The following is a 72,089-nucleotide window of genomic DNA, read 5'->3' on the forward strand; positions in this document are numbered from 1 at the left end:
TAGAGAGCATGTAAAATCCAAAAAACAAAAGTTCAGTAAAATGACCCAAAAATCAAAATTGAAAGAGTCTGATGAGAAGCGTAAACTTGCCGATATGCCATTTACGACACGGAGTGGCAAGGAACAGCTGAGGCCCTGGCCTATGTTCATGGCTAGTGGTTCAGATTCACATGAGGATGGAAGCACTCATCCTCTCGCTAGAAAAATGAAAAGACTTAAGCTGGCAAAAGCACAGCAAAGAACTGTGCGTTCTTCTAAATCACAAATCCCCAAGGAGAGTCCAATTGTGTCGGTTGCGATGCCTGACCTTCCCAACACTGGACGGGAAGAGCTTGCGCCTTCCACCATTTGCACGCCCCCTGCAAGTGCTGGAAGGAGCACCCGCAGTCCTGTTCCTGATAGTCAAATTGAAGATGTCACTGTTGAAGTACACCAGGATGAGGATATGGGTGTTGCTGGCGCTGGGGAGGAAATTGACAAGGAGGATTCTGATGGTGAGGTGGTTTGTTTAAGTCAGGCACCCGGGGAGACACCTGTTGTCCATGGGACGAATATGGCCATTGACATGCCTGGTCAAAATACAAAAAAAATCACCTCTTCGGTGTGGAATTATTTCAACACAAATGCGGACAACAGCTGTCAAGCCGTGTGTTGCCTTGGTCAAGCTGTAATAAGTAGGGGTAAGGACGTTAACCACCTAGGAACATCCTCCCTTATACGTCACCTGGACCGCATTCATCAGAAGTCAGTGACAAGTTCAAAAACTTTGGATGACAGCGGAAGCAGTCCACTGACCACTAAATCCCTTCCTCTTGTAACGAAGCTCCTGCAAACCACACCACCAACTCCCTCAGTGTCAATTTCCACCTTACACAGGAAAGCCAATAGTCCTGCAGGCCATGTCACTGGCAAGTCTGACGAGTCCTCTCCTGCCTGGGATTCCTCCGATGCATCCTTGAGTGTAGCGCCTACTGCTGCTGGCGCTGCTGTTGTTGCTGCTGGGAGTCGATCGGCATCCCAGAGGGGAAGTCGGAAGACCACTTGTACTACTTCCAGTAAGCAATTGACTGTCCAACAGTCCTTTGCGAGGAAGATGAAATATCACAGCAGTCATCCTGCTGCAAAGCGGATAACTCAGGCCTTGGCAGCCTGGGCGGTGAGAAATGTGGTTCCGGTATCCACCGTTAATTCAGAGGCAACTAGAGACTTGATTGAGGTACTGTGTCCCCGGTACCAAATACCATCTAGGTTCCATTTCTCTAGGCAGGCGATACCGAAAATGTACACAGATCTCAGAAAAAGAGTCACCAGTGTCCTAAAAAATGCAGTTGTACCCAATGTCCACTTAACCACGGACATGTGGACAAGTGGAGCAGGGCAGACTCAGGACTATATGACTGTGACAGCCCACTGGGTAGATGTATTGCCTCCCGCAGCAAGAACAGCAGCGGCGGCACCAGTAGCAGCATCTCGCAAATGCCAACTCGTTCCTAGGCAGGCTACACTTTGTATCACCGCTTTCCATAAGAGGCACACAGCTGACAACCTCTTACGGAAACTGAGGAACATCATCGCAGAATGGCTTACCCCAATTGGACTCTCCTGGGGATTTGTGACATCGAACAACGCCACCAATATTGTGCGTGCATTACATGTGGGCAAATTCCAGCACGTCCCATGTTTTGCACATACATTGAATTTGGTGGTGCAGAATTATTTAAAAAACGACAGGGGCATGCAAGAGATGCTGTCGGTGGCCTGAAGAATTGCGGGCCACTTTCGGCATTCAGCCACCGCGTGCCGAAGACTGGAGCACCACCAAACATTCCTGAACCTGCCCTGCCATCATCTGAAGCAAGAGGTGGTAACGAGGTGGAATTCAACCCTCTATATGCTTCAGAGGATGGAGGAGCAGCAAAAGGCCATTCAAGCCTATACAATTCAGCACGATATAGGCAAAGGAGGGGGAATGCACCTGACTCAAGCGCAGTGGAGAATCATTTCAACGTTGTGCAAGGTTCTGCAACCCTTTGAACTTGCCACACGTGAAGTCAGTTCAGACACTGCCAGCCTGAGTCAGGTCATTCCCCTCATCAGGCTTTTGCAGAAGAAGCTGGAGACATTGAAGGAGGAGCTAAAACAGAGCGATTCCGCTAGGCATGTGGGACTTGTGGATGGAGCCCTTAATTCGCTTAACCAGGATTCACGGGTGGTCAATCTGTTGAAATCAGAGCACTACATTTTGGCCACCGTGCTCGATCCTAGATTTAAAACCTACGTTGTATCTCTCTTTCCGGCAGACACAAGTCTGCAGAGGTTCAAAGACCTGCTGGTGAGAAAATTGTCAAGTCAAGCGGAACGTGACCCATCAACATCTCCTCCTTCACATTCTCCCGCAACTGGGGGTGCGAGGAAAAGGCTAAGAATTCCGAGCCCACCCGCTGGCGGTGATGCAGGGCAGTCTGGAGCGAGTGCTGACATCTGGTCCGGACTGAAGGACCTGCCAACGATTACTGACATGTCGTCTACTGTCACTGCATATGATTCTCTCACCATTGAAAGAATGGTGGAGGATTATATGAGTGACCGCATCCAAGTAGGCATGTCAGACAGTCCGTACGTATACTGGCAGGAAAAAGAGGCAATTTGGAGGCCCTTGCACAAACTGGCTTTACTCTACCTAAGTTGCCCTCCCTCCAGTGTGTACTCCGAAAGAGTGTTTAGTGCAGCTGCTCACCTTGTCAGCAATCGGCGTACGAGGTTACTTCCAGGAAATGTGGAGAAGATGATGTTCATCAAAATGAATTATAATCAATTCCTCCGTGGAGACATTCACCAGCAGCAATTGCCTCCAGAAAGTACACAGGGATCTGATATGGTGGATTCCAGTGGGGACGAATTAATAATCTGTGAGGAGGGGGATGTACACAGTGAAAGGGGTGAGGAATCGTAGGATGATGATGAGGTGGACATCTTGCCTCTGTAGAGCCAGTTTGTGCAAGGAGAGATTGATTGCTTCTTTTTTGGTGGGGGCCCAAACCAACCAGTCATTTCAGTCACAGTCGTGTGGCAGACCCTGTCGCTGAAATGATGGGTTCTTTAAAGTGTGCATGTCCTGTTTATACAACATAAGGGTGGGTGGGAGGGCCCAAGGACAATTCCTCTTTTTTCTTTCATTTTTCTTTGCATCATGTGCTGTTTGGGGACAATTTTTTTGAAGTGCCATCCTGCCTTACACTGCAGTGCCACCCCTAGATGGGCCAGGTGTTTGTGTCGGCCACTTGTGTCGCTTAGCTTAGTCACACAGCGACCTTGGTGTGCCTCTTTTTTTATTTGCATCATGTGCTGTTTGGGGACTATTTTTTTGAAGTGCCATCCTGTCTGACACTGCAGTGCCACTCCTAGATGGGCCAGGTGTTTGTGTCGGCCACTTGGGTCGCTTAGCTTAGCCATCCAGCGACCTTGGTGCAAATTTTAAGACTAAAAATAATATTGTGAGGTGTGAGGTGTTCAGAATAGACTGAAAATGAGTGTAAATTATGGTTATTGAGGTTAATAATACTATGGGATCAAAATGACCCCCAAATTCTATGATTTAAGCTGTTTTTGAGGGTTTTTTGTAAAAAAACACCCGAATCCAAAACACACCCGAATCCGACAAAAAATTTTCAGGGAGGTTTTGCCAAAACGCATCCGAATCCAAAACACGGCCGCGGAACTGAATCCAAAACCAAAACACAAAACCCGAAAAATGTCCGGTGCACATCACTAATAAGGAGTGAAGGAACGTATTTATTTCCAGTTCTTTAGATTAAGCACCAATATTGCTATTGCTCACTTGCTCTGTATATGTTTATTGTTGAAGAGTTATTGAGGAAAACTCTTAGAAGTAATTTCTGATTGGCAGCTAATCTGTGCGCACACAGGGGATACACCTGCTCCTTGAAATACTTAACAAGAGATAAAGTTGAGACGGATTAAGGCCCAAATGTATCAAGCGTTAACAAGAGATAAATCTGAGATGCATAAGGAGAGATAAATGACCAGCCAACCAGCTCCTAACTTTCATTTTTCAAACACAGCCTGTGACAGTAGTCTAATGGTGCCCATACACTTATGAGAATATCGGTACTAGCCTTCGATTTCGACCACATCTGTGAGAGAAATCGAAGGATTGTATGCACATTTTAGTACCTTTTCGACACGATGCGCGGTCACGCTGGTGAAATATCACGTCTCAAGATATTATGTGCAGCACATAATATTTATCGAATCGCAGTGTGATCGCATGTTTTTTCTAGAAACACATGCTATATATCGCACTGCGATGTGCGATGGGCACCCGCCAGGAGCGGCCAGATGCCGCTTTCACTCGGCGGTGACGTGCCCATCAAGTGATTACCATGCGATCTATCGCATGATCGCATGGTAATCTTTTTGTCAATTCAGGTGCGATTTCATCACACCTGAACTGCCGGTGCGATGCCCCGCGATGTCGTGTCGCGGGGCATCGCACAAGTGTATGGGCACCATTAGTACCAGTGAGACCTGCAATTATCTGCTTATTAAATTGCTGTTCCAGCATGCCTCCCTGCTACCTGGTACCTACAAATAGTCACTGGCTATTCTTAGTGGTACTGCGTGTGTGCGCCAAAAAATGGGCTTGGCCATGTGCCCCCCTCTCCATTTACTCTGTGTCTCTCAGCCTGCGCCCCCCCCCCCTTCACTCTGTGTTGCATAGCCTGCAACCCCCCTCCTTCACTCTGTGTCTCTCAGCCTGTGCCCACCCCCCTCTTTCACTCTGTGTCTCTCAGCCTGCACCCCCCCCTTTGCTCTGTGTCTATCAGTCTGTGTTCCCCCTTCACTTTGTATCTCTCAGCCTGCACCCCCCCCCCCCCCCCCTCCTTCCTTAACTCTGTGTCTCTCACATGGCTGTCTTAATAGCAGTGTAGGCACCTGGGCAAGCAATCCAGCGGTAGGGGTGGGGAGTACTATTAGTGGTACCTTTGATGTCCCGTGGGTGGTAGGGGGTGTTCTATCTTCTGCTCAGCATGTAGGACCCGGAGCAGTATTTTTTGCTAGTTACTCCTTTACTGCACAGATGGTTGGAGATGGGACGGGAGGGACAACACTAAACTGTAGAAGGGGGAATTGGGCTGAATGAAGGGTCCCTGGTACATGACTTTCAGGGTGGTAGGGGGTGTGTAATACGCAGGGGAGGATTGGATAGTGGATTGGACCCAATATTCATCATTGTCTGGTGAGAGAGCAGCTTGCTTGACTGCAGATATCTCCAGTTTCTGGAAATAGATTTCTTAGCTTTTAATGGGATAAAGAACTAGAGAGTCCCACCTTCCATTAGGTACTGGGGACTTGGGGATCAGAGTTCAGAAGCCAGAGCAATCAACTGATAAAAATATACAACTGCATACCAGGCGTGTGGAGTTGGAGCAGGAACCAGCTGCTGGAAGGCTGATACAGTATTTTTAGTTCTAGGGATAGTAGAGACAATCTCCCAGAGTCCATCAAAAAGGGGAGAGTCACAGCTTTTGGAGTACACCTTTAGAAAAGCTGTAAGTCAGACAGAACCTGAGATATCTGCCTGGGAGAGCAATTAGCATGCTCAGATGGGGACCACCACTTTGAAGTCAGATATCTCCAGTTCGCCAGGGCCGATTTTAAAATTTATAGTCCCAATAGAAAAGGGAACCCTCAGCTATCAGCATAGAGCCCTTATACTCCTGGGGCCCTAGGTCAACTGCCCACTGAGCCCATATGAAAAGACGGCCCTGGTCTCTCACCTCTAAGTTGCCGGCAGACAGAGAAGCCAGACAGGCACGCAGAAGGAAGCAGCATGCTCTTTCTACTTGCTATAACTCTGCGCTCCCAGCAGTGCTGACAAAGCAGTAAGTGCCGCTGCCACTGATCATGTCCTGGATACTCAGCAGCGGAGTTTTACAGTAATAGCTGCTAATGGCAGCTATACAGTGGGATGAGGTACGGCATACCGGCGGCCAGATTCTTAACAGTACGCCTTACCCGAGTGTTCCGCCACATTTGCAGGATTGGCTGTATGGCATCCTGCTCCACTTAAGCTCTGCTTCATCTACCAGTGTTTAGAACAGTGAGTACAGCTGTACCTGCTTTACCTTCAATAAAAGCACTCCACTGGTAAAGTAACTGGTCTGGGCTATTCATAGTTAGAAGTTATCCGCTGGTGTGTAGAGTAACTCTGCTACATCCTCAAGTCTGTGCACACATTTCCAACATTCTGTAGTTCAGGGGTGGCCAACCAGTCAGAGGCAAAGAGCCCCCAAAAATCTGAAGTCAACCCAAAGAGTCGGTATCATGTGCGCACCGAAGGCGCGCACGTCCAAAACTGGGACGTGGCCTTCAGTATGACGTTCGTAGGAGCATGACCATGCATCACACCCCCATTTTTAGTTACACTGGGGGCAAGAAACACAAACATTTTACACATTACGGCAGGCAAGAGTACCCATTTTACACATTATGGCAGGCAAGAGTCCCCATTTTACACATTACGGCAGGCAAGTGTCCCCATTTTACACATTACGGCAGGCAAGAGTACCCATTTTACACATTACAGCAGGCAAGAGTCCCCATTTTACACATTACGGCAGGCAAGTGTCCCCATTTTACACATTACGGCAGGCAAGAGTCCCCATTTTACACATTACGGCAGGCAAGAGTCCCCATTTTACACATTACGGCAGGCAAAAGTCCCCATTTCACACATTACGGCAGGCAAGAGTCCCATTTTATACATTACGGCAGGCAAGCATCCCCATTTTACAAATTACGGCAGGCAAGAGGCTCCAGAGTGCAGGCTCCAGGGTCGCACCACCCCTCCCCCCCCCCACCACCACCACCACCACCAGCATAGTCTCTGTGGGCTATTAGGCCTAGGGATAAATACATACTTACCGCGGCATAATCGAGTCCCGCGATCGAGTCTCTTGACTCTCTTCTCTCCTCGTAGCAGCGGTTTCACCTCTCATTAGGCAATGTGACGTCATGACGTCACATCGCGCACAAAGCAGTGCAGTGCCGGGGCATCCCCAGGGTAGATGCTAGATGATTTAGAACCAACCGCTTTCCCAGCCTCCTGTGAAGAATGATATTGGCTGCTAGTGAGATGCTGGGACCAGTGAGTGACAGGTGCGGGAGCGGGAGCCGCATCATATGAAGGGGAGAATCGCATGCGGCTCGAGAGCTGCGGGTTGGCCACCCCTGCTGTAGTGAATATCTGACACTGTGATGGTCTCCGTAGTGAATATCTGTGACTGGGTGATGGTCTTTGTGGTGAATAGCTGTTACTGGAATAGTCTGTGTACTGAACACATATCTTTAACCAAACTTGCTCCAAAGAACACTGACTACACAATTAGTTCAAATTAGACAGTCCAGCTAGATTATAGCTAATGAGACATTCAGGGGCTTTGTCTTGTCTCCACAGCCAATCAGGGCCTCCATAGCAACTTTAAACAAAATTGGAGTCTATAACATTATACCATATCTGTGAATCTGAAATCAAACTGACAAAAGTAAAACATTTGGTCTAAAATAACTGTTTTTTTCCTGCTGGAAATAGGACATCTTCTGTCTATAATAATACATGAGGAATAAGAGATGGGTTTTATTTAGAGATGAGTGGTTCAGATTTGTTGAAAACTGAACACACCTGAACTTTGGGGATCCAAGTAAAACCGAGTCCTGGTTCGGATCACTTTTCGGGATCCGAATGGACCAAGTCCCTAATTGGGTCGTCCTTTTAGTTCAGAATTCAGATTTAAAAAAGGAATCTCAGGTTTTAGATTGCATGTAAGTCCCTCCCTTTTGATTTGATGTGCATTTCACACAGGAGAGACTATGATATTGTAGGGAAATTTGACTGGAAATGAATGTTATTGATGTTAATAATACTAAAGGAACAAAAACAGTCCAAAGTCACATGATTTTAGCTGTTTTTATCAATTTGCATAGAATTTCATTGATTTTTAAAAACCAAAATCAAAACACAATGATGATTTAGAACCAAAAAAAAAAGCTAACACCAAAACATGGGGTCTGCACAAATCTTTAAGCTGTAATAACTGCTTTAGTTATTACATCTTAAAGATTCTGCTTCAATTATTACAGCTTAGAGTTATTAAGTTATAACTATGCTTAATTTGGGCATTCAGTTAGACATAGTTATAAAAATAAACAACAATTATTAACTCAATGGATAAAAATAGTTGCTACTAATAGGATTAGGTAACTAAATAGTAACTGTAAATCACACATATACAGTATTTTATATTTTACATTTAATAGAAAAAAGGTATAGATTTTTTGGTATTTAAAAAAATATTTAGTATGACAAATTGACAGAAAATAAATGCAATGACACTTATAAAAACAATGGTAACAAAAAAAGGAAATAGAACACTTATGTAGAGTTGTAATCATCCGTACATCAGGGAATGGCAAGATACAGGCAGCTATCAATTAGATTGATCCTCCACAAGACTGACATTAACAATAAGTGAAGGGCCGTAGGGCGTCGGAACTGGGGGGGCAAGGGGGCAGCTCGCCCCCCCCCAAACATAGAGAGGCGCCGATCAGGATAGAGGAGGAGCGGAGGAGCGATGTGCGGTCAGGTGAAAGACCGCACATTACATCCTCCGCTCCGTGTAGTGAACATCCCGCGCCCAGTGCGGACCCCTCCCCCGTCATTTTCAGGCATTTTTTTGTTTGTTATAGCTGCCGCTGCGCTGCTAGTCACACAGCAGCAGCAGCATCCCTGCAGCCAGAGGAGCTCCGCCTCCTTGAGTTCTGCTCTGCGAGGTGCGAGCAATAGCATCCCGGCCGTCAGCTTGAGGGAGGAGGGGATCTCTCCGCGCGCGATGGATGCAGCCGATCCGATGGCGGATCTACTGAGCCTGGAGCCGGACAGGTGAGCGGGAACGGAGAGGGTGAGGAGGCTGGCTGTGGACTGTGCGGCTGGAGGCATCCCCGGGGACAGCGTGGGGGAGAGAGGGAAGAGACGGCTGGAGGCGTCATCCCCTGTGACAGCGGGGGAGGGGGAGGAAGCTGCCTTAGACGCCGCTGGAAGCATCCCCTGTGACTAGGGGTAGAGGAGGCTGGCTGTGCTCTGTGAAAGGGGGGGTGGGGGAGGAGGCTGTCAGTGCTGCTGGGAGGCATCCCCTGCCCCTGTCACCGTGCAGTGTGTGTGTGTGTGGGGGGGGGGGGGGGGGGGGGGGTTAGGAGGCTGGCTGTGCCCTATCATTCACTATCCCCCTGTCACCCTCACCATGTCACCCACTATCCACCTGTCACCCTCACTATGTCACCCACTATCCACCTGTCACCCTCACCATGTCACCCACTATCGCCCTGTCACCCTCACCATGTCACCCACTATCCCCCCATCACCCTCACCATGTCACCCACTATCCCTCCCGTCACCCTCACCATGTCACCCACTATCCCCCGTCACCCTCACCATGTCACCCACTATCCACCTCTCACCATCACCATGTCACCCACTATTCCCGTCACCCTCACCATGTCACCCACTATCCCCCGTAACCCTCATGTCACCCACTATCCCCGTCACCCTCATTTCACCCACTATCCCCGTCACCCTCACCATGTCACCCACTATCCCCCCATCACCCTCACCATGTCACCCACTATCCCCCTGTCACCCTCACCATGTCACCCACTATCCCCCCGTCACCCTCACCATGTCACCCACTATCCCCCGTCACCCTCATGTCACCCACTATCCCCGTCACCCTCACCATGTCACCCACTATCCCCCCATCACCCTCACCATGTCACCGACTATCCCCCTGTCACCCTCACCATGTCACCTACTATCCACCTCTCACCCTCACCATGTCACCCACTATCCGCCTGTCACCCTCACCATGTCACCCACTATCCCCCTGTCACCCTCACCATGTCACCCACTATCCCCCTGTCACCCACTATCCACCTGCCACCCTCACTATGTCACCCACTATCCACCTGTCACCCACACCATGTCACCCACTATCCACCTGTCACCCTCACCATGTCACCCACTATCCCCCTGTCACCCTCACCATGTCACCCATTATCTCCCTGTAGCTCTCTCTCCCTGTCACCCTCTCTACCTTTCACCCAGTGTCTCCATCACCTAGTATCTCCCTGTCTCCCTCACCGTCACCCACTATTTTTCTGTCACCCAATGTCTTTTTGTAAGCCACTATTTCCCTGACACTTTCTATCTCCCTGTCACACCTCCTTGCTGAGAAATGCCTCATGAAAAGCAGCTCCCCCCTCTCTGCCTCCTTACTGAGGGAGCCGCACAGTTCTGCCTGTTGCTACCGCTGCTGCCAGAGCCTGTCTCACTTACCACAGGCAGAGCAGCAGTGGCGATGGCGGCATGAAGAGATGTGCCGCTCACCCGCCCAGGAAGACCACATTATCTCAGGCAGCTCTAGGTACTCTCCGAGTCCCGAGCTCCGCCTCCCCAGTGGGCTGCTCTAAATCAAATTGATAGCCGTAGCACACAGACAGAATCCCATGTGTGACAGGCTGCTGCCTCTTCCTAAAGAAAAGAGGAGGCGCTACTTACACTCCAAATATATGGTAATCAGCAGTCGGGGGGGGGGGGGGGTAGTGGCTCTCCGTATGTTATAATCTGTATGTGAATGTTTAATCCACACTTGGATTTAGAGTATTTCATTTGTTCTAATAAAGCTATTTTTATATGCCCCTTCCCTCACTCCCTGTAAGTCCATCCTCGGTGCCCCTGCCCTTACCCTCCCTGTAACTCCCCCCTCAGTGCCCCTGCCTTGACCCTCCCTTTAACACCCCATCAGCACCCATGCCCTCACCCTCCCTGTAACTCCCCGTCAGCATCCCTGCCCTCACCCTCCATGTTGCTCCCCCCTCAGTGTGCACTCATCCTCCTTCTGACTCCCCCCTCAGCATCCCTACTCTCACCCTCCCTGTAACTCTCCCCTCAGCGTCCCAGTCCTCATCCTTCCTGTAACTCGACCCTCAGTGCTCCTTCGAACTCCCTGTCAGCACCCATGCCCTCACCCTCCCTGTAACTCCCCGTCTGTGTCCCTGCCCTCACCCGCCATGTAACTACCCATCAGTGTCCCTGCCTCACCCGCCATGTAACGCCCCGTCAGCATCTCTGCCCTCACCCTCCCTGTAACTCCCCCCTCAGTGCTCCTCACGCTCCTTCTAACTCCCTGTCAGCGCCCATGCCCTCACCCTCCCTGTAACTCCCCGTCTATGTCCCTGCCTTCACCCTCCCTGTAACTCCCATGGCCACTACTATCAGTCACCATGACGCCAGCACTGCACTGGTCACTGCTAGTGCTTGACCTACTCTCCCTGCTACATGGGGCACATGGTGGGAAACTAGAGTGGCATGGGAGAGCTGAGCTGCTTATTTTGCTGTTCTGTGTTCAAATAGTCGCCACCTCCAGGGGTAGTGTATATTTGCCGTGCAAGTGTTCGACTGCATGTGTACGCCGAGCTGCTAAAATCCACTAAAATCCACTTTGTGCAGTCTCTGCGCAGCCTACGACTTACTCCTATAGTGCGATCACATCAGGCTGATCGGGCCGGAGCTGACACCAGATACCCTCCCTGAAAACGCTTGGGCACACCTGCGGTTTTCCGGACACTCCCAGTAAACGGTCAGTTTCCACCCACAAACTGCCACTTCCTGTCAATCACCTTGCAAACGCCCGTGCCAACGGATTTTTCGCATCATCCCCTCGATGACCAGCGACACCCTTTGTTGCTGTCCAACGCCACTGCGCCGTTGATACCTGATTGCCCACTGTGTGAAAACATACAGCAGCGATCAGATCTGAATGACCCCCTTAGTGTGGATCTGGCCTTCTCAGTGTATTTCAGGTGGATCTGGCCTTTAGCGATTCAGCAATTTAGGGGCGCCAAAATGAGACTATATCTTGCCCCCCCCAACCTAAAAACGTTCTGACGCCCCTGGCCGTACTGGTGGGGAGATGTGGAGGGAGATGTGTGCTGAGAGTTCTATCACAGACCGATCAGCACACATCTCTTCCCCTGCTCAGCACAGATGTGTGCTGAGCATGGGGGGACGGACGGACGGGGGGGCGCTCATTTCACCCAGCGGTGAAATGTGTGACTTGCTAGATTGAGTCTGCATGCAGGCCAATCTAGCACCAGCAATAGCGACGTGCGGGGCCGCACATCGCTGTCGCCGGCACACCTACACACGGAGCGATGTTCTAAGCAATCTAGTCAGATTGCGTAGGAATAAAGTAATCATTGCGCCATTTGTACCCCATTTAGATCTGCAAGACCTTTCTGCTTCAACCCTCTTTCTTTGATGTCATGGAATGAAGGCTATTGTAATGGTAAAGAGAATTGTACCACACTCTGTAGTCAGCAACTTTCCAGCCATATAGTCAACTTACTATAAGTGAAAGCTTTATTCACACCATCTTGCCAATTGACAAGAACACGTATTGATACCAATATCCTCCTGTTATTCACAAAACCTTAATTCAGGGCTGTAACTACGTGTGTGCCAGGGGTGTGGCCTCTCTACAAAGAATGTGGTCTCACAGGATATGCCATCCCTGCAAGCCACACCCCTAATTATTATCACACTGGAGGCATGGGGTACATACAAAAAAACAAGCCATGACCCTTACCTGCTTGCCATGCCGTGGGTCTTGTCCAGGGGCGGATTGGTATGGAAACCATCCCAGGAAATTTAATGAAGCAGCCCTAATGGGGTGGGATCTGTTGAGTGTTTGGGTCTGTCCCTCCTCATAGGGCTGATTCTGAGTTGGATGCATTTGCATTCTTCACTGCATCTTTTGCTGCAGTAGTATCTATGCTTTGTGTGTCTTTAGATGCTACCATTGAAACTTTGTCCAGCACTATGCTAAGTGCAGATCATGGTATCCAATGTGTCTCTATAAGCAACACACCAATACTACGTTACATCTGTGTCTGATTAGCCATACCCCTGTAACTGCCTAGGAATGCTCAATGCATTTCTAATACACTTTTTGGAGCATGTGTCTGAATATGTACAGCAACTCTGTATGAACACCATCAGGACACATGTACTATAGAAGCACGCACAGTCAAAAAAACATTGCACAAGAATAAACAAACACATTGGCCTCCACAAAAAACAAACACATTGACCTCTGAAAGGAAAAAAAACACATTAGCCCCCACAGGAAAAAAAAAAAGAAAAAACATAGGCCTCCACAAGAAAAATATAAGTTGGAAAAGTGTATGTCCCTGGGTTGGCGAGGGGCACTGTGTCTAGATGGCTAGGGGGTATGGTGGGGAGTGTATGGTCCTTGGGGGGTGGATAGTATATGTCCCTGTATTGGGGGGTACTGTCATAAAAAAGGTGTGTGTTTATTTACATCGGTGTTAATATGTCAGGAAAGTAAGCATTCTTGTCATATTTATAGAACTTTAGAAATAGATACTGTATATAAACTTGCAATTGTAGTGCTGAATGTGTCAAGTTTACCAGGGAACAAAAGGAATTACATCACTTTGTATCTTCTTAAAAGTGACAAATTAAAGAATTTTCAATAAAATCACAGGAGAGGACTAATTAATTAAAAGTCCAATATGCTGAATAAGCTTCAGTATTTCAATATGACAGGGAATCAATAAAAAAAAGTAAAAAAAATGCAAACAAAATAGTGGATATTGGACCTAATTCAAGGTTGATTGCAAAACCACATTTTCCTCTAATGGGTAAAACCATGTGCACTGCAGATGGGGTAGATATAAAATGTGCAGAGAGATTTAGATTTGGGTGGGCTGTGTTCAAACTGAAATGTAAATTACAGTGTAAAAAAAAAGCAGCCAGTATTTACCCTGCATACTGTAGAAACAATATACTGTAACCAGCCCAAATCTTACTCTCTCTGCACGTTATATCTGCCTTACCTGCAGTGTACATGATTTTTCTCATTAGAGGAAAATGTTGTTTTGCAATCAACCTTGAATTAGGCCCTTTATATCCAATGTATCGAACAATCTCTCTTCAATACCAACACTATTTTATTATGTCATATATGACTTGCTGCACAAAAATTAAAAATTTATAAAAAAACACAGGCCCTCATTCCGAGTTGATCGGTCGGTATTTTTCATCGCATCGCAATGAAAATCCGCTTAGTACGCATGCGCAATATTCGCACTGCGACTGCGCCAAGTAATTTAACAATGAAGATAGTATTTTTACTCACGGCTTTTTCATCGCTCCGGCGATCGAAATGTGATTGACAGGAAATGGGTGTTACTGGGCGGAAACACGGCGTTTTATGGGCGTGTGGATGAAAACGCTACCGTTTCCGGAAAAAACGCAGGAGTGGCTGGAGAAACGGGGGAGTGTCTGAGCGAACGCTGGGTGTGTTTGTGACGTCAAACCAGGAACGACAAGCACTGAACTGATCGCACAGGCAGAGTAAGGTTGAAGTTACTCAGAAACTGCAAAGTAGTTTGTAATCGCAATATTGCGAATACATCGGTCGCAATTTTAAGAAGCTAAGATACACTCCCAGTAGGCGTAGGCTTAGCGTGTGTAACTCTGCTAAATTCGCCTTGCGACCGATCAACTCGGAATGAGGGCCACAGTTCATATCATCCATACACTCACATTAAGCCAGATGACTTTGGCAAATTGTTATCCATTGATGTCATACACATAGAATCACCTCCATAAGGTACCTCAGAGAGTTTTAGTTCTAAAATAGTTCCACAGGTCCTCTGGATGAGTCAGAAATGCAGCAGGACAGCCGTCAAGAATGTAAATTCCACTGAACTCCGGGATGCTTTCTATTGCACTAAATGTTACCGCTGACAGAGTAGTAGCCATAGAGTAGTAGCCATAGAGAGGCAGTACTGGGTCTAGGGGGCTGGGGGAGATAGGTGACTACTGCATGTACCTGGGACCAGGGGAGGGGTTTAGTGATAGGGTATGACCCTGGAGCCAGGATGGTGGTGAGGGAGGATGTATGGTGGGTAGTGCATGTTGCTGGCCTGGGAGATTGATGTATGTCTAGGGGGCTCAGGGAGGTGGGGGTAGGATATGGCACTGGTTTAGCTCAGCCAACGAGAGAGAGAAACGCAGGCTCCAAACAGTGGTAAGGTCCGCTGAGAAGATCATCGGAGTTGACCTCCCGCCTGTCCATGACCTGTACCGGTCCAGAGCCAAAAAACGGAAGACTAGAATAGCCAATGATCCTTCGCACCCAGGTTATGGCGAGCTCAACCTTCTGCCATCCGGGAAAAGATATAGGGCCATTCCCACCAGAACCAATAGAAGCCTCAAAAGCTTCTTTCCACAAGCGGTCCACCTGTTGAACTCCTGACAAATTGCTGGGCGGACTGACTGTCCAGTCACTCTACTCCGATCTTCTGATTGGAACGAACACCGTGTACTTTTACTTAATCTTTATACTGCATTTATTCCCCCCTTTTGTCTATGTGCTCCCCCCTGGCTGTTGCACTGTAAACCGAAAACAAAATCCTAGTATACGCAAGTGTACCTGGCTAATAAAGCTGATTCTGATTCTGATGTTTCGGAGGCCGAGTTGGGGGTGGTAGGATGGCTCATGGATATGTTCTAGAGGCAGGGGTGGTGGTTAGCGTGGATACTGTACTGTGAGTCCTGAAGCATGACCTCCATACACTCCACTACATGGGGGCAAGATGGGAGTAGCAGTAGTGGGAATCATGGGGATGAATGGGAGTAGAGGCAGTAAGGGGAAACAGAGGGCAGGATAGAAGCTGTAGTAGAAAGCAGTGGGCTAGTTGGGAGTAATAGTAGTGCGGATCAGGAGCAGACTGGGAGCAGTGGTAGTGTTGAGCAGGGGGACAAGATAGGAGGAGGAGTAGTGTGGAGCAGGGGGGCAGGATGGGAGAAGTAATGTGGAGCAGGAGGACAGGATAAGAGAGGAGTAGTGCAGAGGGGCTGGATAGGAGGGGGGGTAGTGCAGAGCAGGGGACAGGATAGGAGGAGAAGTGCAGAGCAGGGGGCAGCATTGCTCATAGAGAAAGTTGTATACTTAATATAAATTCTTTAATTTGGCCTCTGTCATGACATGGTCCACATCCCAAATATGTCATTGACTTATACAAAGTTTTTTTCAATGCAATATGTTTCCATATATTCTCTGCTGTGTAATTATCTTATTAATAATTATGATAATTGCAGTAGTTAGGTTTAGTTATCCAGACCTGTCCCACAGAGATAATGATTATATAGAAAACAGAGGTAGTTCCCCTTTGTGTGATGCTCATATAGAGACTGGGATTTGTTGGACATGTTATTGAATAATTTCTTCCTTGTTCATTAAGTAGACGTTATATTTATAGTTCCTCATAGTCAGCAATTTGTTATCAGACAATACAGCTGAGACCAACATTGTCATATCATTGTTTACCCAGGTTACCATTACACTGGCATTTCTCCGTACCAATCACACAATGTTTGCTCAACCACCAAGTCTGAATCTCATCTTTACTGGACCACAGCGTCTATATCTTGTAACAGAAGTTTTGTCACTTATTCTGCCACAGTATTATACACATAATTATATCCCTATCATGCCCTAACACAGCAGTGGCCAACCCGCGGCTCTTTCATCCTCCACATGTGGCTTGGTCGGCTCCTGGCCACCGCTGCTCGACACACACTTCTCAGTCTCCCCCTCCTCCAAGTGCCGCTCACCGCGCTGCTGCTGTGAGAAGAGGAGAGCACAGCGTGCACCTCTCCTGCCCCTCAGTGTCTATCTTCAATTCAGCGCCAGCCCATGAGCCAATCAGAGCTCACAGACTGACAGCTAAGGCTCCTGATTGGCTGCCGGACCGCGAGCTTTGATTTGCTCACGGACCGGCACCTAACTGAAGATAGACACCCGCACTACCGCCGGAGACTGTGGGGCAGAAGAGGCACATGCTGCACTCTCCTCCCCTCACAGCAGCATGGTGAGCAGCACACTGGCACTGTGGGGACATGTGTATCTGGTACTGGGGGCACATCTGGCACTGTGGGGACATGTGTATCTGGCACTCAGGGCATATTGGTATGTGGCACTGGGGGCATATCTGTATCTGGCACTGGGGATATATATGTATCTGGTACTGTGCGGCATATATTTATCTGGCACTGTGGGGCATATATGTACCTGGCACTGTGGGCATATATGTATCTGGCACTGTGAGGCATATATGTGTCTGGCACTGGGGGCATATATGTATCTGCAGAGCCGGATTAAGTCCATGGGGGGCCCGGGGTACTTAATACAGTGGGGCCCCTATTCAAGAGAGGAGGAGTAGGACGGGGGGGGTCACATACCATCCAACAATCGACCTGCGCTCCCATCCCCACCAACCGCACAGACAGCTGAGCGACGGCTCAGCTCTCCAATCATGTATGAATGAAGCAGCCTGCCGCTCAGCCATTTGGGCAGCCTACTTCACTCATACGTTATTGGACAGCTGAGCTGTCGCTCAGCTGTCCTGTCTGTATGGCCGCCGCTGCAATGGGGACGGGAGCAAAGCACCACAGATCGGATCGGAAGAGAGATCCGATCTGTGTTGTGGCAGGGGGCCCTTTTGGAAACCTTAAGCTGGCCCAGGAGAAAATCTGGAGCTCCCCTATAGAGCTCCCTAATGCAAAGCAAGAAAAAGTGGGGGTGATTTTTGCAAGGTACTCCCGGGAAATACCCTGCATCTGGCTCCGAGAGGCTTTTTCCCAAAAGTAGAGCTCCCAACAGTTCCAAGCATCCTCATTTGGTCCACAGCACTGACGTGTTTTGGGACACTTCAGGTACCTTTTTCAAGGCTTGATGTTCCCCAGTGCTGGTGAGCTTCTTTTTATCCTGTTCCTGATGGAATAATTGCTGACCATGTGTCCAATAATGTCCCTTCCGGTCCGGAGCTTACCGAAAGTGACGTCCGTTTGCGTTCCACCCGATGACCGGAAATCATATACGTTCTACCTGACCGGAAGTGTCCCAGAAAAAGATCCTCCCGCAAGTAAATAATGGATTGGTCGATTTACTTGGTTCCATATTTCCAATTTTAATTCTGGGATTTCTTTAATGGTGGTCCTTAGTCGATGTATTCCAGATGAAGGTACATGGAATGGATAAATGGACGTATTAGTGACCAATGATGAAAAACAAGAAAATAAAGTAAAATAATATAATATAAAATAAAATAAAAAAAATAAAAAATAAAAATAATGAAAATGAGAATAAGAGAAAAATAAAGGAAAAATTAATAAAAAATAAAAATGAAATAAAAATAAATATGAAAATGAAATATAATAAAATAAAATAGAAAATAAAAATAGAAAATAAAAATAAAATAGAAAAAATAAAAATAAATGAAAAAAATAATAAAAATAAAAATAAAGAATGCGGATGGAAAACAATAAAAATGACCATGAGGAAAAACTGAATTAAATGAGACTAAAAATGATGAGAGAAAAATCTTGATAAATCTGAAGTGAAAATGAATGAATGTTTCTAAGTGTGATAAATGGCACGGAAGGGATTGTTACAGGAACCATTTGATTTCAAAGTCTTGGTTCAGACTCATGGGAGAGAGAGTTTGAAGATTAAAGATGGTTTTCATTTCTGCTTTGGCCAAATTAGTGCCCAGATTACGGTTTTTCCAAGTGGCTTTTATGTTGATGAGACCGGCAAAATGCGATATGGAATTGGTAGAGCATTGATGTTTTTCCCTGAAGTGTTCTGACAGGTGATGTGTGGTCAGTCCCTTTCGGATGTTCCGCAGATGTTCCCCTATGCGGGTCTTGAGGGCTCTTGACGTTCTGCCGATATATGATTTTCCACATTTACAGGTAACAAGATACACAACATTGCAGGTATTGTATGTGATAAAGTCTCATATTTTGAACTGGATCCCATTAATGGTCACCTCAGTATATTTAGACTTTTCAGATTTGATATTTCTACATCCAAGGCACGTGCCACAACGATGAAAGCCGGCAGTCCTTATTGGATTTGATGTTTTGAAAGGTAATGCACTTCTGACTAGATGGTTTTTCAGGTTAGGCGCTTTGCGATAAAGAAATTTGGGCATTGGAGGTATAATGTTTTTCAATACAGGGTCGCCCATAAGTATGTGCCAGTGCTTTTTTATAATTCTTTCGAAAGATTTGTGATCAGAGTCATAACCTGAGAGAAAGGCCCATTGTATATCCTTTGATGTTAAAGAATGTGATTTACTTTGATCGTCAATTAGTGTGGTTCTATTAATAGCCCTGGTTTGTGATATGGCTGATTCTATAACTTCAGAATTACACCCCTTCTTCAAAAAGGATTTTTTTTATAGTTGGATTTGTGATTCACAGACGGTTGCTTTGCTGCAGTTACATTTTATTCTTATAAACTAGCTCTTAGGAATCTCTTTAAGCCAGTTTTTGTGGTGCTCGCTGTCCGTTGCAATATAGTTCTGGATATCGGTTGATTTATAATAGGTTCTGGTAAGCACTGAACATTTTTTATTCTCATTTTCATTTTTATTTTATTTTTAAATTTTTTACATTTATTTTATTTTATTTTATATTGTATTATTTTACTTTATTTTCTTATTTTTCAGTATTGGTCACTAATACGTCTATTTATCCATTCCATGTACCTTCATCTGGAATACATCGACTAAGGACCACCATTAATAAAATCCCAGAATTAAAATTGGAAATATGGAACCAAGTAAATTGACCAATCCATTGTTTACTTGCGGGAGGACCTTTTTGCGGGACACTTCCGGTCAGGTGGAACGCATATGACTTCCGGTCATCGGATGGAACGCAAACGGACGTCACTTCCCGTTCTGGTAAGCTCCGGACCGGAAGTGACATTATTGGACACATGGTCAGCAATTATTCCATCAAGAACAGGATAAAAAGAAGCTCACCAGCATTGGGGGACATCAAGCCTTGAAAAAGGGACCTGAAGTGTCCCGAAATGCGTCGGTGAGTCATCCAGTGCTGTGGACCAGTTGAGGACACTTGGACCTGTTGGGAGCTCTACTTTTGGGAAAAAGCCTCTCGGAGCCAGATGCAGGGTATTTCCCAGGAGTACCTTGCACCAATTACACCTGCGGCTCTGATTCTAACATCGGTAGGACTAATTCCATTTTTTGGCTTTCCATCTGGCCCATACCAACTGTGTTGATTTTATGTAGTTTGAAATGTGTAAGTCTGTCAGTATTGTGCAAAAAATCTGTACTTTTTTTGCATTGACCACCCGTCTGTTCAGACACTCACATCATTTATTGCCACACTCACCCCCAGAATAAAAGGGGTGGGGTCACGGATTCAGGAACAGCGCTAATAGGAGAAATCACCCCCACTTTTTCTTGCCATGACTAAAAATGGGGTTATGACACAAGGTCATACTCCTACAAACGTCATACCAAAAGATGTGTGTACAAAAATGGGGTGTGGCTTTGTGACAACTAGGCCACACTCCCATTTTTGTGCATGCTTCTTGCCCTTGACTACAGATATTTTCTGGCTCTGGCTACCCCATGATTCTTCCACCATTTCACCATCAACATTATTGCATCAAATATATCATCACAAACATCCACATGCAAGCAACTATCACAAATCCCTTAATAGTATTGTTGTTATGAATCATAAAATAACATTTGATAATTAGTTCTAATTTATTATTATTGAACCAGTGGCGTAACTATTAATGTTGCTCCCCTCTGCCATAAAAGTTTCTGTCAACCTACCCCCAAACCTACTGCAAAACCCCCCATGGTATTTTGGTAAAACAAACAGGGCCTTTTCAAGGCAATTTGAGTGTGAACAGTTATATTTGTGCCCCCAACCCCATAGACATTTTAAAAATAAAAAGGGGTGTTGTCTCACTGCAGGGGACGTGGCCTTGCAGGAAAAGACTACCTTATAACCCAGTTTTGCAACCTGCATGCCACAGGAAGAAAAGAATCCTGATTCATGTCCCTTACATTATTTGTCATGTTATAGTAATGTCCATGACACATTATACCACATATTGCAATGCCCATTACACATTATGCCCCACACCATAATGCCAATTACACAATATACCACACACTGTAATGTCTATTACACAATATGCCACACACACCATGATGCCCATTACATAATATACAACACACTGTAGTCCTTATTACACATCATTCTTCACACCGTAATGCCCATTACACAATATGCCACACTCTAAAGCCCATGACACATTATGCCACACACCATAATACCCATTACACATTTTGCCACACACCGTAATGCCCTTTACACATTATTTCACACACTGTAATGCCCATTACACAATATACCACACACTGTAATGCCTATGACACAATATGCCACACACTGTAATGCCCATTACAAAATATGCCAGACACCAAAATGCCCATGACACATTATGCCACACACCATAATGCCCATTACACATTATTCCATACACCGTAATGCCCATTACACATTATGCCACACATCGTAATGCCCATTACACTATATGACACACTGTAATGTCCATTACGTAATATGCCATACACCGTAATACCCATTACACAAGATGCCACACATCATAATGCCCACTACACAATATGCCACATATTGTAATGCTCATTACACAATATGTCACAAACCGTAATGCCCATTACACAATATGCCTTACACCGTAATGCCCATGAAACAATATGCCACGTAACATAATGCCCATTATACAACATGCCACACACCGTAATGCCCATTACACAATATGCCACAAAACATAATGCTCATTACGCTATATGGCACACACTGTAATGCCCATTACACAATATGCCACACACCATAATACCCATTACACATTATCCCACACACCGTTATGCCTATTACAAATTATGTCACACACCATAATGCCCATTATACAATATGTCACACACCATAATGTCCATTACACAATATGCCACACATCATAATGCCCATTACACATTATGCCACACATTTTAATGCCCGTTAAACATTATGCCACACACATAATGCCCATTACACATTATCCCACAGGCCATAATGCCCATTACAAATTATGCCACACACAGTTATGTCCATGACACTATTTTATGCCCCACACACAATAATGCCCCTTAACAATTATGCCCCATAGTAAGGCTTCTAATTACTTTTAAATTACCTGCTCATTGTCAGGGATCTAATGCTCATTGTCAGGGGTCTCATACTCATTGTCAAGGGTTTCATGGGGGATCTGGTCAGGGCCTGGCGATCCGGAATACAGACACCGGAATCCCAAAAAAGCAACCACCGCCACTCTGAAGAGGTAAGCAGTGGAGGGGGAGGTTCAGTTTAGGCTGCAGTGGGAGGTTTAGGATTAGTCTGCACCCTGGGTTGTTAGGTTTAGGCTGCGGGGATATGGGTAGGGTTAGGCTATGGGGGGGAGTGTTTGGGTTAGGCTGTGGGAAGGGCGGGTTAGGTTTAGACTATGGAAAGGGAGGGTTAGGGGGCCAGGGGGAAGGTAAGTGTACTTACCTTCCCATGTTGAGATTCTAACCATTGTGATGCCTGCCGGCATCCTGAACACTGGGAAATCAAACTCAAACTGGTCCATGCTCTGGATTCCACGCTCATTGTCAGGGGTTTCATGCTCTGATTTCCATGCTCGTTACCAGGGGTTTCACGCTCGTTGCCTGGGGTTTCATGCTTATTTTCCGGGGTTTCACAACAGAACAGCTTTCTGCATCTTCTGCCAGCGGCACCAGCATTCCCGACACTTCCAGATAACACTATACTGCTGTGGTTCCCTAACAGAGGTCAAGTAGGACCTCTAGCATCTGTGTCCAACTAGGCGGAGCCATTTTTGGAGGGACATTTCAACATATTACATGCGGACGGCTAGACTGCATGCAATCTGCAAAAACACTGGCAGGAGCATCAGCACAGGCACTCCAAGCCACCACAGGGTCTGCGGGGGCTGATGCTTCACCTCTGCATTGAACCCTTAATCTGATCCTTGCCTCTAATACTCTAATACCCTACCCAAACCCCTAATCCAACTCTAACCCCTAATCCTCATAACTACACCATAAAAGGTTAAACTAGATGGGCCAAATGGTTCTCATCTGCCATGACATTCTATGTTTCTATGTAACTTAACAACAAGACTCATGTGTCAGTCATCTTCAATCATAAAACAAGAAAAAATTCTTAGAATCAGAACCTTCAACTTCACCTGTAATAACCATCTTTCCTATAGATCTTTAAATGAACATCTCAGCAAAATACGGACTCATCAATGCGACAACAAGATGTAATGGTATATTGCATTACCGTACACACTGCATGATCCACTATATGATGACACAATATATCATTACATGCTTAACATAGCTACACCGCATCATTTGACTGCTTGTCGAGATTCTGGCATCTGTATTGTGATCACCAGGATCACGACTGGCAGTATGTTAACTGCTTGCCCATACTTCGCATCATCCCTTCTGATATGTAGCACATCAGATGGGGAGATGTGACCACCCAATTCATCAAACAATGAACTGGGTAGATTATTGGGTTTGCATTAGACTAAGGTCATTGCGATCTATTGTGTTTTGCAAGATTGGCCAATATATCACGGGGATCGGTATGAAATACCTCCAATCAAAATCCCGACGTTCAAAATCCCGACACCAATTGACCGATGGTCCAAATCCCGACAAGGTCAAAATCCCGACATGGACAAAATACCGACATTTAAAATACCGACAAGGTCAAAATACCGACATGTAAAATGCCGACAGGTCAAAATACCGACATGCGGTTTTTGTTGTTTTTGTGTGTGTATGTCGACATAAGTCAACATGGACACCATATAAAGTGTACCGCGCTCGCCATGCTGCGCTCGGCACACTATTATATTCCCCCTCCAGGTCCACTGGGATGGTAAAGTATGCACAAGTCGGTTTCAATGAAAAAAATCACGAAAAACTCATGTCGGTATTTTGACCTGTCGGCATTTTACATGTCGGTATTTTGACCTTGTCGGTATTTTAAATGTCGGTATTTTGTCCATGTCGGGATTTTGACCTTGTCGGGATTTGGACCATCGGTCAATTGGTGTCGGGATTTTGAATGTCGGGATTTTGATTGGAGGTAAACTGACTGCATCCCATATCACGTAGTGTGTACTTAGTTTTAGTTTGAAATATAGGGGATGATTCAGATCTGATTGCTGCTGTGTGTTTTCGCACATTGGGAGATCAGCAATAGACTGCACATGCATATGTACCACTATGCGCACACCAGTGACGTGCGGTGGGGTGAGGCAGGTATGCCAGAGTTTTGACTGCGTAAAGTATATGAAAAATACAAAGAATTTGTTTGAAATATCTTCTTTGCATTATTGTAATAATTTTTATAGCCAAAACTCTGGAGTAAAAAGTCTATGCCAGGTGAGGCAGTGCCTCACCTGGCTATGTTTTCCGCACATCTCTGATCAAAACTCACCAAATTTCCAGGCGTTTATACTGCTGCACCTCTGTGTAATGCCCAGATGTATGTTTTGGCTCATATATTGCATGTAAATCTGGCTCTGGTGCCAGCCAGTGCCTCCTGAGCCATTTAGCTCACCGCACGTCCCTGGCGCACACGCATTGTCAGACAACAATAGGCATCGCTGGACGGGTGTGGATCATTAGATCGTCACTGTCTAGGTTGACAATGTTTAGGTCGAGCACTATAGGTTGACAGTCACTAGGTTGACAGGGTCTGACAGTCGACAGGGTTTCTAGGTCGACATGTGCTAGGTCAACAGGTCAAAAGTTCGACATGAGTTTTTCATGTATTTTTGGTGTCGTTTTCTCCTTACAATGACAGGGAACCCCAATTAGTGCACCGTGTCGCCTCGCGGATTCGCTCGGCACAGATTACCATTCCAATTGTAGTCCACGTGGATCGTTAAGTATGAAAAAATTCAAAAAAAGAAAAAAAACATGAAAAACTCATGTTGACCTTTTGACCTGTCGACCTAGCACATGACGACCTAGAAACTCTGTCGACCTTCCCCTATAGTGGTCGACCTAAACAATGTCGACCTAGACAGTGTCGATCTTCAGACCGGATCCCCGCTGGACAGTGACAGGATGGTGCAAAAATTTCGATCACACGGGCGTTTGCAAGGTGATTGACATGAAGAGGCCATTTGTGGATGGTAACTGACTGTTTTCTGGTAGTGTCAAGGAAAATGCAGGCATTCCCAAGCGTTTTCAGGGAGGGTGTGTGACGTCAGTTCCGGACCTGATCAGCCTGTTCTCATCGCACTGTAGGAGTAAGTACAGGGCTGCGCTCAGACTGCACACACTGCAAAAAATCATTCAATGGTGAGTGAGGTGTGAACTGATTTGCATCTGTCCGCTGACTGAGGTTCTTTTTGCAGCTCGACATACACATGCAATCACACACTTGCATGGCGAAAATAAACACCCTTTGGGCGGCGACTATCTGAACACAGCACAACAAATTTAGCAGCCCAGCGATTAGGTCTGAATTACCCCCATAGTTGTCAACATTCTGTGAAATGAGAGAACTTTCTACAATCCTCTGAAAAGCTGTCAGTACCGATGTAGTTTGTGTTCAAAGATACAAATAACATGTTTATATTTTCTTATTGAGTCTCTCTCTCTGAGATAAATGCTGCTCTGCTTGATAAAGGACCTACTCGTAGACCCAGCATCCATAGTATTTAAAAAAACAAAACAAAACTGTGGTTTACATTAAGCGATTTATATTAAACTTACAAAACAATAATAGTACAATCAAGTTAGATTTTCTAGATAAGCTACACTTTAACATCACGTAAGCATGAAAGAGATGTCATATGCATTGCAATGGGGAATATATCATACTTACCGACAATCTTGCTGCCCCCTCCGTGAGGGGGCGGGGTTGGGGGCGTGGCTGCACGATCACGTCTCGTGGCCCTGCCCCCTGTCTAGCAATGTCATTAATAATGGCATTGCAAGGCAGGGGGCGGGGCCAGGATGACGCGAATTGCATCATCTGACTCCCAGGCCGCGCACTTTAAACTGCGCCGCCGAGGGTTTGGTAGGTGATGTGGGGGGGTTTGCGGGTGGTGGGCGCTCAGCCGGGAGACTTGCCTACTCTCACGGGGGGTCGGGAACCTCCCGGCCATTCCGGAAGAGTAGGCAAGTATGGAATATATATTCCAGAACAGAAACTGATATCTTGAAACAGTCGTTACTGTGTAAAATATTAAATGACACCACCCTTGTTATAGCATTGATTTGTCATATTATAACTGTAATACATACAAGGAAGTGTTATGACATTACTTGCTATTGCTAAAAATATGTAGCCTATGTCACCTGTGTGGCAATCTAGTTGTCATGAAACTAAAAGATGCTGTGAGGCAGAGAGCAATCATCTAATAATCTAATAGTTTCCACTGTCCACAGAGCCAACATCGACCTGTTCCCAGCCTGACTCAGCAAGGAGGTACAGTATATTACTGGTAGGGTGAAAAGACTTTTTAATGATGATTTAGGGTAATCATGGGAAATCCAGTGCTGGAACCCTACATGGCTACATTGTATGTGCGGACACTGCTTAGAGGGAGTCATTATCCAATAATAAATAAAGGATAATAATAATTATAATCCAAATGTCAATTACTTCATGCCGTTTTTTCTTCAAAGTGTCATTTCGGTAATTTACTAAGCAAAAATCACGGCAGTGATGAGGGCATTCGTAATATTTTGGCAGTCCTAGGAAAAAATCACGAATCAATACACCATCGGTCAAATACACCTGCAATTTGGTAGAAATCGGGAATTTACTAAAAAGTGCAAATCACAAACACTGCCGACAATAGCCAAACACTGCCGTGCAGAAATACAATTCGTAAAAAAGTGCTAAAAAAAAACAGACCTGCTTTTTTATCCCGTATGTGGATAGGCATGCAGGGATCCATGAGATCCGTGCATGTTTATCAGTGGGAAGGAGATGGGAAAGTGTTCATTTTTAGAAAAAAAATTGCGTGGGGTCCCCCCTCCTAAGCAAAACCAGCCTCGGGCTCTTTGAGCCGGTCCTGGTTGCAAAAATATGGGGAAAAAAATGATAGAGGTTCCCCCATATTTGTGGTCAGCGGTGAGGTTACTTTCAGTCAACCGCTGACCACAAAGTTCCCACCATTGGTTATAATGGAGCGCATAGTCACTACATTGTAACAATGCCGTGTGCCGCCTGTCATACAGTACAGGAGCACACAGCCGATCAGGAGGATGCCACAACGTGGCGTTCCCTGATTGGCTGATGGAACCCTCTTAGACATAAGTCAGAGGGGGTTTCTGGCATTCGGGGAAAGGGGTCCCATGTGAAAACATGGGTCCCCTTTCAGTGCGAGGTCGGGTGTCCGTTTTTTTATTTTGACAAGTACCTGGATTACAAATGGATTACAAGAAGAAGAGGCTTCTACACTGGAGTATGTGAGTATATTTTTTTCCACAGGTACACCATGGATTCTACATGGAGAAGAGGACCGACCCTCGTGTGAACATAGGTAAGTATGTGTATATGGAGGTGTGTATGTATGCATTAAAGTTATACTTTCAAGGTGTGTGTCTTATGTTTTTATTTGGGTATTTTTTTAGTAGTAGTACTACAGGTAGCAACGGGCCCGGTTTTCCTCCGCATGCTGGTACTTGTGGTTCTCCAAGTACCAGCATGCGGGGGAGGCTTGCTGGGACTTGTAGTACTGCTACTAAAAACAATATTAATTTTTTTACACAACGGCTATCAGCCTCCCATCCGCAGCCCTTGGATGGGGGGGACAGCTTCGGGCTTCACCCCTGGTCCTTGGGTGGCTGGAGGGGGGGACCCCTTGATTGAAGGGATCCCCACATAATGACTAAATACCTTTCACAGCACATCTTGAATACCTATTGTACAAGGAATTAAGTTGTTCATAATTATAATCAAAATTGACAAAGCCAAATAAGTCAGTAACAGACAATGGGGGTCATTCCGAGTTGTTCGCTCGGTAAAAATCTTCGCATCGCAGCGATTTTCCGCTTAATGCGCATGCGCAATTTCCGCACTGCGACTGCGCCAAGTAAATTTGCTATGCAGTTAGGATTTTTACTCACGGCTTTTTCATCGTTCGGCGATCGTAATGTGATTGACAGGAAATGGGTGTTACTGGGCGGAAACAGGCCGTTTTATGGGCGTGTGGGAAAAAACGCTACCGTTTCCGGAAAAAAACGCAGGAGTGGCCGGAGAAACGGAGGAGTGTCTGGGCGAACGCTGGGTGTGTTTGTGACGTCAAACCAGGAACGACAAGCAGTAAAATGATCGCAGATGCCGAGTAAGTCTGGAGCTACTCAGAAACTGCTACGAGGTGTGTAATCGCAATATTGCTAATACATCGTTTGCAATTTTAAGATCCTAAGATTCACTCCCAGTAGGCGGCGGCTTAGCATGAGCAAATCTGCTAAAATCCGCTTGCGAGCGAACAACTCGGAATGACCCCCCTTAAGCAATATTTATTACACTAGCCTTGAAAATTGTGTATAATTTCTTTTTAGTTACTTTTAATTAGAGTAGAGACAGTGTCGGACTGGGGCATGAAGGGCCCACCGGGGGAATGCCGTTCTTAGGGGTGTGGCCAGCCTACAAAGGGGGTGTGGCCAGCCTCCACAGAGGCTTGAAATACACAATAGTCTAGTGCAGTGTAAAGCAACATATCTACCATGTATAATACAAGTGCACAGTCTGGAACCTGATCCCTAGAGGAAGGAGTGGGACCTCAGGCAGTGGGGCCTACCGGTGGTTTCCCTGGTACCCCTGTGGGTCAGTCCGACCCTGAGTAGAGACGTGCAACAACCCCCCGTATTTTGGTTTTGGATCTGTATTAACTTTGTGTTTTGGTTTTGCCAAAACCGCCCTCACGTGTTTTGGTTTTGGAGCTGGATATTTTTAAAAAATTGATCAAACAGCTAAAATTACATAATCAAAAGAATGATTGATTGATTGATTGATTGATTGATTGATTGATTATTTAAAGAAAAATTAAATTGAGATGAGGAGTATATCAACCCTCTGTTTTGCAGCAAGTCAGGAAAGCAAAGGCCATAATGAATACAAGAATAATCAATTGATTGCTTAATTAAAACTAAGATGTGTGAGGCACCACATAATTTATTTTTAAAAATGTGCATATTAGTAGTACAAAGACCATCCTCAATGGAGGAATACAGCCTATTACGAAAAGAAAAGTGGTGCAAGATGGAATTGTCCATGCCCTCCCCCACTCACCTCTTTTATAAAGGACATGAACAGTTTAGCAAACCAAGTACTTCAGTCACAGGAACTAAAATCTTTGGGCCGCACAAACCTATTTTTTTAATGGACTATCTCCAATCACAAGCGTGAACAGCTGTCACTGACAGGGCTGCCAAGAGAAATCCTGGGCCCCGGTACAACAACTTCCTTGGCCCCCATGCCCCCCTGGAGGGGGGGTGACCACAGCATGCTGGTGCATGGCCACACCTCTTTAGGGGTGTGGCTAACACGAGAAGCATACACTCACAGTAGCGTGGCATGCCTCCCAGCCAGGGCAGTAGAGAGCCTGGCTGGGCCCAGGTCCTTTTCAGGGGGCAAGGCCTAATCACAGGAGGCATGGCCATACACCCTTAAAAAAAAATACAGAAAAATTGTATTTTAAGCACTTGCCTGGCCACACTGCAGCTTAGCATACAGCAGCGTGTGCTGGGCTGAGAAGAAGAGTGAAGAAGAGCTGCTGCTGCCAGGTAAGGGGAGTGGGGACCTGGGCCCCCACTTGTCCTCTCTATCAGACCAGAGCCCAGGTAATTTGTACCCTCTCCCTCCCCTGGCCACTGATGTCTGACACAAACAACGTCATCAACATTCTCATCCTGGTCATCATCAGTAGCAACCAGGTTGATTTTGCCTTGTTAATGATTACTGCTTTAAAAAAAGGGCAGACTCGCACAAAGTTCTATACCTCCAGCAACTCAGAGGTTATTACTTTTAGCCTCTAGACTCTCCTCATGGATTTGTGACCACACAGTTTGATTATCAGCCTTGGTGTTCTTTTATTTATTTATTTATTTATTTTGGGGGGTACAGATACATTGGTTTTCATTGTGACATCTCTACCCCTCTTTTATTTCAGGTACATTTCCTAAACTTTCTGCCAACTGGACCACCTTTAATAGATATTGTAGTACTATCATAACTGGCAGCAGCCATTGCACTAGTACTTGTTTGCTGTTCCTGCTCTTCTATTGACCGATCATGATCCATATCGATTCAGTGCTTATATTTATGTGAATTTAGTGGGGTACAACACCTACAGCACATGCAAGTTGTACAAAGAAACAACAACAACCATTTAAAGTATTTATTTCTTATTTGAACTTAATTTGCAATTGACAATTCAAACTGTACACTGACAGTGCTTATATTATGTGAACACAGGGGGGCACGGCCTGTGGAGTCACAATACGCAGCGGGGTACAACACACACAAGTTGTACAAAACAATAACTATTTCTTCTTTTTTCACAATTAACAACTTACACTGCAGGGAGTCACAGCACGTACAGTATAGTGGAAATATTTTGCAGTTACTACCCCTAGGCACATGCCTCAGATGCCTAATGGCAAATTTGCCACTGCCTATTCCTCCTCTATCTCTCCTGTCTCTCCCTACTCCTCCTCTATCTCCCATTTCCCCCTATTCCTCCTATACCTCCTCTCTCTCTCCCATTTCCCCATATTCCTCCGCTCTCTTCTGTCTCACCCTATCCCATCTCCCCTTATCCCCCTCAGAATTTTGACATGTTAAATGTTGATATTCACAGTGTTGACATCGGCATTGTGAATATTAACAGTATGATTGCATATCTCTAAAAAAAAGCCCTGTAGTCAGTTAGGTTAATGACTGTCTTGAACAACAAACAGTAAAAATTATTTCTTTGCAGATTTGCAAATAGCCCACAGAGAGCCTTTGTTTGGTAACATACCCAGTTGCAAGCATGCAAAAAGCAGATACAGAGCGTGTGAAAGTGGGTGACACCTGACAGCAAAACTAAAATCACAGTCAATGGTTCTACGTTCAGGATACCATTCATCAATTGGGTCTATGCTCTGTCACCCTATGCAGTGAACTTTACTGGCCTGTAATTAAACTTAACAATTTATTCCTATACACATATTCAGTATTTAATATACATACTGTAGGTTATAGAGGGATGCTGTTAAAATGCCGGCTGTCGGAATCCCAGGGTTCAGGATACTGATGCCGGAATCCCAACAGCCAACATTACACTGCCGGCTAACAGAGTGGGAATAGAGCCTGTGGCGAGCGAAGCTAGCCACTAGGCCAGAAGCGTGGTGAGTACAGGTAGCCCATGAGGGGACTCACGAAGTCGCTGCTGGGTTTACAGCAGACCAGATGCCGCTGTCGCTATACTGACAGCCGGCATCACATCTGCTGGTATTTCAAACTGGATCTGTTATAGACACCCAAAGTAAATTACATGTTTTATATAGCAAAGCTCAGACGAGACTTATTATGCAATTTATTCTATAAAGTCACACAGTCATTGTTGAGCAACATTTACTGCTCCATAGTCAGTAAGATTTTAGCAGATACATTTTGCAATCCACCCGAGAAGACACACGGAGGAAAAACATTTTTTGTTTACTCACGATTATAGCAGAAGAATAATTTACTGTAAATACCTGTAGATGATTCTCTAATGTTGTGCTTGACTGGTAACTGACTACTGACATCATAAATTGTAACAGGGAAATAATTAAGATATTTTGGGAAAATCCACTTTATCATTTTGTACCTTAATGTTTACTCAGGTTATCTTTATTTTTATACAGCACTCACCCTTTTATTGTGCTGTGTACAATGTACTTAGGCAGTATGCAGGGTGTAATGGTTAGCATTACTGCCTCACAGCACTGAGGTCATGGGTTTGATTCCCAGCTCAGCCCTAACTGTGTGGAGTTTGTATTTTTCCCTCTACTTGTGTGGGTTTCCTCTGGGTAATCTGGTTTCCTCACACTATCTAAAAATATACTGGTAGGTTATTTGGTTCCCAACAAAACCTAATCCTAGTGTGCATGTACATAAAACAAGTGGTTCTTATCAGCCATCAAATTCTATATTTCTATGTTAATTGTCAGATTACTTCAACAACTTGCTGCAGGAAACAAAGGGGGTCATTCCGAGTTGATCGCACGTAGCTGCTTTTTGCAGCCCGTGCGATCAACTATACTCTACCTATGGGGCTGGGGCTTTTCCCATAGCAAGGCTGCGTTCGCTTGTGCAGCCCTGCTATGGGAAAAAAATTTGTGCAGTTTCTAAGTAGGTCTAGACATACTTACCAGCAGCAACATTTTCAGCCTGTTCGGTCCTGGCTCTGTTGTCAAGCACCCGCCCTTGACACACCTGCGTTTCTTCAAACATGCCTGCCTTTTTCTTACTACTCCCAGAAAACGGGTCTGAACGCTGTGTTGCCGCCCAGGAACGCCTACCGTCTGTCTATCTTCTAGCAATCGCTGCTGCGATCGCTTTCTTCGTTCCCTTCGTCATTGCCCGGAGACATCCTTCTCCGGCAACGACACACGTGCGCATTATGGCCCCCGCGCGTACGCAGTAGTGACCCAGTCGCAGATGTGTGAGCGAAAGCACGCTGTGATCGGGCCGGAATGACCCCCAAAATAACCACAGGGATCACTGACAGCTGGTATCACAGATGTGTAAAATATATATTGTTTTAATACAGCTTTGCAAAGAAAACTAGACTGTAACAATAATTAATATCATATTGGGTTAATCCAAAATTATACATTTGCTATTACATGACTAATCTACAGTGCCTTGCTAAAGTATTAGCCCCCCTTTGCTGGATCTGCACAAAATAATCTAAGCTGGTGAAGTGAAATGAGAAAAAATTATATAAAAAATAATTTTTATAAATAAAAATGTGAAAGTTGGCATGTGCATATGTATTCACCCCATTTGCTATAAAGCCCCTCAAAAGTTCTGGTGCAACCAATTACCTTCAGAAGTCACATAATTAGTGAAATGAAGTCCACCTGTGTGCAATCTAAGTGTCACATGATCTCTCAGTATAAACACACCTTTTCTGAAAGGCCCCAGAGGCTGCAACACCACTAAGCAAGAGGCGTCACACCATGAAGACCAAGGAGCTCTCCAAACAAGTCAGAGACATAACTGTTGAGAAGTGCAAGGCAGGGTTGGGTTATAAAAAAATATCCACATCTTTGATGATGCCCCAGAGCACCATCAAATCCATCAACTTCCAATGGAAAGAACATGGTACCACAACAAACCTGCCAAGAGAGGGCCAGACACCAAAACTCACACACCGGGCAAGGAGGGCATTAATCAGAGAGGCAGCACAGAGACAAAAGGTAACCTTGAAGGAGCTGCAACGTTCCACATCAGAGACAGGTGTATCTGCGCATGTGACCACAATAAGCCGCATACTCCATAGAGCTGAGCTTTATGGAAGAGTGGCCAGAAAAAAAGCCATTACTTAGTGCTAAAAATAAGGCACGTTTTGAGTTTGCCAAAAGGCATGTGGTCAACTCCCCAAATGTATGGAGGAAGGTGCTCTTGTTAGATGAGACTAAAATTGAACTTTTCAGCCAAATAGGAAAACGTTATGTCTGGCGCAAACCCAACACATCCCATTACCCCAAGAACACCATCCCTACAGTGAAAGATGGTGGTGGCAGCATCATGCTGTGGGGATGTTTTTCAGCAGCAGGGGCTGGGAAACTGTTTCAAGTCGAGGGAAAAATGAATGGTTCTAAATACAGGGATATTCTTGAGCAAAACCTGTTTAAATCTGCCTGTGATTTGAGACTGGGATGGAGGTTCACCTTCCAGCAGGACAATGACCCGTAGCATACTGCTAAAGCAACACTCAAGTGGTTTAAGGGGAAACATTTAAATGTGTTGGAATAGCCTAATGAAAGCCCAGATCTCAATCCAATTGAGAATCTGTGGTCAGACTTGAAGATTGCTGTTCACAAGCGGAAACCATCAACATAAAGGAGCTGGAGCAGTTTTGCCTTGAGGAATGGTCAAAAATCCCAGTGGCAAGATGTGGCAAGCTCATAGAGACCTATCCAAAGCAACTTGCAGCTGTAATTGCCACAAAAGGTGGCTCTACAAAGTACTGACTTTAGGGGGGTGAATCGTTATGCATGCTGAAGTTTTCTGTTATTTTGTCCTATTTGTTGTTTGCTTCACAATAAAAAAAAAAAAACATCTTCAAAGTTGTAGGCATGTTCTGTGACTTAAATGATGCAAACCTTCAAACAATCCATTTTAATTCCAGGTTGTGAGGCAATAAAACATGAAAAATGCAAAGGGGGGTGAATACTTTATCAAGGCAGTGTATATAGCATGCTTTTATTTATGTTTTTAAATAGTTTCAGAAAATAGCAGCAAATAGTGCTACAGTAGTTTGTATCTTACTGCTGCTATCTACATGAACAGCATATAATAATAAAGTCTATAAGAGCATATTATATATTTCACATACCACTAAGAATACTGATCATGAGATCAGGTACATTGAATCGAGAAGCAGTTCTACATGCGGGCAAGCAGGGCGGGCACCCGGGACACTGCGGTAAAAGAGCGCAGCCATAGGCAGCCCACCTGCACCCCGTATCCCATAACTGCAAATTACATGGATGGGAGCAAAAGACAGCAGACCATTTCAAATGATCAACTGTTATTAACTTCCATCTATTACCAGATTTTCGTTCCAACCAGCCAGATTGGAAGATAAATCTTTAGGTGTTTGGGCACCTTATGATGTCATATACTAAAATAAATCTATCAGCCTTTAAGGGAATTAGTGCACTTAAAATACTATATAATAAAGTATTTTGACATACGTGGGGGAGGAGGGGGGATTGGAGGTGTCATCCGTGGTAGGGGGAATTAGCAGGTACTACCTGTGAAGGTGGGGGGGTTGGGTGCAGGTGTGCAGCGCTGTCCATGCTAGGTGGGGAGGATTGGAGGTGCCACCAGTACTGTTGAGGTTAAGAGTTGAATCTTGCGGGGGTAGCAAGTGCTGATCAGGGGGTGCCGGCCGTGGGTGGCTCTTTTTCAGGAGGAGTGGGTGACGATTGAGGGCGGGGATGAGGTGCTGGTTGAGGGGGACCTTTTGTGGTGGAAGCAAGTAACTATCTTGGGCAGAGGGGACCGGGTGCTTCTTGCGGTGGGGTTCAAGTGTAGGTGCCAGTCGCGGGAGGAGCTGGTGATGGTTGCGGGATTTCCTTTTGCTGGAGAAGCAGGTGCCGGTTGTGTGGGTTCCTTGCAGGCTCCTGTTCCACCTGACAGATCCGGCAACTTGGTTTACTGGTGTTCCTGCTGAGCCGGCACTGATGATAGGGCTCCCTCTGGTCCCAGTGCTCCCATTGATCCGGCATTGATGACAGGATGCCAGCGGATCCCAGCGCTAACAACAAGACACCCAGGGGCAGCCCGGCAGCAGTGATGGACTGCCATAGCTGCCCCTGAACCTCCTCCCGGCTCCCGCTCCACTGCTGCCGGGGATCCAGCCCAGCCAGCAGTGATGGTGACAGAAGTAGGTATACACTGCTGGCCAGTGTCCGCTTACTTATCATTCAATTGGGTGGACAGTTCCCCCTACACCTGAATGATTAGTTTGGAAAATCAAACAGGTTTGCTTTTCCCAACTAGTTGGACTAATCGTTTCTGCCCGTTTTTCAGCGTGTGGGAGCAAACGGCTGATAATCGTTTGCTCCCACACACTGCCAGATTATCGTTCCAACCAGCCAGCTAGTTGGCTCGTTGGAACGATATCGTTGTGATGTATGACCAGGGCCGGTTCCAGCGCTTTTTGTGCCCCGGGCGGGAAATAGGGGGTGTGGCTTCATGCAGGGGGCGTGGTCAGTTACGCCCCCTGTTCAGTAGACTAGCGCCACTGAAATGCTGTGCGGTGCACGATGACATCATCGCGCACCGCACAGTAAAGGTCCTCTCCATGAAGGGAAACTAGACGCTACGTGTCTAGTTCCCTTCGCAGTGGGCAGCAGCGGCGGGCAGCTGGGGCAGTAGCGGATCTTGCCATGGTGCGGCGCCCTCCGGAAGGTGGCACCCCGGGCAAAAGTCCTGCTTGCCCGTGGCAAGATCCGCTACTGTGTATGACTCCACTTTGCAGGACGTGGGGGTGTGTATTGCAACTTGTCTGCAATGCAGTGACACTCTTATCTTTTTTTTTTTTTTTGAAGATTCAGAGTTGTTTGAGAATCAATCCACATCGTGCCACAGGAGTGAAACTGGATCACAAATTGTCTGCTTTAGATGCTTTTTTTTACCTGCTTGACATCAGTAGCTGATGTTTCTTAAAAACATGATGGCTGCAACTATCACTTCCCACTCTTCCTTTACCCTGCTGTCACCTGGCTATTTAATGATGACACACAAGTAACTGACTGGTGTGTAACGGTTACACACAATGGGGTAAATTTACTAAGGTGGGAGATTTTTAGAACTGGTGATGTTGCCCATGGCAACCAATCAAATTCTACTTACCATTTATCTAGCTGCTTATAGCAGATAATAGATATAATCTGATTGGTTGCTATGGGCAACATCACTAGTTCTAAAAATCTCCCACCTTAGTAAATTTACCCCAATTACTCTAACTGGCTATAAGAAAGCTGTTTGACTAAGGGCATAATTCATTACCAATTGCAAATGTGAGATTGCACGCAGTGAACGATTATCGCCAGACAGCACATGCGCTGCGAATGCATTGCGTGTGCGCAAAGGGCAAAATGCGATTGCCTTGTGTATGCAGCCTAATTGTAAAATTAACACATTTTGATTGACACAAAGTGACCGTTTGTGGGTGGTAACATGGCGTTTGTGGGGAGTGGTTGGAAAAATGCAAGTGTGTCATGGCCGTTTTCGAGGCGTGTATCTGATGTCATCTGTGAATGCTGCGTTCAAAAAGGTGACACCCGGTACGACTGCATTCTCATTGTTTTGAGTATGTTGGGGTCAGCCGCAAATGTCGATGGTGTCCTTTTTTGTGTGTATGCATTGTGAATCTGCTAATGCATTGGTGGGCGTCTTTTATCCTTTCTGTGCGGCTCTTCACATGCGAATTTTAGCAAGAGCAGATTTGTGAACAACGCTATCTCAGCCTCAATAGTGATCCATAATGAATCAGGCCCTAAGTTTTATACTAAGCTGTAACACTGACAATATAAGACCTGCCACAGTTTACCTACTGTCAGCCACACAGTCACATTTCCCTATATGCCACATACAGTAATAAAAATCATTGTCACTCCCCTGGTAGAAAGTTATGTGCCACACCATAAAGTAATTGCCAGGACCATAGAGCCAAACCCTGTCAGGGTAGCGCTAATCCCCTTCATAGTTGCGATAAATAAATGACAAGCAAAGCATCTAGACCAGCCTACATTTTGGCTGCAGGTTAAGATATGCAGTTACCTATACTTTAAATGTTGACATGTTGATTGTCGACATTTTGATATTATCAAAATGTTGAAAATCAAAATACAGACCTGCCTACATCCTGAATGTTGACATTTTAGTCATGTCTATATATTGATATTGTCAAAATGTCGTCAGTATTAATGTCAATGTACCTATATTTTGAATGTCACCATTTTGAACATGTCAGCATAATATACCACACCCTTGTGTATCTGGTATGATCGCAGCATCGGTATTGTGATGATGGTGAGTAAAGGGTATTTGTGTGTGTGTGTGTGTGTGTGTGTGTGTGTGTGTGTGTGTGTGTGTGTGTGTGTGTGTGCTATATAGGCAGGACCTGGTGGTGAGTGCGGGGTACTTGTGTCTCTGTTACGTGGTCAGGGCATGATGATAAGTGTCTATGCTGTAAGTAGAAATTGTTATTATGACTGAGAAGACCAAAAATATCATATAAGACAGTATTAATACAGCTACAAAATTGTACACAATATTTAGTCATTTAGGAGCCTATGTGTCACATAATATTTGCAGGATATTCCCTGAAAACAGCCATTTTCGGGGGATACTCACAAAAATTAGGTATCCCCTGAATGTACCATGGAGGGACTGCAGCAGATATCTCCATGTCTGCCACAATGGTCCCTCCATTTCTGTCAGCGTCTGTAGCACCTCTAGATTTATATGGGGGCTTAAAAGCTGTCAGATTTACCTTGTTCGGCCCCAGCAGCTAACGCCATCTGAAGATGGCATTAGTCTCTGTAGACTATGGGCTCCATTTCACACAAATTACCTCAGGAATGCTTCCTGAGCATTGGACTGCAAATGTGCAATATCCCGATAGAGGAGTGCAGAGACCGCTGATGCAGTCACTTTATTCCAAACATATCATAGTGATGGGCTCCATTCATAGCCCCTGTCCCTGCGGGTGTACGTATAGTAATACATTTGGGCAGTATTTCGTTTCTTATTGCTGTGATTATTGATAAATATGCCCCATAGACCCTTTGAATACTATGAGAATATTTTTTTAGTAATATAGCATTTATTCTTTTTAAAATAATGAAATAAATTATTTTCTTATTTTTATAAAATAAATGTAAAAAAAAAGATAAATGTTAAATTGACCTTCTTCATGCTTGTTTCTGGAAACACATTGCCGCTCCTTTCATTTTCCCAGCCCCTTCCAGGGGAATGTAAGACGTAATTGCTGTAAACGCTAATGATCTTTTCTGTTACTCAGAGATACAATAGAAACAAGACCTTTTAACCCACTTGCACAACACTATAATCTTCCGAAGGGACATCACTTTTTTTTCTTTGACACAATAGCTCAGGGGCTTGGCTTTGTACATTTAATTGAACCATTTAGATGCAATCATGTTAGTACTAACAAGGGTGGACTCTCCATAAAGTCACTTACAGTAACTGTTATCAATGACGTCTGGACTGGACATGACATCATACAAATTTGTCAAAACAAAAAAGGTATCAGGAAGGCAGGAAATTCCCAATGTCCTCCTTACATGGCTGTAATGGTAACCTTAGTTTCTACATGAACTTTATTGCTGTTCTCGCTTTACCTGTTGTGTACAAATGTACCAATCTAGTTGTACTGTAGTTGTGTCCTTCCTTGAGGGTGGTCTTCTGTATGCCGAATGTCGGGATCCCGGCACACAGTATACCGGCGCCGGAATCCCGACACCCGGCATACCGACAAGTATTCTCCCTCGTGGGGGTCCACGACCCCCTGGAGGGAGAATAAAATAGCGTAGCGCGCCACCGTGCCCGTAGCGTGGCGAGCGCAGCGAGCCCGCAAGGGGCTCCTTTGCGCTCGCCACGCTGTCGGTATGCCGGTGGTCGGGCTCCCGGCGCCGGTATGCTGGTCGCCGGGAGACGATCGCCGGCATACCATACTACACCCTTCCTTGATCCTGGCTGTTCATCTCCTCTCCATGCCACAGCACACATGATTCCTATAGACATTCAGTGGCTGTTATTGCCCCTCTCATTGTACTCAATTGCAGAAAATGAAGTTAGTGCTTACCCATTTGTGTAGTATATTCAGAAATTAATGATTAATTAACAGCAGATATGTATTAAAACAATTTATTACAGTTCATTATTATTATTATTATTATTTTCATATGTCTGTCCTATTCAGGCAGAACTTGGATGGATCTGTCTTTCGGTGAAAATGTTTTTTACAAGGCGTCAACTGGACGGTGACAGCGTGATTGTATGGAACTAACCTGACTTGTGGGAGCATCATAGGAGTTTTGTGGGCATGTATCAAAAGCTCCATGCGATTCTGAGTCGTGCATAAGGGGAAGGGATGGATCTTTTGCTTCTAGCATGGGGCTGGTGCAGATGCCAACATTAACCATGATGGTTGTGGCAGTGGGCATAAAATGAGCAGTCCGGCTTTCTGCTTGTGGACACATGGGTCCTTGCATAAGCTGAGCAGAGTGTTGCATTGGTATAAGGTAGGAAGCCTGGCTTCCACAGCTGCCGACTACTATAGTCACTTTGTGTGTGACTCAGAATCAGCCACAGATACACATCTATATGCACAAATATATATAAAGTGCTGGTAGAATAAAGGCGCTAAATGTAGTATGTGGTACAGATATGAACCTTTAATAAAATAAGCCGATAGGTTTCCATAAATGTGGAAAAAATCTTTGTAATACATGTGATCACACAAATAGGAAAACAACTGAATTTGTTTTACATTGTAGATCTACTTTTGCTATCTATGATACTATGTGGTTTTGGCAAGCAACATATAGGAAGGACAACACATATGTTGCACACCAGGTTTATGGAGCATTGGCAAAACATTAATAAGGAAATGAAAACACTTCCCTTGTCTAGCCATATTTCACAAAGTAATGTAGCCCATACACTTATGAGATATCAGGTACTATCCTTCAATTTCGATCGCAGCTGTGAGATAAATCGAAGGATTGTATGCACATTTTAGGTACTTTGCGACGTGATGCCGGTCGAATCTCACGTCTCAAGATAGTTTGTGCTGCACTTAATACTTATCGAATCGCGGTGCGATCGCATGTTGTTTTTTACCACTTTCGATTTATTACAATGCGATGTGCGATATGTGAAGACATGAGCCGACTTCCTGGCCACTCCTCTTCCCCACCACTGCGCACATGACTGGAGAGGAGGCTGCAAGCACACTGCTGAGCTCCCAAACAGCGGACAAGGTAGGCAGGCTACACCACTGGCCACCAATGACTATTATGATGTTTTACTACCACTGCCCACCATTATGCTGCTCTACCCATATTTATACTGGCCCACTGCCCAATATGCTGCCCCACTGCAAGCCACTGGCCGTGCACTAAACGCCATTATACTGCACCACTGGCCACCATTATGCTGCTGCATCCACCATATACTGGCCCACTGCCCAAAATGCTGCCCCACTTCAAGCCCCTGGCCGCTCCCTAAATGCCATTATACTGCGCCACTGCAAGCCACCATTATGCTGCTGCACCCACCATTATACTGGCCCACTGCCCAAAATGCTGCCCCACTGCAAGCCCCTGGCCGCGCCCTAAACACCATTATACTGCGCCACTGCAAGCCACCATTATGCTGCTGCACCCACCATTATACTGGCCCACTGCCCAAAATGCTGCCCCACTGCAAGCCCCTGGCCGCGCCCTAAACGCCATTATACTGCGCCACTGCAAACCACCATTATGCTGCTGCACCCACCATTATACTGGCCCACTGCCCAAAATGCCGCACCACTGCAAGCCACTGGCTGCGCCCTAAACGCCATTATACTGCACCACTGCAAACCACCATTATGCTGGTGCACCCACCATTATACTGGCCCACTGCCCAAAATGCTGCACCACTGCAAGCCCCTGGCCACGCCCTAAACGCCATTATGCTGTCCCAATGCAAGCCACAGCCCACCATTATGCTGTTGCATCCTGCACACCAATGTATTATCACAACATATTTCAGATAACTCAGAGCAGTAACTAGAAAACAAACTTTATTTAACCAGAATAATACTAGAAAACAAGCTTTATTTAACCAGAATAATGGAACATTTTTCATGTTTATTCATTTTCCTTTTTTTTTTGCATTCTGTAGAAGTCCTATGAGAGCCGTAATTTCCTATTGGGCTTTAGCAGCCTGTACCATGAGTACAGCAACAAACAGAAGAGGGAGGCTGCTTATAACAGCCTAGTGTAGTACTCGAAGCCCACCTTCTTGCTGCCTCGCTGGCCTGGGTCTGGAAGAAAAGTGCCAATATACGGACAGTCTATGTAAAAGAGAACCGCAAGGTGGAGGAGTCCAAGAGGTCAGGGGCCGGTGCAGACAAGGTGTATGTGCCACAGCTGTGGTACTACAAAGAACTAAACTTCCTCCTGGAGAAACGGTCAACTAAGAAGTCCCTAGTGGTGATGGCAGAGTCCGAGGAGGGAAGTCTGGATGTGGAGGAGGCCGAAGGGTATGTTGCTTCTTAATTGTTATTAACTAATATATTCCTCCTGCCATGCCACAGCTTCTTCCCATTGAAAAAGGAATTATATTTTTCCTGACCTCTTTTGCCCTTGCAGTGCCATGTAAAGTTACTGCAGGTGGTCCCACCGAGGAAATCGGCACTGTCACCACTGGCTGGTTTGGGGTCTTCCGGTCCTGCTGAGAGCAAATGCATTTGCCTCATGGCCTTGCGTCGAAGCATGTTGTGCAGTATACAGCATGCTGTTACTACACAGTCAATTTTGTCCAGCCTCATGTTGATGGGTTTGTGGAAGATCCTGAACCGGTTGATGAGAATGCCAAATGCATTCTCAACAACCCAACGGGCCCTAGAAAGGCGGTAGTTGAAAATGCACCTATCGTGATTCAGGACTCTTTTGGGTAGGGCTTCATTATGTGTTCGTGCAGTGCGAAGGCCTCATCTGCCATGAGCACAAATCCCAGGCCATTCTTTGTTTGCTCCACAGGCGGCAGATGAATGGAGTTGGTGGTGAGCCTATCATTGAAGCACGTATTTTTCAAGGATCCACCATCCGAGCAATAACCATTTTTCCCAACATCCAGGAAAATAAATTCATAGTTTGCGTTGACCACCGCCATGAGAACAATGCTAAAGTAACCTTTATAATTGAAGAAGTCTGACCCGCTGTTGGTGGGTTTGGTGATGCGCACATATTTCCTGTCTATCGCACCACCACAGTTTGGGAAATTCCACCGCCTGTCAAACTCCTCTGCTATAGCTTTCCATTCTTCCAAGCTTGTAGGGAACTGTAAAAGAAAAAAAAGTTTAAATATTTTCTAAATATGTTTTTTACATGACAAGCATTGTGTGGTGTAATTTTCTTACCTTGCAGTACTTGTACTGAAGCACTTTGATAATAGCCTTGCAGGTTTCAGGTGTGATATGTCCCAAAGCCTGTGCAGAGATATGGGTCCCAAACTTCAGCTCCTCAAAAGACTGTCCAGTAGCAAGGAACCACAGGGCAGCCACAAGCCTCTCCTCAGCAGGGATAGGAACCCGCCATTTTGTATCCCGCTTCTGTATGAAGGGGGTCACCAGACACAGCAACTCCTGGAAGGTGTCATCATCCATGCACAGGAAGTTGCGGTAGTCATCCGGGTTGTTGTCCCTGATATTGTCCACTTAAGCAGCCACTCCTTGGTCCAGCAAGATCTCTTCCTCCACCTTTGCTAGGCCTTCTCCCTGTCTCCCCTCATCTTCAGCACAGAGTAGCACATGAGAGCATGATATCGAGTAGAATCCATCTCTACACACACACAGCAGTATAGAAACACTTTGTAATTCAAGCAGAACAAAGCAGTGCATGGTAGCTAGCAATGTGGAATGAGCAGCAGGTATAAACCAAACTTCTCTAGTCACAGAGCAAACAGAAGTGCACAGACTATAAAATGGCTGCTTGTTTATATATCCCCCAGATAGGCCAGCCCTCTATTTACATTTTTAGAAATCTTGCAGATAAATCTGGTGTGCTGGTCAGCATGAGATGCGCTTGCATTTGATCATCCGATGCCACCCGATTTCTGGTCGTAAGGGGCATGCGATAAATCGCAGGATTGTATGCGCATCGAATGCACAAAAATGCACTTTCGATGCGATTTATCTCAAGGTGAGCTTCAAGGGAAATCGGGCACATATCACGTTGAATGCAATCGCATAGGTGTATGGGCACCATTAGACGTCCTCTCTAAATTAAATCTCCATCAAAGGCATAGAACAAATACAAACTACAGTGAGAGATGGCAATAGATGTAGTCTTCTTATGCCACCAAGAAGCTTTTTGGATTTATCAACTTGGTATGTTGTTTCCTAGTGGCCTAAATGAGACAATTGAACTGAACAGTGTGTGAGATTATATATGACTGAATGCCCTGGGTTGCTGGTGTGTCGCTCCTCCATTGTTGCTGCTACATGAAGTCCCTCTGAACGTTCATGTGGTGGGAACTAGACACAGCAGAGAAATGCAGAACTACTGTAGAACAATATTCAGTGAGATAAGAAAGGACACTAATTGGGTATTTTTGGTTATTAGCTGTCTGGTTTCATACATATATATATATATATATATATATATATATATATATTAAAAAAAGGAGAAAGATCTTTGGAGAAATTAAGGGGGGTTAAACAAACTAAATGTTTGATATAAAGGTTATTATAAAATGTTGGTATGAATTCTCTTGAATGAAATGTTGAAAAGACACCCCATAGGAGTGTGATAAGAAGATACATAATGAATGAAGGTCTGTACTGTACTGAGTGCTTAGAATAAATATAAATATAAAGTAAAATTAAATTGAATCAATCTAATTTGTGAAAGCAGTAGAAGTTATGAGTCAAATTAAGTATATGTGTAAAAATGATTTATCAAGGTCTGTATATCTATCTATCTATCTATCTATATATATATATATATATATATATATATATACACACACATGTAGTGTGGCTTCTGCGCATGGAAAAGGGCTTCAACATGCGAATGCATCGTAGATGCGTTCCATGCTAAATCGGGCCCCACGTCTGCACTAACTAGAGTCAGCCCTAGGCTTTGTGATGGAATCCAAATAAAATATACAAACAATAGTGTCCTTCCTGTGAGGTACAGGGTATGAGGAGTGACACACACACACACACATACACACAACAAACACACACACACACACACACACACACTGTTGGACATGAAACAAAATAATTGCTATTAAAATTGCTTAGAGCTTACGTCATCCTCACAGTGATGACATCTTATTAGTGGCAACCTATGAGGTTACTGCTCTTTGTTTCCTAGGAAATTCCCAGCACAAAACCTGCACCCGTTTCCTGGGTGGAAGCTGCTCATGTAACGCCCACATGCACAGTGTCTGCACCAGAATATAAGGATGCATATATCTGGACATTCACATGAACATCCTCTCATCCAACACAGAGTAAGACATCGCTGAAGAAACAGTTCACATCATTTATAAGAGATCTGAAGTGAAGATGATTTCTACAGCTGTTAAAGTAAGTAGAGTTTTCAAAGCTGTATATATAAATATGGTAAAAACGTTTGGTAGATTAGCATTCTACATAATATGAGATCTACAGAATAAGTAAATATGTTTAAAATGATAACCAGTATTACTCTGCATATATGCAAATTGTAATTTTAGTTTTGTTTAATTGTTTTTATTTCTATCATATTGTTTACTGTCGTTTTATGTGTAATTTAACAATGTAAACCTTACATGTATAAAAATATTTACATGTATACCAAACTTCCTAACATGATCTATTTCCATATAGTAATTCGGTATTCTGCTGCCAACTGACTGCATCGTATCACTGTACAAAATCATTTTAACTTTTATTATCTAACCCTAAAACAATGTAATTGAAAAATAAGTGCATAAGAACGCAGAGATAAGACTTCATTTGCCCATGAAGCTCTGTGGGTGTGTTTGCATTTGGAAATGTTTTACATGAGGATTTGTAAGAGGGACATAGTACAAAAAATCTGTAAAATTAAAAGAAAATGCAAACTGACAAAAAAAACAGCAAAAACTATAAGATATTTACATGTGAATATATTTTATAAATATGTATAATGTTGCCAAGAGATGGGCAATAATGTACAGGTACAAAACTTAAAGGTCTATTTAAATAGCATGTGTAGTATGAAGGCGATTTAAAAAACTAAAACAATGTATAATCTATAGTATTATTTTTATTCTGTACAATTACTACTATTCAAATTATATTGATGGGATCAATATTCTCCTAATAAAACAATGTAATTGAAAGTGTGAAAGTTTATGTCCTCCACATAATGTAAAGCGTAGCAGCCTCTAGTGGATGTAACAAGCTGCACAATGTGATAATCTCCATAGGACATTGTTACATTAACCGGGACCAAGATAAGATTGTGCATTGATTAAAGTAGAACTGGTTATGGATTTCACAGCACACATAGGGAGGGGGTCATTCCGACCCGAATGTAACGCACAGCTACGATCACTTACACTGACATGTGGGGGGACGCCCAGCACAGGGCAAGTCCACCCCGCATGTCAGGCTCCCCCCCCCCCCCCTCTCCCCCATTTACAAGAACAAAAGCATCACACAGCGGCAATGCTTTTGTACTTGAAGAGTAACTCCCGGCAAGCGCAGCTCCTGCGGCTGCCCGGAAGTTACCCATTGCTGCCCTGGGTCACAGCGGCTGCGTGTGATGTCACGCAGCCACTGCGGCACCGCCCCCCCGCACGGTCCGGCCACGCCTGCGTTGGCCAGATTGTGCCGACAATACTGTGGCCAAACGCTGCCGTGCCACCCCCTCCCGTCCAGCGACCGCCTCTGCCTGTCAATCAGGCAGAGTCGATCGCTAGTCAACGGCAGCCGTCGGCGCATGCGCAGTTCTGACCTGATGGCTGCACTGCGATAAACTGCAGTGAGCAATCAGGTGAGAATGACCCCCCGTAATACAATAAAGTATGATATATTCACATATTGTTTAAAATATAGAAAAGCTTGGTAGACAATTAGATATGATGTAATCATCACATTGGCATTAAAATGTATACTACAATAAGTAATTAATTTACATACAATATTTCTATCAATCTTAGAGCACAAAGAGCCTTCACCAACTATCAAGGCACATTCACAAGTCAGCTGCAAAAGGTAATTATCTAAAAATATAATGTTTAATGTTTCCACTATAATAATTCTGGTTTTGAAGTTAAATTGGTGAGTGTACTACTGCAATCAATGTATTAGTACAATGTGGGTGACACAGTTATGGTACCGATGAGACATATAACTTTGTGCTGTTACCTTCCTGTATAATTACTACAAAGCTCTAGTATGTAGTAAAACAGAGTAGATATTATTATGAAGCATTTATGTCAGACAGATAACAAAACAGGTTTCATAGGCCCTCATTCCGAGTTGTTCGCTCGTTATTTTCCTTCGCATCGGTGTGATTTTCCGCTAACTGCGTATGCGCAATGTTCGCACTGCGGCTGCGTCAAGTAAATTTGCTAAGAAGTTTGGTATTTTACTCACGGCATTACGAGGATTTTTCTTCGTTCTGGTGATCGGAGTGTGATTGACAGGAAGTGGGTGTTTCTGGGCGGAAATTGGCCGTTTTATGGGTGTGTGTGAAAAAACGCTGCCGTTTCTGGGAAAAACACGGGAGTGGCTGGAGAAACCGGGGAGTGACTGGGCGAACGCTGGGTGTGTTTGTGACGTCAAACCAGGAACGAAACTGACTGAACTGATCGCAGAGGCAGAGTAAGTCTCGAGCTACTTAGAAACTCCTAAGAAATTTCTATTCACAATTTTGCGAATCTTTTGTTCGCAATTCTGCTAAGCTAAGATACACTCCCAGAGGGCGGCGGCTTAGCGTGTGCACTGCTGCGAAAAGCGGCTAGCGAGCGAACAACTCGGAATGAGGGCCATAGAGTAGAATTCAATTGTTTGAAAAGGCGGTTGGGTGTCTGTTTTTCTTGTCTATTAGATAGGGAAAAAACACACTCCCAACTGACTTTTCAAACAATTGAATATCCTCCATAAGATTTAAAAAAAGAAGTCTACACCAGGAATGTTAATGTGATCTGTCTCTTATCAGTGGCTGTGGAAAACCAGTTAGAAGAATCCGTCACCAACAGTTTTGCCTCATTCATCCATGAGATCCGCTCCGATCACCTCTCTGATATTGTGCGGCACAGAAGTAAGCGCATGATCCTGGACAGCATTGGGGTCGGACTGGTTGGCAGCACAACTCATGTCTTCAATATCGTGGTGAAATACTGCCAGGTAATACATGGGGATGATCTGTGATATTGTATATCATCATCTGGGGTGGTGGGATGCGGTTACAGAACTATGGACTAGAGAAGACACTGAATAAACCTTTTACTATCTCCTTTTTATATTGTTATATAAATTATATTATAATTCTGAATTATTATTTGTCACTTTTCATAGACACACTCACTTCATCCCCAGATCAGTAATCACTAACAATAAACTAGTAAAATATAGTGATTTACAAAGAAGTAAATACAAATTTGAACCCCTTTCTCTGAGCACCATAACACAGAGACATATTTGGGGGACTGGGCCACAGGAGACACTGTACCCCAGGGCCCCTCTGTAAAGGAGTCCCCCCTGCCGAAGCACACTGCCATCACTGGCACTTATCCTTGGGCAGCAGCAGAAGGAAGAACCAGGCAGCCAGAATACATGCAGGATAGCACAGAACTTCCCAACCAGAGGAGAGATAAGAGGGATAGCGGGCTGTAAGTGACCCAGGAACTCCAGCTACACCCCCTTCCCATAAACAGCAGCCAAGATTGATTTGTTTTTGTCCTATATAACCTATTACCTGTTATTCAGGACTGGAGAGAGAGAGAGATACACAGAGAGTTCCATGAGTCCCATCCATATGTAATTAGAATGGAGGCTGCTACTATTCTTGCATGTGACACGATGATATATTTTATTTTTATATGTGTACCTAGGCATTATTAAACCATTACTTTAAATCTAATATACATCATTGGTTTAAATTTGATATACACAATCTAATATACACTACCCCCCCCCCCTTACTTTCCCCAGAGTACACTACTGCACTGTGCAGTCCCATAGTGGGGGCGGGCAAGAAGACACATGGGGCGGTGCTGACAAGTGTCTAGGACCCCACAAAGGCTTAAACTGGCCAAGCCATAAGATCTGTATCTAATATTAATTATATTTTGATTGTGTACAAATATTTTAAATATTGAATTTAGATTGTTTTCTTGTTTCAGGATCTATACTTTTCAACATCTGGAAATTCTGCCCTTTGTTCAGTCTATGGACAGAAAGGTTTAAAGCTCTCTCCAACCCTGGCTGCCTATGCCAATGGAGTTGCTGTAAGTAGATGTTACTATAAATAAAAATAATAAAATGATTATACAGCCGCAGGTCCATCTAATCATTTCCCTGTCACCTCAGGCTCACTCCATGGACTTTGATGACACGTGGCACCCTGCCACACACCCTTCTGGTGCCGTGCTTCCTGCCATCCTGGCACTGTCACAGATACTTTCACAAGGCAGAGAGATCAGTGGTGAGGAACTGCTGACGGCTTTCAATGTGGGGATTGAAATACAAGGAAGACTTATGGGTTTCTCCAGCGAAGCAAAGAGCATTCCTAAAAAGTGAGTAGTTAGTCCCAATGGTTGATGAAAACAATTTCCCATAATGTACCAATATTATTTACTAGGGTACAGAGCTACGTATTTATTAGAAAAATGTAAGATTAATTTATAAAGCATAAATACATATACAGTACTGTAAATGTTTGTACACGGTCATGTAGATTTTAATTGCAATCTGGATATATAGACATTTTCCAGACATTACTGTGGATATAAAGTCCCCATCTGTCTCTATAAGGATCACAGCATTATAGCATCATGCCCTCCTCAGGGGACTGCTCCATCCTTCTAGGAAATGTTAGTCTCTATAGAGCTTGGACACTTTAAGGCATGACCATCTTCCTAAAGAAAAGAATACTGTAAATGTTATTATACCATATAATGGGGGTCAATCCGAGTTGATCGCTCGCTAGCAACTTTTTGCAGCGCTGCGATCAGATAGTCGCCGCCTATGGGGGAGTGTATTTTTTTGCTTTGCATGTGTGCGAATGCCTTTGCAGCCGAGTGGTACAAAAACAGTTTGTGCAGTTTCTGAGTAGCTCTGAACTTACTCAGCCGCTGGGATCACTCCAGTCTTTTTGGTCCCGGAATTGACGTCAGACACAAATGCTTGGACACAAACAGAAAAACAGCAACAATATGGCAGCGCTTGCAGAGATGAATTGTCTAATTATCAATATAATTTATTATGCTTAAAACTGTCAATAAAACAAATTAAAAATGAATTTACACTGCAGTAAATAGCCTCTAATCACCATGTATACAGCACATATGCTTGTTCCGAATTTTCCATAAGACCCTAAATGCTCAGAACCAAGTTTATCCTGGGGCTATAGCATAGTCCCTGGACCGGAGAAGTGTATTCCAACGCTGGAGGATTAGCAGTTCCAATATTGAATCATTAAATAGGAAAGTGCTCACCAGTTGTGCGTATTGTAAACAGAGTCCAGTCCTTGGTTGCGGATGTGGTTCAATGCTGGCAGCATTTAGGGTCTTATGGAAAATTCAGAACAAGCATATGTGCTGTATACATGGTGATTAGAGGCTATTTACTGCAGTGTAAATTCATTTTTAATTGTTTTATTGACAGTTTTAAGCATAATAAATGATATTGATAATTAGACAATTCATCTCTGCAAGCGCTGCCTTATTGTTGCTGTTTTTCTGTTTGTATCTATTATATAGGTGTGACTGACATATTCAGGCAGCAGCTACACACTCAAAATTGGAATTACGCTTACAGCGCCCTTTCCAACCTAGGTTGGTTTGTCCCAATTTTTTGCAAATGCTTGGACACGCCTGCGTTTTCCCAAACACACCCAGAAAATAGGCAATTGACACCCCTTAACGCCCTCTTTCTGTCAATCACCTTGTGATCGACTGTGCGAATGGATTCTTTGTTAAATCCATCGCCCAGCACGATCCTCTTGTACACGTACAACACGCCTGCGCATTGCGGTGCATACACCTGTGCAGTTTTGCTGAGTTTTAACCTGATTGCAGCGCTGCAAAAAGTTGCTAGCGAGCGATCAACTCGGAATGACCCCCAATGTGTACATGTTACTGCCATACAAATAAATAATGTAATCATATTTTCTCAATACAGATTTCATCCACCATCTGTGGTTGGCACCATGGGAAGTGCTGCAGCATCAGCCAAACTCCTCTCATTAGATAAAGATCAATGCACTCATGCTCTGGCGATTGCAGCCTCCCTTGCTGGTGCTCCTATGGCAAATGCTGCCACCCTGGCTAAACCCCTGCACATTGGCAATGCCACAAGGTTAGGTCTGGAAGCTGCTATACTGGCTGCTAAGGGAATGGAGGCCAATACTCTCATACTTGATGATGTGCCCGGCTGCGCTGGGTTTAGTGCATTTTATGGCGATTACCAGCCTACATCATTATCTCCACCAGGAAAACATTATGAATTTCTCCTTGAGAAGCAAGACATTGCATTCAAGTCTTTTCCTGCACATCTAGGAATGCACTGGGTCGCTGATGCTGCTGTCTCAGTTAGGAATAGAGTTGTCCAACAATATGGCTCATTTGATCCATCCACTATTCAGTCTATTGTTCTTAGAGTCCCAGTATCCAAATACATTAACAGGCCCCATCCAGACTCAGAGCACCAGGCTCGCCACTCTTTCCAGTTCAATGCCTGCACCGCACTCCTGGATGGTGAAGTCAACATCCGCTCCTTCCATGAAGACACCATGTTTCGTACAGAACTCCACAATCTCCTGAGCAAAGTGGTGGTGGAACATCCTCGAGATAATGAAGCCAACTTTGACAAGATGTATGCAGAGGTGGCTGTGCTGCTGAGAAATGGGGATCTGGTGACCGGGAAATGTGACACTTTTTATGGGCATTGGAGAAAACCACTGAGTCAGGAATCACTGCTGAAGAAATTCACCTCCAATGCCAGACATGTCTTGCAGGAGAACCAGGTGCAAGGTGTAATACAGATAGTAGACAATCTAGAGAGTGTCAAAGACAGCTCCCTACTGCCATTGCTACTTCAGTAACTCACATAAGTATTCCTCTTACTCTGTTTACAACAATCCTAAGGCGGGACTTTAGGGTGATATTTATTAATCAGTGTATAGTATTTATAAAAGATCTATATTTCTTATCGGATGTATGACAAAAATTATGCTGTTTTAAGAGCTACAATATGTCACATACAGCTCAAAAAACTAAAATAGTTGTATATTGAAAGAGCGTCATTATTAATTTGCTATAATATTTTTGAAGGTGGGCATCATCATCCTCTGGTCTATAATAGTCCGATGTGTCTGGTTAGGTTTGGCAAATTCTAGATGATATTGAGGACTTACATTTCATGGTGAAGCCAAGTCCTTTCCCATCAGACACCCTAGTGCACATGTGACATACCCTCCCTCAGTTGCTCAGTTATATAAGTGTGCTAGAATATATTGTGCATTAAGATGTACTATTAGGTGTAATCATTTCATGACGTCAATAAATCATGAGACGCCAGGTGTCACGTGCCTCACTTATCTTACTGGATCCTAGTGAATTAATAATCTGAATATTGCTTAGGCTGACTAAATGATTGCCTCTACTGAGTGTAGGATGACAAATGGTGGGTTATACTGTTTCTCCTGACCATTTACAGGCACCCTATTATACACTTGTTAAATAATTATTTATTTTTCTTTTTTAACACATAGATTTGATTAAACTGTTGTTGTTTTTTGTTAAGAATATTTTAATATATTTATATTTTAGTGTACTTATAGGTGCCTATTTAGAAGTGTCCACATATGAAATGCAGATGTTGAATTATTTACAAATGTAATATACTTTAGAATATGAATCAAATCTGCTGACTGTGTTTCCTATGATACAAATACTTTATGTTTTGTACATTAAATTGTGTTTGAAAAATAACATTGACCATTTATTTATTGTCTTTATTAAAGTGTATAACTTATGATGGAGTTCAAAGTTAACCTAGAAATTTGTGTGGAGTTTATAAAGCTGTCATTATGTTAATAACTGTTAATGGCAATTACAAATGAGAATTATGATAATAGATAGATAGATATTATAAAAGAGGTTATCTATTTTTCATAACAATACATTTTGCATGACTCTTTACCAGAAGATATAACCACTAGCCATGAAAAAGAAGCCTATCAATTTTTCAATGTAATAGGAACTAATGACACCTTAAGATGACCACACATTACACCGCACAGTGATGTCCAATATTCACATTACACCAACACAGTAGTGTCTGTTATTCACATTACACGCTCAGTAGTGTCCAGTGGTGGATTTCCCACTATTCACGTGAGGCTGCTTTGATAGTCTCGAGGTATCCGGGCTGGCACCCGAAATGAAGGGGGCAGTGATGTGATTGGGGGGTTGGGGTGGCCAATAATGTTCATAGGGGTGGCCTGACCCCTAAATCCACCCCTGGTAGTGTCAGTTATTCACAAAACACCACATAGTAGTTTCTGTTATTTTCCATTATTCAAATAACACTACACAGTAGTGTCCATTATTCACATTACACCACACAGTCCTTTATTCACATTACACTGCACAGTAGTGTCCATTATTCATGCACAGCAGTATCTGTTATTGAACTCACACTGCAAGAAGCGCATGTTATTCACATTACACCACACATTAGTGTATGATAATGATATTCACATTACACCACACAGTAGCAACCGTTATTCACACTAAACTGCACAGTAGCATCCATTATTCACATCACACTGCACAGTAGTGTCCAATACTCATATTACACAGCACAGTAGTGTCCTTTACTCACATTACACTGCACAGTAGTGTCTGTTATTCACATTACATCACACAGTAGCATCCGATATTCACATTACACTGCACAGTAGTGTCTGCTCAGAGCCGTAACTAGGTGTGTGCAGAGTGTGCCTTGCACACAGCGCACTTGTGGAGGGAGCGCATCGCTATGCTGCGGGGTCAGCTTGGAGCCAGGACACTGAATGGAGGAACAAGCATGCAGCACAGCTCCGGAGCTGTCCCCTTGCCTGCCAGAGCAGCCCCGCCTCCCACTCAACACTCCCAATGCACCTGGTAGCATCTAGTTACCACTCTCCAGAATGTCCCACCTTCCCAGAATGCCGGTGTGGATGTGACGTCTTTGAGCACGGCATTCTGGGAGCGGACACGGTGGTGGGAGTGATGGTTCGTGGTGTTCTACATGCGGCCGCCCACAAGCACCAGCCAGGCCCCCATCTGCAGCCTACAGCCTGCCTGAGCCCCTGCCACTGAGGAGAAGTCCTGCCAGCTGCCACCCACCTAGTCCAGGATCCCGGCAGCAGCACAGCACTCGGCCAGCTGTCAGCCTCAACACTGGAGGGAGAGTGCTGACTCTACCCCCCACCCCCCCGGTGAGTGCGGATGTTTCTGTCTTCTCTCTTTCTCTCTCTCTCTCTCTCTCTTTGTAAAATGTGGTCTCTGCCAGCCTAATGTGTAAAAAGGGGGTCTCTGTCAGCCAATGTGTAAAAAGGGAGTTTTTGCCAGCCAAATATGTAAAAAGGGGTTTCTATCCGCCTAATGTGTAAAAAGGGGGTCTCTGCCAGCCTAATGCGTAAAATGTGGGTCTTTTAGCCAATGTGTAAAAAGGGGGTATCTATCAGCAAAATGTATAAAAAGGGGGTCTCCGTCAGCCAAATGTATAAAAAGGGGGTCTCTGTCAGCCAATGTGTAAATAGGGGGTATCTGTCAGCCAAATGTGTAAAAAGGGGGTCTCTGCCAGCCTAATGTGTAAAAATGGGTCTCTGCCAGCCTAATGTGTAAAAAGTGGTCACTGCCAGCCTAATGTGTAAAAAGGGGGTTTCTGCCAGCCTAATGTGTAAAAAGGGGTCTCTGCCAGCCTAATGCGTAAAAAGGGGATCTCTGCCACCCTAATGTGTAAAATGGGCTCTACCTGGTGTAATGTGTGTAAGTAGCACTACTGTGCGACATAATTTGAATAATGGAGACTACTATACAGCGTTACACAAATTTGTATTATTTTGTGGCCATGCCCCTTCCCCATGAAGCCACGCCTTTATATTTTAGATGCACACCTACGGTGTACACTGGCCTTGTTTTGTATATGAGGGGGCAATGCTGTTTCTTGCACACAGCGCTAAAATGTCTAGTTACAGCACTGTGTCTAGTCACATTATACCGCACAGTAGTGTCTGCTAGTCACATTACACCACACAATAGTTCATGTCTTTTATTTGCATTAACAAATATGGTAAGTTTTTAAACAATACCCAGGGAGCGCAATAAAATGAACAACAATTTTTATTACATACAGATGGAGCAACGCTAATAGTGGCTCTGTCTGTGCCTGGGCACGCATGCCTAGGCACGCCAATCACAACATCTGGGCTGCGCGGATCATCTATTCCCGCCAGGAGTGAACGTTTGTAATGGAGCCACACTAGATGAGTGTGGCTCCATCTGTATATAATGTACATAAGAATAGTAAAACATTATTAAGGAGACTTTAAGATTCCTAAGGGACTCCAATATAATAAATATTCCCACCAATATGTCTTTTCTGTGGGAAAAAGAGATATATTTGACAGACTTCAGAACAGTCATTTTCTTCTATTCATTAGAAGGAGAGACACTTCTACACTCACTTCATGCTTGACCTCCCCACTGCGGTTTTAGCTTTGCTTGTGGTTTGGTCTTTGATAATGGAGCAAGCAGCGGCTCGTGTATTCCCCAGCTGAGTGCTATGCTTGACCTCCCCTGTCATGACTCCAATTGCTGCAATTCATCAAATATGCCAATCTGAGAATGCTGCCTGTGATACATTACAGATTACCTCAGTGCATGTGGTAGATCCACTTGGTAACTGCTACCAGCAGAAGTACCAGTTGCTACATCAGTCAGGCCAAGTATCTTTGAGGTACTATGCCCGCTCTGGGAAGTTTTGACTTGGATTAAAAATCTTAATCTTTATTCTGGAATTTGTGTTTTCACACCCAAAGCCTTGAGAGGCTCATGTTACCTATTTTTTTCCGTATTAATAATTGAAAGTGCGGGTGGGAGCAGAAGCTTGCCCTGAGCTTCTGCTCCCACCCGCACTTACAATTATTAATACGGAAAAAATTAGGTAACATGAGCCTCTCAAGGCTTTGGGTGTGAAAACACAAATTCCAGAATAAAGATTAAGATTTTTAATCCAAGTCAAAACTTCTAAGTTTATTGTTATAGAAAAAAAGAAAGGTCACAAGTATATAATAGTTTAAATAGTCACACAAGTAATTACAATCTCAATAAATAAAAATAGGGAAAAAAAGGTACAATGGGGGTAATTCCAAGTTGATCGCAGCAGGAAATTTTTTAGCAGTTGGGCAAAACCATGTGCACTGCATGGGGGGGAGATATAACATTTGCAGAGAGAGTTAGATTTGGGTGGGTTATTTTGTTTCTATGCAGGGTAAATACTGGCTGCTTTATTTTTACACTGCAATTTAGATTGCAGATTGCAGAACACACCACACCCAAATGTAACTCTCTCTGCACATATTATATCTGTCCCCCCTGCAGTGCACATGGTTTTGCCCAATTGCTAACAATCTTGAAGCTGCGATCAACTCAGAATTACCCCCAATGTTCATATCACCTAGGCAGGGCTGAACACTGATTGAGGTGAAGTCTCCTCCGGTAGGGATGTTTCATTATGATCACTTAGATCCCTTCACAATGAATGAACAATCTGCAGAGTTCCTCATATTTAAAACACACTGCAGTCCCCCTCTTGACCCCTCCCTTGGGAGTAGGTTATCCCTCCCACAGTCAAAGTGTAACGAGTCTCAGTTTACACTGTGGGGTCTCTGAGCCATACTAGCAGGGTTGGATGGCCTTATCTTTTAATTGTTTGTTTGAAGCTGGTTTAACTAGGATTGTGTACAGATACTGGACTCGTTTTTACAATAGGCCAGGAAAAAAATGTCACACCTTGCTGGCCAAAACATCTCTGAGGGATCCCTCCCAGATACTTAAATGCATTCTCCAAGCAAACTCTGGTTTCCTGCATCAAAGGGTATCTGACACCCCTGGCTGTACTGTAAACAAGCTGTGACCTAGCAGAGTAATTAGGTTTCAACCAATTGTCAGCCTAATACATTTTCTACAATACAATAAACTGTACATTGATAAATCACCCAAAGTGACAGTGTGTTTGATTGGGCTGATTCCACTTATATCGATACCCAGGCTATATCTTCTAGTGGATTATACATCTGAAGCTTTTTGATATGGTTGCTTTCTGTTCCAATCATATTGTTATTCACTATTGGAATAAATAGCATTTGTTTTTAATATGGTCCTTCTATTGGTCCTTTATTGGTTTTATACTTGTGGAGTTGGAGTGATCAACCTCCATCTATATCCAGTGAGGATCCAATTGGAGGCCCGAAAGAAACCTTTATGTGCTTTAAACATCCTTACTACAAGAAAGCATACATGTAAAAGATCACTTAAGTTCCTGTTTCCACTGTGGTTTTAAGAGGAAGAGGATCTTTTTCCATTCTGGATTGGGACTATCTACACATCCTTCTCTCTCCTACGTACACCGTGGGTGGAACTATTTATGCTTGCAGTATTATGCTATTGTATGTTTATTCTTGTTTATGTGACCATCATTGAATGACGCATTATTCGACTTTAACGTGGAACCATCATATTGAGAATCAACTATATTGTTGGACTATTTGGAGCGCTAAGTAAGATTGTACCTTTCTTTTTGTGCTTAAATGTTTGGGTTGTGGTAACCGTACCTGTAACATATTTTGCTGCTCTAATAGTGCTGCGCCAGAGGTAGAATTATCTTTTCTTTAAATCACCCAATGCAAATAATACAATTTCAATCATGCCCATTTCAATATAAATTTGGGCATTCCTTACACTCAACCTCCGTTGTGGTTTTTTTTTTAATTCAACAATTTTTATTAGATTTTTATATAGAAATACAAAAAACAGGGAAGACCTTCATGGTACAGACAAACCAAAGACCGGAGAGGAACCGGTATAGTTACAGTGTTCCAACGTAAAGTGCTTTTAAATCACATCAGTAAAATCAACAAATACATATATGGTCGGTAGCTGTGGGCTTGGGTAAAAGGCAAAGGATGGACAGTCTTAATCTACATGAGGTCTAAGAAATGATGAAAACAGTGCCCGTTTGCGTCTCAGCATACGAAATCATCATATACCCAAGGTCAAGCACCTAGTTTTACCTGAGAGTTCACAGAACATCAATATACCGGAGAGGTCAATAAAGAAGACAGACAGGAGGAGGGGGGGGGGGAACAAATGGGGAAGACAATACAAGTATGATCAGTTACTGACTGAGTAACGGCCAAAGACATCTTAATTAAGAATAATAAAAAGGCATTTCCGGCATGGTTAGCCATTCTAACCAAAGAGAAGGTTCAGTATCTAATTGGCCTCAGACTAAACATACAGCGTGGGGTATTAAGATTAGTATGATTACATTTCCTAGGAAAAGAACAGGAGGTCTCAAAGGATCAGTACATAGGCCTAAGTTATCAATAGGCCCTATCGATTTGTCTATATAAGTACCACTTTGTGGTCTCAAATAGTTTATAGATGAAAGATTGTATGTCCGGATCTAGAGTATCAATGTACCTCTCCCACTTCTTGGCAAACCGCCTGACCCCCATTTCTATGTCAGGAAGAGTAGCACGCCTCTCAAAATAAATAATTCGGAGGGTCATGTGTTTTACAGCCATCAAAGAAGGGGTAGACGGTTTGATCCAATTATTAAGAATTTGTTTCTTGGCAATTGTCAAAATGACAGAGATTACCGGAACAATATCTCTATCTTCAGGCCCAAGAGACCATTCCCTAAAATCAAGTAACAAGCAAGCCTTAGGACGTTTTATTAACTGTAAGTTAAATACTGTGTTGAGATAAGCGACCACCTTATACCAAAACTTAGATATTTTCCGGCAAGACCACATATTGTGGTACAAGGTGGCATTCTGCGCAGTACATTTGATGCAACAGCCAGTGTCGCCTGGGACCATGTGTGCCCTCTGATTAGGTGCTATATATGCCCTTTGGAGCGTTTTCAAGTGTACCTCTTGCAAAGAGGCAGAATATAAGGACCTAAAAATGGGTAAAATGTTATCTAATAATTCCGCGCTCGATCCCATATTGGGGATATCTCTGGACCATGAGGACAGCGCGGGTTCCCAGAGCCGGTCTCTATATGAGACCCTAAAGGTGTTTCTTAAATAATTGAGATGGTAAGGACAATCTTTAGTGAGCACCATTAGGGTGTGCAGCGGGTCTGTGGTAGCCTCAGAAATCATAGGATGAGACTGGGATTGAGCAAAGTGTCTAGCCTGTAGGTACATAAAAAATTCCCGGTGGGATATACCAAACTTTAATTGGATGTCAGAGAAAGAAAGCACTGCGTTGCCTCCTGGGTCATATATGTCTCTAATAGCTGCGATACCCTTTTCTCTCCAACTCAAAAAATGTGTGTTATCAAGGCCAGGAAGGAAACATGGGTTACCCCAGAACGTGGTGTGAAGAGAGGTGTCAGGTTTTCTCTGTGCTTTAGTGTGTGTGACCTGCCATGCTCGATATGTATGCCAAAACAAAATATTCTGTTTTATCCCAGATGGGAGGCGGGAGTTTGGGGTGTGTAAGAGTGCAGCAGGGGAGAAAGGGTGAAATACGGTCAGTTCAAGTGTCAGGTTCGTAAATACTGATCTGCCCCAAAGCCAGTCTGTGATATACCTGTACATTGCTGCTCTACTAAATAGGACTGGATCCGGGATTCCCATACCTCCCTCTTCACGTAATAGCTGCAATCTAGCGTAGGGGACTCTTGGTCGTTTTCCGGCCCATAGAAATCTAGTGAAACATTGCTTAAGAAAAAGGACATCTTTCTCAACGAGGGTAATAGGGAGCATAAGCAGGAAGTAAGCAATCTTGGGAAATATCACAGATTTAATAACCTCTGCACGACCCATAAGAGATAAGGGCAGGGACGCCCAGTCAGTAAGTATTTTAGACACCTTGGACAAAATAGGACCAAAATTAATCGCATATAGATCTGGGAGAGAAGTAGGGATCTGAACTCCTAAATATTTAAGACTATCTCGGGTAATTGGGAATCGGGACAGGACCGGGTGTGATGGAAAGAGGGAGGAGTCCCCTGAAAGGAGGAGGAGCTCGGATTTGGATATATTAATCTTGTATCCCGCAAAAGAACCAAATTGTTCAATCAGGGAGACAATCGCAGGGATGGACGTATCAGGATGGGAAATAAATAGCAGCATGTCGTCAGCATACAGTGATAATTTTACCGTGGTGTCCATGATTTTTATACCTGCAAATTCGGGAGAGTTTCTCAGGGAAACAGCTAAGGGTTATAAAGCTAAGGCAAATAATAAAGGTGACAAGGGGCAGCCCTGTCGTGTGCCACTCTGGATAAGGAAAGGGGAAGAGAGAATACTATTCCCCAAAACTTGAGTGGAGGGAGATTCATATAGACGGGAAATAAGAGAGACAAATTCCTCAGGTGCACCAAAGCGATGGAGCGTTTCATACAGATGGTCCCAGGTGACCAGGTCGAACGCCTTTTCGGCATCAATGGATAATAATACATTAGTATCCGTGGGTTTGGAAAGCTGAAAGGCCTGCATAACAGTCAAGACCTTTCGGATATTGCTCACTGATTGCCTACCCCAGACAAATCCAGTCTGGTCCGTATGCACTATGTCAGGGACTATGAATTTGAGTCTATTTGAGAGGATTTTAGTGAATAATTTATAATCCGTGTTTAAAAGGGAGATCGGACGATAAGAGCTGGGAGACTCAGGATCCCAGCCAGGCTTCGGGATAACCTTTATGACGGCTGAATTAAAATATTGGGGCAAGGAAGCACCCTGCATAAAAGAATTAAATAAGACAGAAAGAGGTTCGCTCAGTCTAGTAGATAGAATTTTATAGTAGTCATTGGCGAACCCGTCAGGACCCGGAGTCTTCCCAGTCTTCAGTCCAGCTATTGCTAGAGAAACTTCCTCAGTGGTGATAGGTGCAAGAAGAGAGGTACAATGCGACTCAGACATTTGAGGCAGATCAGTAGAAGACCAAAAGCTAGACTTGTGTGTCTGGTTGATAATAGGACGTGCATACAGAGTGGAATAAAAAGACTGTAGCACCTCCGCAATCTCGTCCGAGGTCCGTACTCTGTCTCTACCTTGGGTGAGCAGAGAGTGAATGACCACTTTAGGGTGTCTGCCCTTTAATAAACGTGATAACAGTTTGCCAGACTTGTTGCCATATCTGTAAATGCTACAGTCTCTTGAAAATGAATATTTTGCTTCCAATTGAGAGAGGAGGGTATCGAACAGTGTTTTTTGTGTAAGGTACCGTTCTCTAGTAGAAGGGGAGGGGGAGGACTTAAATTCCTGGAAAGCGAGAGTGAGAGCCGCCTGGGCTTCCAAATATTGTGAGTTTAAATCTAAATCCCTTTTTTTACTATAGGAAATAATGTGTCCCCGGATAACTGATTTTGACGCCTGCCAGAAAAGAGCCGGATCGTCGCTCAGAGTTTCTCCATTGTGCATATGATAATCCAGCCACGCTGCATCTAATGAGGAGCGGAATTTTAGAGAGCCACTTAAATGAGAGGGGAAGTGCCAGGAGCGGAATGGGGATTTTTCTGAGAGGAGCATCAATTTCATCCAGCATAGAGCATGATCTGAAATACAGATATTCTCAATTTTTGAGTCAGCCACTTTTGAGAAAAGGGATTCAGATAACAGCAGATAATCAATCCTCGAGAACGTGTGGCGCGCAGCTGAGAGACATGTAAACTCCCTTTCTAATGGATAGCATGCGCGCCACACATCCACTAAGGACAGCTGCGAGCAACGAGGGGGGAGTGCGGGGGGGAGGGGATTTATCCATGGTTGAAGAAGAATATATATTAAAATCTCCACCCAGTATTATGGGAATTTCAGAGTAACTTAGTAGCTTAGTGACCATGTTCGTATAGAATTGCCTAGAGTACTGATTAGGGGCATAAATATTACAAAGTAGGAACCTGGATGCATACAATGTGACATCTGCCAATACATACCTACCCTGAGTGTCATCTATAATAGCTTGGACAGAGATTGGGACCGTGTGTCGTGCTAATATAATCACTCCTCTAGCCTTAGAAGAGAAGGAGGAAGAGGCTACCACAGACCAACCCATAGTGTTCAGTTTTACCACCTCATTTGGCATAAGGTGAGATTCCTGAATGAAAACAACATCCATGCCCACCTTCCGAAGATAGAGCAAAATCTTTCTGCGTTTAGCTGGGGAGTTGATCCCTCCCACGTTCCACGTGCCTACACTCAGACTAGCCATGCATCAAATGACCTGGGAGAACCTGAAAACATGCACAGTAACCATAATATCTACAGCCGTCGAGAAACAAATACCAAACATACCGGGGTGAACACATAAGGAAAAGAAGGGGAGGGGGAGAAGAAAAGAAGAACAAAAACATAGAAAACACACAGAATATAACATTAAAATTGTGAAAGAAAGTCCTGCTTGTCACGAACCGGTCTCTTACCTCTGCGGGTTCTGGGGTTCATCCGTTGCCAGTGCGGTTGCTCGCGGTGCTGTGCGCCCGTGTGGGGACACGGCGTGATCAATGGCACAGGTAATGCAGAGTCTGGGAACTGTGAGTGCGGGGACCAAATGGCCTAAGGCACTGCGGTGTGTCTGCTGTATAGGAGGTGGCCATGTTGGAGACCAAATAGCTAATACTGAGCACTTGTGAAAACACCTGTGGGCAGGTGTAAGCCAATCCCGTGCTTGTGCTGCCTTTAAGTAGGCTGGGATTATGTCACTCTGGGCCAGTGCTTTGTTGTATCAAAGCTGTGCTCTAGCTCTGAGCGCTCTCCGTGCATTCCTGTGTGATTCCCGTGGTCCAGATATCGCCTCCGTTCCCAGAGGTCCGTCTGCAGCCTTCACTGCTGAAAGATCTACCGGCTCTCTGCTGTGCTGTCAGTTAATTGCACTCCTATTGGAAATAGTTGGATTCCCAGTGTCCTGCATGAGGTTACCCTGTCTGTCTGCCTATCATACAAAGTCTGGAGGATTCCAATTCCCTCAGCTGTTCGTTTGTTCAACTCTGCATTTAACCCATTCATCACCTTGTCATCTACTACAGTTTCACAGTGATCTCCGGAACCCGCAAGTAACCCAATTCAGTACTTTTATTTGCTATGTTGTCATAACAAGGATAATTCTTCAGTCTCTCAGTTAACTCTCAAAACTCCATTGCAAATCCTTACAGTTATCTCTTCATGTCTGCATTATCCAGTTAATAACATTCTGCAGTTCAGCATCAAAGCTTGTTTATATTTGCTATGTTGTCATAACAAGGATAATTCTTCACAGTCTCTCAGTTAACTCTCAAAACTCCATTGCAAATCCTTACAGTTATCTCTTCATGTCTGCATTATCCAGTTAATCATATTCTGCAGTTCAGCATCAAAGCTCGTTTATATTTGGACAATCCAACATTTATTCATCAGCTTGTTTTGCATATGTTTCCATGAACATTTCTTTTATGTATTTTTGAGTTTTCTCTTGCATATTATTCCTGCAATACTTCAGTATAATATGATGATTAACAACTTGTCAGTTAACTCTTTACTGAATTGTTATTTTGAATAAATATATGAATCGGAACTTTCTTCGTCCTCCCTGCTTTCTTCATAGCCCAGCACCTACACCTGTGGTTGGTCCCGGGTTAACGGATTCACAAAAACACCCGGACCTGACAGTAAGCACTGGCCACATGGATCCGTCAAGTGACCAATTCGCAGGAGGCGGTGCTACGTCAGATATCCTTTCCCGTCTGGAAAACCAGGAGTCTATACAGACACAAATAGTGCAGTTTATGCAAACTATGGCAGACCGTTTAGAGACTCTTCATACGGCTATTAAAACGTTCCAAGTCCAGATTCCAACCCCAGATGTCCCAGTTACCACTACAGCTTCTCCTGTGACGCTGCCTACGTCCCGCTTGCAGTTACCCTCTCCGAGTAAGTTTGACGGAACTCCAAAACTTTGCAGAGGATTCCTGAATCAATGCGAGATCCAGTTTGAACTGATGTCTGCCAGTTTCCCATCAGCTCGTTCTAAGGTTGCATATATTATTGCCCTCCTCTCCGGTCAGGCTCTGGAGTGGGCATCACCATTATGGGAGAGAGGTGATCCTATCCTCTCTAATTACAAAGAGTTCGTATCTTCCTTCCGGAGAATCTTTGACGAACCAGGCAGGACCACCTCAGCATCCTTGGAGATTCTCCGTCTACGTCAAGGTTTACGTCCTGTCAGTCAATATATTATTCAGTTTCGCACGTTGTCTTCAGAGTTAAACTGGAATGAGGACGCCCTGATCGCCGCGTTTTGGAATGGACTTTCAGAAAGAATCAAGGATGATTTAACTATCCGGGATGTGCCAATTAAACTGGATGAATTGATTTCTCTCTGTAACAAACTTGATCTACGTTACAGGGAGCGATGTTTAGAGAAATCCAGGGCAGAGCGATCCAGTCCATGTGATCATCCTAGACCTCGACAAGATTCTTCATCACAGTCTCCAGTAATGACTGAAGAACCTATGCAGATTGGGCACTCTCGCCTCACAGAGGAGGAACGACTTCGTCGTCGACAGGGTAACCTCTGCATGTACTGTGGGTCCTCCGAACATTTAGTTAAATTCTGCAAACTCCGACCGGGAAACTCTCGCCTCCTAGCTTATTCAAGAGAGGTTAAGCTAGGAGTTATTTTAGAATCACGTTCTGGGAAAGAGCCAACCTTGTCTATTCAATTAGAAGTTCCAAGTTCTACAGTGAAAGTTTCAGCCCTCCTAGATTCCGGGGCAGCCAAGAACTTCATCTCCTCAGCCTTTGTCATACGGTCTAAAGTTCAAACCATGCCCCTGGAAGCAGCAGTTGCTGTTACAGCAGTGGATGGAAGTCGAATTCCAGATGGTATAATTACTCATCGAACCGTATGTCTCAAGATGAAAGTTGGTGAGCTCCATTCCGAATACCTCTCCTTCTACGTGATTCAGAAAGCCTCTCAAGATGTGATACTTGGTTTACCTTGGCTGCAGAAACATAATCCTCAACTTAATTGGCAAACCATGGAAGTCCTTTCATGGGGTAAATCTTGTACCAAGGACTGTGTAGCTACAATTGTACCTCTTCGGTCAATTAGCCTTTCCGATCTACCTCCGGTGTATCAATCCCTTGCGGATGTTTCCAGTAAGCAAGCAGCAGACTCTCTACCTCCTCATCGTGAATGGGACTGCCCAGTCGTCCTGGTTCCGGGCAAGACCCCTCCTAGGGGACAAATTCATCCGCTATCCATCCCAGAGACGCGAGCTATCCGGGATTGGTCCACTCCTACAACTCTCAAGGGGATTCAGCGATTTCTTGGCTTTGCTAATTTCTATAGGAGATTCATTAAGAATTATTCTACATTAGCTGCTCCTATCACAGCCCTAACTCGCAAGGGAGCAAATCCTACGAACTGGTCTTCTGAAGCAATCAAAGCCTTCTCTGATTTAAAGCAAGCCTTTGTGTCAGCCCCCATTCTTCGACAGCCTGATTTGAATCGTCCCTTTCTACTAGAGGTGCATGCATCTACAGAAGCAGTAGGAGCTGTGTTGTCACAAGTCTTTGAAGATAAAAAGGTCCATCCCTGCGGATATTTCTCCCGTAAGTTCCTCCCGGCAGAACGTAATTATGCAATCGGTGAGCAAGAGTTACTTGCCATCAAGTTGGCATTTGAGGAGTGGAGATACCTTCTAGAAGGAGCTCAACATCGCATTACAGTTTATACTGATCATAAGAATCTTCTGTATCTGCAGTCAGCTCAGTGTTTGAATCCACGACAAGCTCGATGGGCGCTTTTCTTCTCACGATTTGATTTCAAACTCACCTATCGTCCAGGGTCTCAGAACAAAAAGGCAGATGCCCTTTCCCGGTCCTTTGCTTCTTCTGAATTAAATGATGCTACCACGAATCAAGCCATTGTGAATCCTACGTCCTTCTTAATGACTCGAACCTATCCAGTTCCTCCGCCTGGCAAGACCTTTGTCGCCACAAGTCTTCGAAAACGGCTGCTTACCTGGGCTCACTCCTCTTCCTTCATGGGTCATCCTGGGGTTCTAAAGACTCTCAAATTTATTCAACAGTCTTATTGGTGGCCACGTCTCAATGCCGATGTCCAAGAGTTTATAGCAGCATGTCCTAAATGTGCCCAACATAAGAGTCCAAGAAGTTCTCCACCAGAGTTTCATCCATTGCCAGCCCTAGAGGTTCCAGCAGCAGATCAAGAGCTTCAACGTCTATCTAGCATCTGGAGTTGTGTACGTAAGTCCTTGGTCAAAACTTCCGCTCGTTATAAATCTTTTGCAGATAGAAAACGTAAAGCTGTACCGAGTTACAAAGTGGGAGACCAAGTTTGGATTTCTACGCGCAATCTCAAGTTCAAAGTTCCTTCTAAGAAATTTGCTCCCAAGTTTATTGGTCCATTTCCCATTGTAAAGGTACTCAACCCTGTGTCATACAAAGTCAAGTTGCCACCGTCTTTGAGAATTCCTAACGCCTTTCATACATCTTTACTGAAGCCTTTGATTCTCAATAAGTTCCGTACTACCCAGTCCAAATCTCCTAAAGTTCACTCTTTGCAGAATGAGGAATTTGAAGTTAAAGAGATTGTGGACTCACGTTCCCGATATGGACGTTTACAGTTTCTGGTCGACTGGAAGGGTTACGGTCCAGAGGAAAGATCCTGGGTTTTCTCTGAAGATGTTCATGCTCCAAGACTGGTACAGAAATACTTCTCCAAAAATCCTGATAAGGTTCAAAGGTGTTCGGAGACCACCCTTAGAGGAGGGGGTACTGTCACGAACCGGTCTCTTACCTCTGCGGGTTCTGGGGTTCATCCGTTGCCAGTGCGGTTGCTCGCGGTGCTGTGCGCCCGTGTGGGGACACGGCGTGATCAATGGCACAGGTAATGCAGAGTCTGGGAACTGTGAGTGCGGGGACCAAATGGCCTAAGGCACTGCGGTGTGTCTGCTGTATAGGAGGTGGCCATGTTGGAGACCAAATAGCTAATACTGAGCACTTGTGAAAACACCTGTGGGCAGGTGTAAGCCAATCCCGTGCTTGTGCTGCCTTTAAGTAGGCTGGGATTATGTCACTCTGGGCCAGTGCTTTGTTGTATCAAAGCTGTGCTCTAGCTCTGAGCGCTCTCCGTGCATTCCTGTGTGATTCCCGTGGTCCAGATATCGCCTCCGTTCCCAGAGGTCCGTCTGCAGCCTTCACTGCTGAAAGATCTACCGGCTCTCTGCTGTGCTGTCAGTTAATTGCACTCCTATTGGAAATAGTTGGATTCCCAGTGTCCTGCATGAGGTTACCCTGTCTGTCTGCCTATCATACAAAGTCTGGAGGATTCCAATTCCCTCAGCTGTTCGTTTGTTCAACTCTGCATTTAACCCATTCATCACCTTGTCATCTACTACAGTTTCACAGTGATCTCCGGAACCCGCAAGTAACCCAATTCAGTACTTTTATTTGCTATGTTGTCATAACAAGGATAATTCTTCAGTCTCTCAGTTAACTCTCAAAACTCCATTGCAAATCCTTACAGTTATCTCTTCATGTCTGCATTATCCAGTTAATAACATTCTGCAGTTCAGCATCAAAGCTTGTTTATATTTGCTATGTTGTCATAACAAGGATAATTCTTCACAGTCTCTCAGTTAACTCTCAAAACTCCATTGCAAATCCTTACAGTTATCTCTTCATGTCTGCATTATCCAGTTAATCATATTCTGCAGTTCAGCATCAAAGCTCGTTTATATTTGGACAATCCAACATTTATTCATCAGCTTGTTTTGCATATGTTTCCATGAACATTTCTTTTATGTATTATTGAGTTTTCTCTTGCATATTATTCCTGCAATACTTCAGTATAATATGATGATTAACAACTTGTCAGTTAACTCTTTACTGAATTGTTATTTTGAATAAATATATGAATCGGAACTTTCTTCGTCCTCCCTGCTTTCTTCATAGCCCAGCACCTACACCTGTGGTTGGTCCCGGGTTAACGGATTCACAAAAACACCCGGACCTGACACTGCTAAGGACGATCATAACTTCAGAAAACAAGAACAACCGGTTCGAGCAAGCACAGAGGCCATCATTGACCACCACTGAGCCAGCCAGAATTTGATAACCTGAGAAAAAAAAAGTGAGGGAGGGGGCGCCCTTACCCACCCTCGGCAACATATTATATGAAAATATATCTAAGAAAATTAACCAGAAAATATCAGAGCACACAGAGCATGTTACAGAAAAAGAAAAATGCAGCCTGTCACATAAATAAAAGGATGGAAATATCTCCTCTAAACATATGTAAACATTCTAGAAAGATTGCATTTCCAGGAGAAAACAGCAGATGTATAAGAAAAATCTATAACATAAAACAAAGTAAAATGGTTCGGCCCGTTGTATAAGACCAAATGCTCTTTTGTGGGGAAAAAACACCTGCAGCAGCTTCTACCGCAATAATTAAATTATATTAGATTGGCGGGCATCGCCAGAAACAGAGAAGTCCAGGAGCAATACTCAGCCATCCCTCTCCAGGGTGTCGTCCACCTGAGAGGAGTCTTCATCTGCCTGGGAGGCCTCGGAAACATAAGCCTCTGCATCTGCAAGATTTGTAAAGTCCCGAAAGGAATTTCCATCAAACAGACGTAGTCTTGCAGGGAAGAGCAGAGCAAATTTTTTATTCGCCTTTACCAAACGAGAGCAAAGGGGGGTAAATTCTCGACGGGCCCGGGAAACCTCCGCGGAGTAGTCCTGGAAAATGGCCAAACGAGCTCCCTCCCATTGTAAATTTCTATGCTTCCTGGATGCCGACCATATTGCCTCCTTATGGAGAAAGTTCAGACATTTAAATATGACCACACGTGGTCTGCTATTAGGTGCAGAAAGTGGGGGACCCAGTCTGTGGGCTCTCTCAATAACTAAGCCGGTGCATTAATCTTGGATATGCAGTAAATCAAGGAGGGACGTTTGCAAAAACAGAGTCAAATCAGGACCTTTCAGTGATTCAGGGAGCCCCAGTACCCGAAGATTCGATCTCCTCGATCTATTTTCAAGATCGTCAACCTTGTTCAGCAGTTGAAAGTGAGATTTCTGGAGCTCATCATATCTGTGCTTAAGATCCCCAACATCCTGAAAAGTCTCCCCCAGCCTTTGTTCATTTGTAAGAACAGTCTTGGTGAGCTGCTTGATTTGGGATTTTAGATCTTTTACTGCCTGCTGCATTTTAACAGCATGTGCATCCATGATAGGCTCCATGGCATCCCTAACAGCTCTTACTACATCAGCATAAGTCACTGGAGAGACAGGGGTACAGTCAGGCTCACCTGAGGGAGAAGTTTGTTTTGCAGAAGCCTGTCTGGTGCTGCCAGCAGCCTGCAGACTCGTTTGTGAGTTAGATGCGGCGGCCATCTTGGATTCTCCCGGCCGTTTTTCAGACCTCGATCTTTGGACTTTAGGGGGCATAGGGGAGGACAGAAATCTCTCCATCCAGTTCTCTACACCTTCCCACTGGTATTGTGCGACCGGCGCGGAGAAAAGCCGTGAATTGGAGGCGCTGTGTGCTCCGGTTGCCGAGGGTGCAGGAGAGCTGCAGCAATCAGCTTCTCCTCACATGGGCACCGGAACCGGAAGTCACCTCCGTTGTGGTTATTGGTGCTGTGTGTGGTCTGATTTTTCACGAGGGAGCAAGCATCAGCTTCTGTGTTCCCCAGCCACAGTGCAGGAAAGCAGGATGAGCAGTCTTATAAGCGCTTCCGCTGTAGTGTACTCCCAGTAAGGTTGCCACTCGATGCAGGTGATGGTCCTTTGTGGCTGCAGTGAGGAAGAACGTGAGTGTAGGTTGCATCCAGTGGTGGATTCAGGGGGGGGGGCACTCGGGCCCGTGCCCCCCCTGTAATTTGTGGCCTTCATCCCCCGTCCCCTCCCGGCGCTGCATAGGGAGATGACGGGCGCCCGCTGAGATTGTGTTACCTGCGGGCGCCCGTCTCCCTGCACAGTGGCAGCCGGAGGCAGGAGCTCAGTACTGAGCTCCAGCTTCCGGCGCTGTCACTGTGCGGCATGCGCTATGGGAGAGACGTCAGTTATGACGTCTCTCTCATAGTGCTGAGGAGCGGATGCCAAGAGGAGGACTGCAGCGGTCTGGAAGCGGGAACGAGGCTCGGTAAGTATGATGTTTTTTTCTTCCCTAGTGCAGCGGGGGCATCTACGGGGGGACATTACTACTGGGAAGGCATCAACAAGGGGCATTACTACTGGGGGCATTATTAGTGGGGGGCATTACTACTGGGGGCATTACTACTGGGGGGTCATCTATTGGGGGCATTACTACTGGGGGCAGCTACTGGGGGCATTACTACTGGGGGGTATCTATTGGGGGCAAACTCCAAGGGGGCATTACTACTGGCGGCAAACTACTGGAGGACATTATTACTGGGGGGCATCTACTGGGGGCAAACTACTGGGGGACATCTATTGGGGGCAAACTACTGGGGGACATTATTACTGGGGGCCAACTACAAAGGGGCTAACTACTGGGGGCATACTACAGGAGGGCATTACTACTGGCAGCGTAACTACAGGGGTATTACTACTGGCGGCTTAACTACAGGGGCATTACTACTTGGGGGCTAAACTACAGGGAGACCAAACTACTGGGGGCATAACTACAAGGGCCAAACTACAGGGCCAAACTACTGGGGGCATTACTACTGGGGGCTAAACTACAATGGGGGCATAACTACAGGGGCAAAACTACAATGGGGCAAACTACAGGGGGGCATTACTACTGGTGGTTAAACTACAAGCAGGCAAACTACTGGGGGCATTACCACTGGGAGGCTAAACTAAAGGGGGCGGGGGTAAACTACTGGGGTCATAATTGCAGGAGCATTACCACTGGGGGCATAACTACTAGGGAGCTAAATGACTGGGGGCATTACTACAGGCAACATTACTACTGGGGGCAATACGGGCATTGCATAAGGGGCACCACTACTATGGGGTCTATATAAGGGGCACTACCAGTACAGTGGACATTGCATAATGAGCGCTACAACTGTGGGCATTTTATAAGAAGCGCCACCTCACATGCACCGAAGCCGCACGCAAATGTACTTGCCCCTTCCATGGTGCCCCCCCCTATCATTTTCTTCTGGATCCACCCCTGGTTGCATCCAGTGTTGTTGGTGAGCAGGATAATAGATGTACTGAGTTTAATTTTATAGGAGTCCCTTGTCCTTAATGCGTTTCCCCCGCTGTCAGGATATAGCAGTTTCCTCAGAAGGTAGCATCCATGTGTATTGGAAGTCAGGAGGTCTATTTAAACAGGTAATAGCCAATCCAGTTACACCTGTGTTTAGGTGATATCAGGTGTCTAATCATTCTCTTTGAATGGCAATAAAAGTAACATAAACATCAGCATAAAAAGGTGATATATGGCTAAAAGAGGAATTAATAAATGTTCACATTGTCTATATTTGATAATAATCCCACTTATAGTATATAAAATAAAACATATTTATGTTTCTAATTGCATTATTGATCCACATTCTTGACTTACAGTGCCTTGCTAAAGTATTCACCCCCTTGGCTTTTTACCTATTTTGTTACATTACAACCTGTAATTTATTTATTTTTTCTTTATCTGAATTTTATGTGATGAATCTGCCAAAATAGTCTAAATTAGTGAAGTGAAATAAGAAAAATTTATATAAAATTTTTTTATAAATAAAAAATCAGAAAATTGACATGTGCATATGTATTCACCCCCTTTGCTATGAAGCCCCTCAAAAGTTCTGGTGCAACTAATTACCTTCAGAAGTCACATAATTAGTGAAATTAAGTCCACCTGTGTGCAATCTAAGTGTCACATCATCTGCCAGTATAAAAGCACATTTCTGAAAGGCCCCAGAGGCTGCAACACCCCGGAGCACCACCAAATCCATCATCTTCAAATGAAAAGA

At 44.5% G+C, this 72,089-nt stretch overlaps 1 protein-coding gene across 3 annotated transcripts; it reads left to right on the top strand.

Moving 5' to 3' along the window:
- The first annotated feature begins 38,806 nt into the window (after positions 1 to 38,806).
- On the top strand, positions 38,807 to 52,831 carry LOC134948891 (cis-aconitate decarboxylase-like). Of its 3 annotated transcripts, none has more exons than XM_063937167.1 (8): positions 38,807 to 40,905; positions 41,813 to 42,173; positions 45,154 to 45,230; positions 46,832 to 46,886; positions 47,836 to 48,023; positions 49,022 to 49,126; positions 49,209 to 49,414; positions 51,021 to 52,831. In XM_063937167.1, the coding sequence occupies exons 3-8, from the start codon at positions 45,210 to 45,212 to the stop codon at positions 51,940 to 51,942; spliced, it is 1,497 nt and encodes a 498-aa protein (XP_063793237.1). In that variant the 5' UTR covers positions 38,807 to 40,905; positions 41,813 to 42,173; positions 45,154 to 45,209; the 3' UTR covers positions 51,943 to 52,831. The 3 variants fall into 3 exon arrangements, with proteins under 3 accessions (XP_063793237.1, XP_063793235.1, XP_063793236.1); XM_063937165.1 differs by having other exon boundaries at positions 38,808 to 40,905; positions 45,016 to 45,230; XM_063937166.1 differs by lacking the exon at positions 38,807 to 40,905 and having other exon boundaries at positions 41,284 to 42,173; positions 45,016 to 45,230.
- The last annotated feature ends 19,258 nt before the right edge of the window (positions 52,832 to 72,089 follow it).

This window comes from Pseudophryne corroboree, chromosome 8, assembly GCF_028390025.1.
Source record: "Pseudophryne corroboree isolate aPseCor3 chromosome 8, aPseCor3.hap2, whole genome shotgun sequence".
Lineage (NCBI taxonomy): Eukaryota > Metazoa > Chordata > Amphibia > Anura > Myobatrachidae > Pseudophryne > Pseudophryne corroboree.

Coding starts and splice junctions, on each gene's coding strand:
- LOC134948891 (XM_063937167.1), top strand. CDS start 45,210: ATGATTTCTACAGCTGTTAAA. Junction 46,887..47,835: donor TCACAAGTCAGCTGCAAAAG/GTAATTATCTAA, acceptor GTCTCTTATCAG/TGGCTGTGGAAAACCAGTTA. Junction 49,127..49,208: donor CCTATGCCAATGGAGTTGCT/GTAAGTAGATGT, acceptor CTGTCACCTCAG/GCTCACTCCATGGACTTTGA.